This window comes from Rutidosis leptorrhynchoides, chromosome 11 (genome assembly GCF_046630445.1).
Source record: "Rutidosis leptorrhynchoides isolate AG116_Rl617_1_P2 chromosome 11, CSIRO_AGI_Rlap_v1, whole genome shotgun sequence".
NCBI classification, from domain to species: Eukaryota; Viridiplantae; Streptophyta; class Magnoliopsida; order Asterales; family Asteraceae; genus Rutidosis; species Rutidosis leptorrhynchoides.
Window position 1 is genome coordinate 377,893,706 of NC_092343.1, and position 72,089 is coordinate 377,965,794.

General features: G+C 31.9%; 3 protein-coding genes across 4 annotated transcripts; 2 read left to right on the forward strand and 1 right to left on the reverse strand.

Moving 5' to 3' along the window:
- The first annotated feature begins 15,198 nt into the window (after positions 1-15,198).
- Positions 15,199-18,163, forward strand: LOC139877037 (uncharacterized). Its single transcript, XM_071864440.1, has 5 exons — positions 15,199-15,506; positions 15,893-15,993; positions 16,831-16,944; positions 17,066-17,167; positions 17,841-18,163. Exons 1-5 carry the CDS (start codon positions 15,266-15,268, stop codon positions 18,009-18,011), a joined length of 729 nt encoding a protein of 242 aa, XP_071720541.1. The 5' UTR covers positions 15,199-15,265; the 3' UTR covers positions 18,012-18,163.
- A 3,416-nt stretch (positions 18,164-21,579) lies between these two features.
- LOC139877868 (S-adenosylmethionine synthase 3-like) lies at positions 21,580-23,449 on the forward strand. The gene is made up of 2 exons (XM_071865267.1): positions 21,580-21,641; positions 22,131-23,449. The coding sequence occupies exon 2, from the start codon at positions 22,133-22,135 to the stop codon at positions 23,303-23,305; it is 1,173 nt and encodes a 390-aa protein (XP_071721368.1). The 5' UTR covers positions 21,580-21,641; positions 22,131-22,132; the 3' UTR covers positions 23,306-23,449.
- Positions 23,450-23,729: 280 nt separating this feature from the next.
- LOC139877595 (thioredoxin-like 3-3) lies at positions 23,730-30,938 on the reverse strand. Of its 2 annotated transcripts, XM_071865028.1 has the most exons (4): positions 30,871-30,938; positions 24,705-24,891; positions 24,578-24,603; positions 23,730-24,253 (listed from the first exon to the last, which is right to left on the reverse strand). In XM_071865028.1, the coding sequence occupies exons 2-4, from the start codon at positions 24,846-24,848 to the stop codon at positions 24,034-24,036; spliced, it is 390 nt and encodes a 129-aa protein (XP_071721129.1). In that variant the 5' UTR covers positions 24,849-24,891; positions 30,871-30,938; the 3' UTR covers positions 23,730-24,033. The 2 variants fall into 2 exon arrangements, with proteins under 2 accessions (XP_071721129.1, XP_071721128.1); XM_071865027.1 differs by lacking the exon at positions 30,871-30,938 and having other exon boundaries at positions 23,731-24,253; positions 24,705-24,956.
- Between the last annotated feature and the right edge of the window lie 41,151 nt (positions 30,939-72,089).

The window sequence follows — 72,089 nt, forward strand, 5'->3', positions numbered from 1 at the left end:
TAACGAGCGAGTCGCTGCTGCACTAGCTGAAAGACAACCCCAAGTTCCACCACCACCGCCTGTCATTCCACCTGTCGTCCGAGATGGGTGTACTTACAAGGAATTCCAAAACTGCAAGCCACACTACTTCAGTGGCACTGAGGGACCCGTCGGTCTCACCAGATGGTTCGAAAAGTTGGAATCGGTATTCAGGGTTAGCAATTGTTCTGAGGCTAACAAAACGAAATTTGCATCTTGCACGCTGTCTGATGGCGCGCTCACATGGTGGAATACCATGGCCCAAGCGAAAGGAATTGATGAGGCGTATGCTACGCCTTGGGAAGAATTTAAATGTGCTATGATCGAGGAATACTGTCCGAGAACCGAGATTCAAAAGATGGAAATCGAATTTATGCAATTGAAAACTGTAGGGAACGACCTTAACAGCTACAACCGTAGGTTTTTGGAATTGGCTCTTATGTGTCCAACCATGGTCACCCCCGAATTTAAGCGTTTGGAGAAATACTTCTCGGGACTTCCTAAGTCCATCAAGGGTAATGTTACCTCATCCAAGCCACCAAGTGTTCCCGAAGCAATGCGCATGGCGCATACTCTCTTGAATCAAATCATCCTGGACGAGCCGGAGAAGGCTAAGTTTGAAACTGTTAGTGGTGAAAAGAGGAAATGGGACAACAACCACAACAACAACAGGGGTAGGAACTATGATCAAAACCCGGCAAAGCGACATGAAGGGTTCAGGCAAAACAACAACATACACAACAACAACACCAACCCCAACAACAACAACCGCACCAATCCGAACTACAAAGGAACCTTACCACAATGCAATAGGTGCTACAAGCACCACACTGGGTATTGCAATGTTATCTGTGAGAAGTGCCAACGATCTGGACATGTTGGCAAGGATTGCAAGGTTACCACTTTGAATGTGAAGCCAAACCACAACAACAATGGGCCTAAGAAGTGTTATGAATGTGGAAAGACGGGCCATTTCAGAAACGAGTGTCCTAACAAGCGTAAGGATGGCGGACCACCACGTGCTAGAGCCTTCAATGTTAATGCAAGGGACGCTCGCGACAACCCCGACTTGGTGACAGGTATATTCAAGATCAACAATCTTTTAGCTTCTGTCCTATTTGATACTGGTGCCGATAGGAGCTATGTGTGTAGACATTTTTGTGATAAGTTAGATTGGTCGTTAGTTCCTTTGAAGGAAAGTATGCTTGTCGAGGTAGCCAATGGAAAACTTGAAAAGGTTGACCATATTAGTCGTGGAGCTATTATCAACATAGCTGGTGCAGATTTCGAAATTGATTTGATACCTATCAAACTGGGAAGTTTTGACGCGATCGTCGGTATGGATTGGTTGAGCAAGATAAAGGCCGATGTTATCTGTGGAGATAAAGCACTTCGCATACCACAAGGAGATGGCGAACCACTAGTTATCTATGGAGAGAGATGTACCTCGAAGTTGAACCTCATTAGTTGCGTGAAAGCGCAAAAGATTATGAAGAAGGGACGCTTTGCTGTCCTAGCACATGTGAAAGCGGTAGAAACTGAGATGAAGAACGTGAACGACGTTCGAATTGTGAACGAATTTTCTGATGTCTTCCCAGAGGAATTGCCTGGATTACCGCCGCAGAGAGCAGTAGAGTTTCAGATTGACTTAGTGCCAGGAGCTGCACCTGTAGCTCGCGCACCTTATAGACTCGCACCTTCCGAGATGCAAGAATTACAGAGTCAACTACAAGAGCTATTAGATCGAGGGTTTATCCAACCAAGCTTCTCGCCTTGGGGCGCACCTGTGTTGTTTGTAAAGAAGAAGGATGGATCCTTCCGTATGTGTATCGACTACCGTGAACTCAACAAATTGACTATCAAGAATCGATATCCTCTTCCACGAATTGATGATCTTTTTGATCAACTACAAGGATCGAGCGTTTATTCAAAGATCGATTTGCGATCCGGATATCACCAGCTGAGGGTGAAGGAAAGTGACGTGATGAAAACTGCATTCAGGACCCGTTATGGTCATTATGAGTTCCTCGTGATGCCATTCGGTTTGACAAATGCCCCTGCCGTGTTCATGGATCTCATGAATCGTGTCTGCAAGCCTTACTTGGATAAGTTTGTTATCGTCTTCATAGATGATGTCCTCATCTACTCTAAGAGCGAAGAAGAACATGAGCAACACCTTCGACTAGTGCTTGAACTCTTAAGACAAGAGCAACTTTACGCCAAATTCTCCAAGTGCGAATTTTGGTTGAAGGAAGTACAGTTTTTGGGTCATGTTGTGAGCGACCAGGGTATCAAAGTTGATCCCGCCAAGATTGAAGCCATCAGCAAGTGGGAGACCCCCACTACTCCAACGCATATTCGCCAATTTCTAGGTCTCGCCGGTTATTATCGAAGGTTTATCGAAGGATTTTCTCTGATTGCGCGTCCTTTGACCGCACTGACTCACAAGGGCAAGAAGTTCATTTGGGAACCCACACACGAATCAGCATTCCAAACTTTGAAGAAGAAGTTAACCTCCGCACCTATCCTATCACTTCCTGAAGGCAGTGACGACTTTGTTGTTTATTGCGATGCATCGAAGAGTGGTTTTGGTTGTGTACTGATGCAACGATCAAAGGTTATTGCCTATGCCTCCCGCCAATTGAAGATTCACGAGCGGAACTACACTACACATGATCTTGAACTTGGAGCCGTTGTCTTTGCACTCAAATTGTGGAGACATTATTTGTATGGAACTAAGAGCACTATCTTCACCGATCACAAGAGTCTCCAGCACATCTTCGATCAGAAGCAATTGAATATGAGACAGCGTCAATGGATCGAGACGCTCAACGACTACGATTGTGAACTCCGTTATCACCCTGGCAAGGCCAATGTTGTAGCTGACGCTTTAAGCCGAAAGGAGAGGACGGCACCTCTCCGTGTTAGGGCTCTGAACATCACCATCCATTCGAACCTCAACAACCAGATCAGAGTAGCCCAAGTTGAAGCTCTCAAAGAGGAGAACATACCTCACGAGCATTTGAACATACTTGTCTCTCGATTCGAGGTTAGAGAGTCTGGACTCCGATGTTATGCCGGAAGAATTTGGGTACCTTACTATGGAGATCTACGAAGCCTGATACTTGATGAAGCACACAAATCGAGATATTCGATTCACCCCGGTGCGGGTAAGATGTACCACGACCTTAAAGAACAGTATTGGTGGCCGAATCTTAAGAAGGACGTTGCGACTTATGTTGGTAAGTGTTTGACTTGCTCGAAGGTTAAAGCCGAGCATCAGAGACCTTCTGGGTTACTTCAACAGCCGGAAATCCCACAATGGAAGTGGGAAAGGATCACAATGGATTTCATTACTAAGCTGCCGAAGACGGTGGGCGGATGCGATACTATTTGGGTTATTGTTGACCGCCTCACCAAATCTGCACACTTCCTAGCGATGAAGGAAACTGATACAATGGAAAGACTTGCTCAGCTGTACATCAAAGAGGTTGTATCTCGTCATGGTGTACCTTTATCAATCATCTCCGATCGCGATCCCCGTTTTGCTTCCAGATTTTGGCGTTCTTTGCAAGAAGCCATGGGAACTCGTCTTGACATGAGTACTGCTTATCATCCTCAGACTGACGGGCAAAGTGAACGAACGATTCAGACCTTGGAGGACATGCTGCGTGCATGTGTCATTGATTTTGGAAAGGCCTGGGAAAGGCATTTGCCACTCGCCGAATTCTCGTACAATAACAGTTATCACTCAAGCATTAATGCTGCACCTTTTGAAGCATTGTATGGTCGTAAGTGCCGATCTCCTATTTGTTGGGCCGAAGTAGGCGAAAAGCAAATCACCGGACCCGAGGTAGTTCACGAAACCACGGAGAAGATTGCTCAGATCCAAGCTAGACTTAAGACTGCCCGTGATCGCCAAAAGAGCTATGCCGATCTTAAACGGAAGGACTTTGAATTCAACGTTGGTGATCGTGTTATGTTGAAGGTTGCACCTTGGAAAGGTGTGATCCGTTTTGGAAAACGTGGAAAGTTGAACCCCCGATACATTGGTCCTTTCGAGATCTTGGAACGTGTTGGACCAGTTGCATACCGTTTGGATCTACCAGCACAATTGAGCTCAGTTCATCCTACCTTCCATGTGTCAAACTTGAAGAAGTGTCTTGCTGCACCCGAACTCATCATACCATTGGAAGAACTTACTATTGATGACAAACTCCACTTTGTGGAGGAACCTGTTGAGATTATGGATCGTGAGATCAAAACTTTGAAACGCAACAAGATTCCGATTGTACGAGTACGATGGAATGCCAAACGAGGACCTGAGTTTACTTGGGAACGAGAGGATCAAATGATGCGGAAATATCCTCACCTTTTCCCGACTCCTCCATCTACTTCAGCTTAAAATTTCGGGACGAAATTTTCTTTAACAGGTGGGTAATGTAACGACCCTGGTTTTACCAACGTTATTTATTAATAATTATTATTATTAATACGCTTGATTAAACGAATGTATGTTATTACATTTACATGTTGCTTTGATTGCCCGTACTTGAACTTTAAATGCCCGAAACGTCTTTGTGACACCCGGAACTTGCACGAATAATATTTTAAGGTATTATTTACATTCATGATTAATTTTATTAATCATTTTAATTAACTAAGATGGTTAGTTAATTACTTGGGCTTAAGTTGAACTTATTTGGATTATTTGCAACTTGGGCTTTAATTAGTGTAATGGACTCTTGAATAAGACTCACAAGCCCACCCTACATTTATTAATGGACCTTTAGCCCACTCTTTCAAAGTGTAAGTATTACTTAGGACTTGTAACTAGTTGGTTTGAACATTTGGAATCTAGTCATGCCATAATCCCCATGTATAACCACTCTTTAACCAACTTTTGAAGCTTTAACACCTTAGTAACCATAAAACAATCCTCTTCCCCTCATTTTGCTGCAGATTGCCGAAAGTTTGAGGCCTTTAGAGAGGCCATTTGACTTCATTTCTTCATTACTTGTTCACTTGTATCTCTCTCTCAAAACACACACACAAAATACTTGAAACTTCTCTCAAACTTTACTCTCTTTTTCTCTCATATACTTGTAAGTATGATGAACTTTTTCTCTTCTCCTCTCCTTGTAAAAACTGATTTCTACATCACATAATCATCATCAATCTTTGTTGTTAAAACTTTTGTTACTTGTTCTTGTTTAAAGTCAATTACTTGTAAGATACTAAGTTGCTTACTTACTTACTTTCATGTTACAAGATCAAACTTCTTAGTTTTGATTCTTCATAATATCTTGTATTATCAAGAACATCCAAGAACATAATCTATCTAGTTATGTTCTACATATTTTGTTTCAAAAGATTTAAAGTTTATAATCTTTATAATTGTTACTTGTGTTCTTGTTTGTTGTATGTTACTAGAATACCACCTTCATGGTTGGTTTAGGCTTATCATTTATTTTCTTTATTTCTTATTGTTAGTTGCTTACTACACATTTGAACAAGGACATGAAACCAACAAGAGCTTACACTTTGGTGCAAGTATCATGGATCCAACACTTGGTTGTGATCTTTCTTAGTGTTCATGAACTTGTTCATAAACTTACATGTAACCTTGGTTCATCAAACACTTACAACATTTGCACTTGAGTTATGATGGACAAACCTTGGTCAAAATGATGTTAACACATCAACGAGTTGTACACTTGAAGCTATACGCATCAAGGACGAGAACCGTGATGAACATCAAGCACCGAGACAACCGGAACTCTCCAAAACCCACTGTTCTGTCCAAAACCCACTGACCTGATGCTTCTGGAACAGACCAGTAGACCTGGGCTGTTCTAACCTTGATTTTTAGATAGAACTTTTCGAGTAGATAACTTTTCATATAGGACTCGTCTTAATCCGAGTTACGGTTTAGGATTTACGGCCCTCCGATCGTTACCATGTCCTTTAACGTTGTGCAGAAATTTCTGACCTACTCGCACTTAGACCGTCGCCACGGTCAAACCAAGACGAGTTTGCTTCTGTAAATTTTACCACACTTAAGGGACTCATAGACGGAGCCATGACCACTGGTCTCACCTTAATTCAGTAAGGGTAGAGGCCGTGGTGACTGACCGAAGTCAGCCTTTGTTTTAAACGACTTTCATAAACGAGTCTTACTTGTTACCTTTTGTTTAATGATGATTGATGATGACCCTTATGACCTTAATTACGTACTTATAAACCTTTTGAGACGACTTATTGACTTAGTGCTATTTGACTTAGGTTGAGGACGTTTGGACCGTTACTTGCACACCATTTTCCGACTACTACCTTACCATTACTACTAATCATTGTGAGTTATAGCATTCCCTTTTTACTTTAACTTATTTTGGGAACTGAGAATACATGCGGATTTTATGTTTTACATACTAGGCACGAGTACTTAAACTTTATATATGTGTGGGTTATATAACGGCAGAAACATTCCCTTTAGCTCGGTAACGTTTAATCATTGGTTTTTGAACCGTGAACGCGAATCTTAGATATGGATCCATAGGGTTTGACATCCCCACTCGGGCTAGTAGCGCTAGCATTTAACGAGTGTTTAATACTTCGAGGTTATACGCACTTGCCAAGTGCACATTAAGGGGGTACATTGAACGTTAAGTTAGTTACCGGGTGCCCACGGTTAAGCATATACTTTTACATACTTTTGAAACGCTCGGTGTAGCACTGAAATCTCGTGGCCTACTTACATTACTGTTATACTTAAACTATAGCTCACCAACCTTTGTGTTGACCTTTTTAAGCATGTATTTTTCTCAGGTGCTTGAAGTCGCTTCCGCTATCTTACTAGTCGTGCTGTAGAACCCGCTGCCTAGAGTTGTTATCGCATGACTACTTATGTTGCATTCAAACTTTTTACTTATGAATTTATGTTATGTAACGACCATTATGGTCACGTACACTTGTTTAATGCTTCTACTTAGCGAAGCATACTTTTGATTTGTAAAACAATTGACGTATGTTATGACGTCACTTTTATTTATGAATGTAAACTCTGTTTTGAAAACGCATATAGTACTTAACCTTGTAATGATCCTGTTGTTGATGGTCCGTACATGATGATTTAGTACGGGGCGTCACACTATAAATTACCATATACACTCGATCGGACACGATGGGCGGGGTATTTATATGTACGAATAATCGTTCATTTAACCGGACACGGGAATGGATTAATAGCCACTAGAATAATTAAAACAGGGGTGAAATTACATTCAAGGGTAATTGGTGTAATTGTTAACAAAGTAGTAAAACCTTGGTTTACACGCAGTCGATAACCTGGTGTATTCATTAAACAAAGTATTAAAACCTTGTTACAATTCGAATCCCCAATTAGTTGGAATATTTAACTTCGGGTATAAGAATAATTTGATGAGGACACTCGCACTTTATATTTATGACTGATGGACTGTTATGGACAAAAACCAGACGGACATATTAAATAATCCAGGACAAAGGACAATTAACCCATGGGCATAAAACTAAAATCAACACGTCAACCATCATGATTACGGAAGTTTAAATAAGCATAATTCTTTTATTTCATATTTAATTTCCTTTATTTTATATTTAATTGCACTTCTAATTATCGCACTTTTATTTATTGTTATTTAATCGCACTTTTAATTATCGTACTTTTTAATTATCGCAAGTTTATTTTATCGCACTTTTATTATTCGCAATTTCATTATCGTTATTTACTTTACGCCTAAATTAAGTCTTTTATTTATTTTATATTTTACATTTAGGTTTTAACTGCGACTAAAGTCTTAAAATCGACAAACCGGTCATTAAACGGTAAAAACCCCCCTTTATAATAATAATATTACTTATATATATTTGTATTTTTAATAAAAGTAAACTAATATAGCGTTGAGCTTTGTTTAAAGATTTCCCTGTGGAACGAACCGGACTTACTAAAAACTACACTACTGTACGATTAGGTACACTGCCTATAAGTGTTGTAGCAAGGTTTAAGTATATCCATTCTATAAAAAAATAAATATATTGTGTAAAATTGTATCGTATTTAATAGTGTTTTCTGCTAAAATTAATAACTATTTTATATACACCTCGTACGACATCAAATATCCCCTACTGTGTTGGTTTTTATTTATCTAAGATGGTTGAAGGAATACAGGAAGGGGGGATAATTGGAGGAGGTATTTTTGTTACTTTCATTGGAGAGTATTTAGGTGTAGATAAGAACCAAGGGGGTCCACTTATGGAATGTAGGGAACAGGTAGAGCTTTTAGGATTGAGGGTTTATGCGGGTGCTAAGGTATTGAAGAGTAGACGCAACCAGGCAATACCCTATGTAGGTAGTCATCCTTAGGTAGAGAGAGGCTCAGATGAGGAGATGGAGGAAGGGGATGACATTAGGGATGTCATTCGAGAGGCTATGACTGATGTCTACCAGCGTGTAGATGAGGTAGACATGACAAACGCGGAGAGATTTCATCGGATGGAGCAGTGGCAAGCCCGGAATGATTACGAGCATTCCAGGCAACGACAGCATGATAGATGGGAATATCATCAGCGTCAGATTATGAGCTAGCTGTCACCTCAGGAGCCCTACATCCCGACCAGACCAGCTTACTATCCTCCACACCAGCCCGAGATGAGACCGCCTTATACTATCTACGACCCTAACCAGGCATACCAGTACACCTATCACCAACCATGGAACCCGGACAATGACATGAACTGGAACCCCTATCCATGATTGATATAGTTCCTGTTGGTAATTTATATGATTTTTAATTTTTATTATTTCTGTTTATTTATGTTTAAACACATTATATTATGATACTTTTATTGTAATGTTTAATATTTTTATTATGTTATACTAATGTTTCATATTTGATTTGAAAGTGGGATTTTAAGTCCCATTTCAAATTACCATGCATGTTTATATTTGTATTGTATGTATTTTATTTCATGTACAAAACAGGGTAAAACAGCGCATTTTCAAAGACTAGCATTAAGTTCAGCAAAAGCTAGTACTTTTGACGGCAAAACGAAAAACAAATGTGATGTAACAACAAGACGGAATGAACAAATGATATGCACCATTTATCATTCAGCAAACAAACGCCAATATGTTTGGAAACTTTGGTAAAATTTAATCATTTTTCTACGCTAATAACCCTCAATAATTTAAATTGTTACTGATTTCTTGCAAATGAGGACATTGCAAGATCTTAAGTGTGGGAAGGGGTTAAATTCTTTCGGAATTTTAAAAATTTTTGACTTGTACACTTGGTTACCATTAGAAATACTAGTAACGCAGTAGTTGTATTAGAATCTAGTGCTCTCTGATAATAAAGAACAGCCCTAGTCTTATATACTGACTACCCAATTCTAGTAAAATTCTCAAAATTTTCAATTAAATGAACTCAAAATCATGTTTATACATATTTATGAAGGATAAAACTAGGTGTTAACACCGAAATTATTGTTACCTCGGAAACGACATAAATTGAGAAACAAACCAAAATGTTAGAATTCATTTAAAATGGAATAGAGGACAATAAAAAGGAAAATAAAAGCCAAGTGTGGGAAAAATTACCAAGTTATTTAAAACATATATCACATATTTTTGTGCAAATAACTGAAGATACTCTTGCTTTGGACTAATTTAAACAGTTTTACCCGATTTACTGTAATATATTTGAAAGAAAGATGGATCTACACGATGAATCAATTCCATCATTAAAAGGAAGTAAAGTCTTCCGAAAAAGACACGCGCTTCTTGATTTAGGTCATGAAGTTGTCGTCCAGACCAGCTGTAGGTTGACGAAAAATCTAGAAAAGTCATCTCTAAAATCAGCAGGAAATCCACAGACCTCAGCATCAAACAGGGCCGCCAAGTGGTCAGACTTATCCTAACCATGAGAGGATCTGTCTCGTACAATGGGGAGGCCGCCGTGCAAATTAGCTGGATAAGACTAATGAATCAGATCCCCAGAAAAGGATAATCTCCTTAAAAAGCAAAAATCAGCTTTTAAGCCTGATATTACTCAGTCCTAGAGATTGATTTTAAAGATTGAGAATTACAAACTCATGGAATTCGATGATATCTAAACTCGAGCTTGAACGAGAAAATATTTTGATCAAAATTACAAACCGATTTGTTTTCTGAAAACCCATTTTCAATGCGTTCATTACTATTGAACGTAAAATCCTAGGATTTCACCTGGAATTCATTAGGTCACCTGAACCAAATCGGATGTCAACCGTAAGAACGGTGGTTGCATAGCATGGTCGAAGACAGGACCTTGTGCCAAACCGAGAAAATTATAAGGGTGAGCTTTACTATTACTCCTACCAAGGATAGTAATTGCATCCGACACGTTATAGACCATAATTAAAAGCATGTCAGGGGACATTGCCTTAACAGTTGCTTGTTCAACGCTTTCCTTTACAACCGGACGGTAGTTTACCGAAAGGTAATATACGGAGCAAGTATACTGGACGTGTTGCTTTTCCAATACAAGGATAGCAAGTGGGTGACACAAAACCACAAGTTTTGAGCTAAAATTTTCAAATATGAAACCCACCAAACCCACAAAAATAATTTGCAAACACCGGTGAATGGTTATTCCGGAAAACTTATCTAGGGTAAAAGCTAGATTTAATTTTCAAAAGATCAAATGTTTTCATAAAGATCCAATTTCCTTAAGGATCTAAATTTTTATAGTCATGTGGGACTGTAAACCACATCGTTACTACCATTGTTCATACCGCCGTATAAAAATCACTGATGTACAAAGTGTGAAGAATAAAGAAGTGATTTTATTATTTTTATTTCAAGACTATATTGCTTGAGGACAAACAACGCTCAAGTGTGGGAATATTTGATAATGCTAAAAACGAACATATATTTCATAGCATTATCCCTCAAGGAAGACAAGCTTTTAGTTGCAATTGTTCTATTTACAAGTGATATTCGTTTAAATAATAAAAGGTGAAGACAAAAGACAGATTCGACAAATTGAAGACGCAAACGACCAAAAAGCTCAAAAGTACAAAATACAATCAAATTGGTTCCAATTATTGATAAGAAACGTCTCAAAATTACAAGAGTACAAGACGCAAAACGCAAAGTACAAGATATTAAATTATACGCAAGGACGTTCGAAAATCCGGAACCGGGACCAAAGTCAACTCTCAACGCGCGACGCAACAGAGCTAAAATTACAAGTCAACGGAGTACAAGAATATAATATAATATATATATATATATATAATTATATTTAATTATATATATTATATTATATAATAAATAAATAAGCAGCCCACGTTTTTAAAGACTTTTGAGCTCTCCCAGCTGGCCATGCGATCGCATGGCCTGGAAGAACAAAAACCATGCGATCGCATGGCCCTGAAATCCAGGCCTGGTCCTATAAATTCGCGTGTTTTGGCTCAGTTTATATATCATATATCCATCTCTCTATCTATACGTAAATATATTTATATTTATATTATAATTTTAATTTTAATTTTAATTTTAATTTTAATTCTAATAATAAGGGTATGTTAGCAAATGTTGTAAGGGTGTAAGTCGAAATTCTGTCCGTGTAACGCTACGCTATTTTTAATCACTGTAAGTTATGGTTAATGTTATTTTTAATTTAATGTCTCGTATCTAAGTTATTATTATGCTTATTTAATGCCGAAGTAATCATGATGTTAGGCTAAATATTAAAATTGGGTAATTGGGCTTTGTACCATAATTGGGGTTTGGACAAAAGAACGACACTTGTGAAAATTAGACTATGGGCTATTAATGGGCTTTATATTAACTAAATGATACCTCGTTAATTTAATATATAGACTTATAATTTGACGTATTTATATATAACCACATACGCTTGACTGGGTACGGTGGGCGGGATATCTATAAATACCAATAATTGTTCATTTTACCGGACACGTAACTGGATTAATAGTTAATAGACTTGTTGAAATAGGGGTGGATTACATTCAAGGTAATTGGTGTAATTGTTAACAAAGTAGTAAAACCTTGGTTTACACACAGTCGATAACCTGGTGTATTCATTAAACAAAGTATTAAGACCTTGTTATAATTCGAATCCCCAATTAGTTGGAATATTTGACTTCGAGAATAAGAATAATTTGGCGAAGGCTTTCGCACTTTATATTTATGACTGATAGACTATTATGGACAAATCCGTATGGACATATCGAATAATCCAGGACAAAGAACAATTAACCCATGGGAATAAACTAAAATCAACACGTCAAACATCATGATTATGGAAGTTTAAATAAGCATAATTCTTTTATTTTCATATTTAATTGCACTTTTAATTATCGTACTCTTTAATTATCGCAATTTTATTTTATCGCATTTTTATGTATCGCAATTTCATTATTGTTATTTATTTTACGCTTTAAATTAAGTCTTTTATTTATATTTTACATTAGGTTTTAACTGCGACTAAAGTTTTAAAATCGACAAACCGGTCATTAAACGGTAAAAACCCCCCTTTTTATAATAATAATATTACTTATATATATATATTTGTATTTTTATAAGTTAAACTAATATAGCGTTAAGCTTTGTTTAAAAGATTCCCTGTGGAACGAACCGGACTTACTAAAAACTACACTACTGTACGATTAGGTACACTGCCTATAAGTGTTGTAGCAAGGTTTAGGTATATCCATTCTATAAATAAATAAATATCTTGTGTAAAATTGTATCATATTTAATAGTATTTCGTTATAAAAATAATACTATTTCCTAGTACACCTCGCACACATCATTAGCAACGAAGTTTGGGCGAGATTGTACAACATCTTTGTTAAGAATTATAACCCGAACATTCTTAAACTAGAAACTTTTGAGAAATAGGAACTTTTCTCGAAAACCTTCACTGTCAATATAGTTGCTATATTAATAAACATACTTTATGTCAAGTTAGACATTAACTAATCAAACGTTATACCTCTAGGTTGATATCCAGATCACTTACTTGCTTTACTTTCCTTCTTGCGTGGAATACTTCAACCGCTATTTAAGGTGAATTTCATAGCCCCGTTTTTACATTTTTATGTTTTTACATTGGGGTGAGACACATACTTTATTTTAAATGCTTTGACATGCTAGACACAAGTACAAACTTATTATGCGACCAACATGAGTATTTTATTATGTTCATTTGAAACATACAAATCCCTGCTTTGTAATATCATTAATTGCTAGATGAATTAAAGTGGGAAACGGAATTATTATAGATAGCGCTATTGGGAGTAACGTCCCGCACTGTTGACCTCAGGTCAATTGGTGGTATAATAATGATCTCGACAATTACATATGTATTGTTACGGGGTAAAATCGTTTAGTTTTGATATTATACGCTCATGGCATACTCTTGATATACATGATATATCGACTTTATTTAAATCTTGTGGTCTAACAAACTTACTCAAAATTAAACCTATGTTATTCACTCAACCTCGTGTTGGCTTTTTAAGCATGTTTGTCTCAGGTAATTAGAAGCTGTTGATGTGCTGCTTTGATGATGATTGCTTGCTATGCTTGGAGTCTTCATGCATTACTTATCATTCCATTTAAAAACATTTAATGCTTTGTTCATTCAATAAAATGTAATGACTATTTATCTTCCGCTGCAAAAACTCAATAAAAGTTATATAAAACGTCTCATATAGAGTCGTTCTCGTTATACAATTGCTTGATTTGATATAATTAGTCACAAATACCCCCGGCCCTATTTGGGGATGTGACATGTTTGACGAACAGCAATCAAAGGGGATACCTCTGATTGCTACTTTGGTAATTCTAAAAAACTTATTCTTCCTATTAGCCAGTGGGATTACATCGGTAAATTCCAGTTCATTCAGGTTCGGTCCCATATTCATTTTTTTAAAGCTTTCTTCGTCACTACATTGCACGATGTAGCCATATGACCCCCATGCAGAAACATAATTAATGGCTATCATCCTACTCTTTAGCCATTTGAATAATTTGAGAGTTTTGATGGGTTTATTATCGACGATAAGAGCCGACCATTTTAACCGCTCACTAGTTTGTTGATTAGGGGACAAGACAATTCTGGGGTTCAGATTGTTCAGCTTTGATGGAATTTGTGTATTGCTATCCATTCGAGGGTTAATAAACATCTCTTTTTTAGCAAACCCAACGAAAATGAACCTACCGTTAATGAGTTTACCGTTCATTTCCTGGACCACATTACATGCATGTAATTGGTTTGCAAATTTGACGAAGGCAAAAGAACGATCTTGCTTCCATGAGATCCTTTCAATTGATCCGAACCTTTGCAAAGCGTTGTTGATTGTGTTTGAATTTGTAAATCTTGACAAACCGTCCAAAAAAACTGTCGATTTCTTTGGGAAAATTGGGTGTTTCGAGTTTTTGAAAGTATAGTGAGGGATTTGTTGTTTAATACGGATTGAATTAGGGAAAGAAGGTTTAAAGTTTTGTGAATTAGTTTGGTGATTTTTGGATGAAGGATGAATAAATTGGTCTGGATATTCATTAGACTCTTTATGAGCCATTTAGCTAAAATGGAAATTGGCTGATATGTGATTGATCAGGATGTATGGAAGGCCTTTAATGAAACCGCATTAAAGATTAGTGAATTTCTTTAGCAACAAATTAACCAAATTCTTTGAGACAAATGATCGAACAGTTGATATGCAACTCAAAAAAAGGAAGGTGTAAACCACACAAAGAGGAAGAGATCCATTAGGTGATTATCAGATGCAAAAGAGAATGGATTAAAGGCAGCAAAGAGTTGGATTGGGTCGGAAAAAGATGATCGGAATATTAAAAAGAGACGTTACCGGTGTAAACAAGGAAAAGGAGAAGTACAGTGTACGGAGAAACGTGATTGAGTCGGCTCGCATTGCGAAAAATTAACAGAACTGATATTTGATCACTAGTACGACTTAAATTCTTGATGCAACCAAAGTTGATTAATTTTGGGTCAATACTCGATAGATTCCATCTAATCCACGTGTCATCAATTGTGTGGTACGTGACAAACATTTGATTCTTTTTCAGTTTTTTTCCCGTTCATTCAGCATTTCATCCCCAAATTATCAAAATTTCTTATATCTTATAATTTTTGTGCCCTAATTTATAAAATTAAAATTAAAAACTAAAATGATTTCTTCATCATCTGCTCTATCATTTTCCACATTCGCATCCACTTCTCGATTAAACGACATCGTTCCTTCATCTTCATTATCATCCTCACACTCAATTCTTCATAAATTCACCGCTCGTTACCCGACCCGATCCGTTCCATTCACCGTCAAATCATCAAATTCAAATTCTTCCGGTAATTTCGCCGGAGATGATCCGTTCGGATTCTATCCTTGGCAGTCTTCCGGTGGAGATTACGGTATTATAGTAATTTACCTTCTTTTTACTGTTTTATGAATTTTGTTTTTTGGTGTATTTAATTTTATCGTGAATATAATTGATATTTTAGGGTATTTTAGTGCAATTTTGTAACTTATTATGTTAGCATAATTGTTGAATTAATGTTACACTTGATGATTACACTCTTAATTCTAAGTTTTTTTGTGTAAACATTTTAAATCCCAATTAGTATAGAAATCTGATTAATTAATTATTTAAGTGTTTGTTATTGCATCTTTAGACTGCTTATTAGCTCTTTAGTGTTTGTATACGATATAAAAAGAAAAAAAAATTATAAGCTAGTTGAAGGTACTTAAATAGTAAGTGTAAGCTGAAAGTAGTTAAGTTGACCTAATATGTTTACAGGTATTGAATGGGAACAACAGGAAACAATCACACTATTTACTTCTGATGGGCTTGTTCAAATTGGTGGATTAATGGTCCCTAAACGTGTCTCTTCGGCACAGGTGTGTTCACGATTGATTTTATTTTGTTAACACCGCTCTTATAATCATTATGACTAGAAAGCATTGCAGGAACGTAGTGTGAAAATTGTATTATATTAGTATATGCTAATTATCTTTTGAGTTTTCACATAATTATGCCAATTCTGCAACCTGTTGGCTTTAGTATGCTCTACTTATAACCGCCAAAACCAGTTTACTGGCACTATAGTGACTGTAAACATACGTACTTCAATTCTGTATCTTAGAAACTAAAGTAAAGGTTTCATCTTTTTTGGTTCCATGCACTCTATTTAGCTAACACCAACACCCTTTTATTAACTGTCCCACATTATAAAAGCGTTTTGCTTTAATTTGTTTCTTTTATAACGACGTCGTATGCACTATTGTTTTAGTTTGTTTTGGAGTGCATATATCTCAGCTTCTTTAAACGCAAATAAGCACCTTTAAGTGTTTGGATGGAGAAAACAGCATATGTTTATTTGTTTATTGTAGGCTAAAATAAGAACTTTTTTACAATCATCATGGAAGCTGCTCATTTTTAAAATCTTCAAATTAAGTATAAATAAGCTGGACATTTTTTGCAAGTTCCTTGACAAATTTCACAAGCTATGATGATAAAGCTTGTTTTGTATGCGTTAAATTTTGGCTACTTTTGATCCTTTTGCTTTGATTTTTTACCTATTTGTGCACCACCTGTTTGGCTCATTAGAATTTAGTGGAGTGTCAATTAATCATTTGAATACTTTTATTTCCAAAATACTTGTATTTCGAATTAAATACAAATAAAAGAAAAATGTAACTTGATGACGAATCTGAAAAAATCTTGTGGTTTGGAAGAAACAATCCAAGGTGAAGACTTCTCTAAAGTTACAACAATATAAGGAAAGCAATTACATGGATCCAGCTCAAGGCCTATGTTTAGGTGCACTCTTTGATATTGCTGCTACCAACGTAAATCTTCACTTTATATATATATTCTTTAATTAATAAAAGAAGTCTTCTTTTTCTTCTTTATTTTTATTAAATTTTGTTAATGTTTATGTGCTTGTAACTGTAATGTTTGTTGTTGCAGGGACTTGATATGGGTAGAAGACTTTGCATCATTGGGTTCTGTCGTTCAATTGAGATGTTGAGTGATGTTGTTGAGGATGCTGTTTTGGAACATGGTGGCGAGGTATATACGTATTCATTACCGTTTTGATACGGCCCAGTGTTGTAGAACTCGGAATTACTCGGCGAGTACTCGTTTTTTGCAACTCGAGGAGTACTCGACAAGATCTCGGTCAACAACTTGGATTAATCGGCAAATCAGTCAAAATCGGTTAAAACTCGGTCAAACTTGGTCAACATTCGAGTACTCCCCGAGTTGCCAAGTACTACCTAAAAAGTCCCGAACGAGTATTCCCCGTAGAAATTTTGCAACATTGGATACGGCTGATTTGTCATAAGACAAAGGCGTAATAATGTTTTTTTATAAATAAATAATTATATATAGGTTTCTGATAAATTTTTTTTTATAATTATGGTCTATTTATTAATTAATTTATCAACATATACTATGTAAGTCGGTGTTTTTTCAACAAATTTTTAAACGGGTTTGAGATTTTCGTTTACACCAGAACAAGACCAGACAAAAAGTCGACTTTTTACCGACGTTGATCGACTTTGACCCACTTTTGACCGTTGCCCGACTCGTTAAACGTTTTTCTTTGAATTTGGATGGGCTAGTCACCAAACCGTCGCATCGTCTGCCACAACCGCCGTTTGTAACCATGATGACTTGTCACAAGACAAAAACGAAATTATATATATATTTTTGTGTGTGTGTGTGTGTGTGTGTGTGTTAGGTGGTTGTAGCAGAAAAGGCTAGTAAAGGTGGTTTAAATGAAAAGCTAACAATGACGGTTGCGGTACCGCTACTTTGGGGGGTTCCACCTGCATCTGAATCGCTTCAGATTGCTGTTCGTTCTGGTGGAGGTATTGTCGACAAGGTCTTCTGGCAATGGAACTTTTGGTAGTGTAACTATATGTATTTAATCGTCTGTAAATAATTTAAATGGTTTTATAAAATAAAACCAATGATGTATGTATCATACCATTGATACTGAAAAGTGTATATCTAATTGTTTATGTGAATATCAAATTGAAGAACAAGTCGATTCTTGTTATTTTGTTTTACATTTAATCAAATTCATCTAATATATATATCCCTATCAGTTTATCTAATGTACAGTGGATCGAATATCAAAATCTGACTCAGCAGTATCAGCTACTTTCATATCTTGAAATTTTCATCTTTTTGTAGACCCATTTCCAAGCAGCCCATTGTCCCAAACGAGCTATTAAACCCAAAAAGCAAGAAAAATAGGTGACCCACATTTCGTTGAACCCATCCGAGCCGCCCTATTGAACTAAACGAGCTAGTAATTCGAGTTTTCGGGAGGACTAACTTATTTGGGACAGCGGAAGGAACGGATAGGTCACTTTAGTCCAATCCATTTGAGAGAAACATGTTCAGTAATAAAATGTACTTTCTCGGCATAAATGGGCGGGTGATAACATGAAATTCACTGCAGTTGAGCGCACCTTGTTCAGCGTATCAACTGGTTCCGCAGATATTTATTGGTGGAGGATACATTCTAGTCCACGACATCAGCGCTTTGAAATAAATTTAAAAGTAGTTTATAGGACTCGAATGAAATAGTTTATAGGACTCAATTGGGAGCATATATAGGACTTAAATGAAGTAGTATATATAGGATACATCAAGTCAAGTAGTTATTTAAATGTAAGACAATATTCATTTATAACCTTCTTCAAAAACAAGTAGTTTATAGGACTCAAATGGGAGTTTACCTCTGGTATTCTGTAAGAGATTCTCCGGGCAGCAGGGCAAGAATGAAAACATTTTTATAAGAAATGCATTTGTTTTCTTTTCTTTTTTATTAAAAAAATAAAAAAATAAAAAAAATTGGTGTCTCAGAACTTTACAAAGTAGTGGCATGGATCTTTAATTAATGAACATAGATGTATGTATGTAACTGAAAAACGCAAAACTGAAACGTGAAATTGAAAACCGAAACTAACACGCAAAACTAAAACGCATAACCGATAACGCGAAAGTGAAATGCGGAACACCAAACTGAGATGCGAAACCGAAACATGAAAATGAAACCAAAATTGAAACGCGTAAAACGAAATTGTAAACTGAAACACAAAACTTTGTAAAAAATATATTTTACTTTATAATTTTTTTTTTTTTTTTTTTTAAGCAAAGAATGACAATTCCATGAATGATAAGAACGTCAAAATTATAAGGAATTTAATTCTTTGAAATGATGTGAACCAGATTACTATAAAATGGAATTCAATTCCAAATCCATTTGAATCCTTTAGATTCTGTCAACCAAACATGATCTCAATCTCGCAAATGTGGAGTATTAGAGTGAACTGCGGATAGTCATTCCTGATCCAGATTTGGTTAAAAGGTTTGGAAAAGAAAAAGACTATCACTAAAGGGAAATTTATGTCTACTTTGTAGATATGATATACTTTGTATGTGAATTTATATCTACTTTGTAGGTTGACATCCTTAATCTTGATATAGACTTTGTTGCCGATGATGGATATCACTAAAAAGTTCACAACACTTTATGGCCAAAATCGTTACGGCATATATAAAGAGGGAAATTTCATGTTTTCAAAGGTTTTGGTGAAAACAATCGGTCAAGATCGTGAGGAAATTGTAGCTGAAATATCAAGAAGATTTAGTGCACAGAATTATCTAACGAAGTATTCAAGCTGAATGATTCTACTAAAGAATGGGAGAAAATAGATGATTTATTTAAGTGATCAAATGATTTTGGTCATTCTTTAGTTGTGTGCTTATTATCGATCCCATTGTGTGTTGATGCTGTGTACCTAACTTCACATACACAAAGGAACTTAAAAAATTATTCGAATAGAACAAGAAAAAATTACACGGATATCGACGTCGAATGTTCTCATTTGTCACCCACACAAGCGTTAGGAGGAAACCCAATTCACTATGATATTGACAATACCATCGAAGGTTGAAAAAAGGTTGGAAACTCCTTGTTTGGAGTGAGAATCGAACTTGGGTTAATAGTACGCAAGCCAAATTCGGTGGTATTGTCTCTATGGTTTATATCAGATTATTAGTATGGTGCGTACTTTATACAAAAATTAAAACGACCTCCACTAGAGTTTTTTCAAGTTGTCTTTTAACTAAGGGTCTGTTTATTTTCCAATTAATGATTTTTTTTATCTTAATTTAGTAAGTAAAATTGTTATTTCTTTGTTACTTAATCTAAAAATTAGTCTGTTATTAAAAGACATAGAATCAGACATTCATTTTCAAACAGATACACATAGAAACATAGGTAAATTTAGAAGGGGAAAAAAAAAACAAAACCGCCCCTAAAATGTACTATAAATGATTTGTTTAGATTAGATCTTGGGGAAAAAATGTTTGTTGTTTCAATCGTATGTACTTAAAAACGTGAAAGCAAATGAGACAAAAGAAGGATCAAAACATACTCCAATAATGAGGCTTTTTCTTTGATACTTTTCCCAGCTTTGACATTTACTTATTGAGATGGTCAAATCGTGCAACTCCTTTTTAAACATGAACCCTTTAAAATGTTTAGCTAAAGTTTTTTAATTTTTTTTTTATTAATATACCAATATCAATATTACATGTATAATAACACAAATGAATATTACTTACTAGTTTGACCACTTAAAAGCATATATTATTGCTCGCTTACTCCTCAGTCGCTCATATAAATCTGGTGCTCTTACTTCGTCTTTCTCTTAATAAGTCATTTAATTTGTGCTTTTTAATCCCGAGTTGCTATGGGGAACAAAGGAGTAAATACATTCGATTCCTCCAATAAATTTGTTTAGTCCGAACAGTATTCAATTTCAAGTCTTGTTTACCCATTCTAAACCGGAATGTTTAACTTAATCTCAAATCCGTCGTAAATAAATTCAATCTAAAATCTAAAACATAGTATCATTGTTTAAAAAATAAATCTAAATAAGATTTGATGTCGATATCACACCAAGCCAAACCAAATGTAACCAAATTTTGATCATAAATCTTGATCAAATGTGGATACGGTTTATAACTTTTGTTGGTGATAGTTTTAAATTTAGTGTAATGGTGGTTTAGGATCGAGTTCAATATAGTTATTTAAATTAGATTGTTAGATCTAATTAATTAGGCGTGCTACAAACTAACTTACTATGTATCTCAATTAAACCTTTTGATCTATATTTAAAAAAAATAAAAAAATTATAAATTTTCTTAATCTAAACCAAATAAGCCCATGACATGCACTTTGACCTAACCACGTCAAGATCATGTTAAAAGAAGTGTACACGAAGGTTGGTGAAAGGGTCCCACAAAGGAGGTTGGAAGGGGGTTGGTGAAATTGAGTAGTTGGTTTTCACAATGTACAATGTTTGCTCCACAATATACAACTTTATACTCCATACTCACCAAATGACTCGCAAACAAATCCCCTTAACATCCGCTCCTATAAATTAAAACATAACTCACTTCAAAACATGCGATCCATCCATCTTTCTCTCATTCTTCCCCAAATCTTGATCAATTAAAGGTATGATTCTGTTTTATTCTTCAATATCAAAATATAAATATGATTACAATTTTGTTGCTTTTATTGTTGTGTCTCCTATCTAAGTAAATATGTTCTTTAATGCTTCACAAACTATTGATATTGATGTTTTCAAACAATTATGTGTAGTACGATTTGAGAAATCTTAGGTAAGACAATGTTTGATAGTATCCTGATTTCCTCACAAGATGTCACATGTTCATACCTAACTAGGAGTCATAAACAGTAACGGATAACCTGATTAGACTACGTACATCCCAGCTAAAAATACTCGTCTCCGAATAACATAAACAGATAAAACCTTACAAATAATAGATAGCTTGGTCTAGTTTGTGTGGTGGTGGACTTAGTTCATGTGAAATTTGATCCAACTCTAATGTCATAAAAAGCTCTATTGTACCAAGAGGTTAAAATGTTATTCATGTGTTATCTATTTGTGCTAAAGCCTTTTTTTTCATTTATATGTTCTAGAGATGGAGACTTTCCTATTTACATCAGAATCAGTCAATGAAGGACACCCAGACAAACTATGTGACCAAGTTTCAGACGCGATCCTTGACGCTTGTTTAGAACAAGACCCCGAAAGCAAAGTCGCATGTGAGACATGTACGAAAACTAACATGGTTATGGTCTTTGGTGAGATCACTACTAAAGCTATAGTAAACTACGAGAAGATTGTTCGTGATACTTGTAGAGAAATTGGATTTGTATCGGCTGATGTCGGTCTTGATGCTGATAAATGTAACGTTTTGGTCAATATCGAGCAACAAAGCCCGGATATTGCTCAAGGTGTTCACGGACATTTGACTAAAAAGCCCGAAGAAATTGGTGCAGGTGACCAAGGTCATATGTTCGGTTATGCAACCGATGAAACACCCGAGCTTATGCCGTTAACTCATGTCTTAGCAACTAAGCTCGGTGCTAAGCTAACCGAAGTTAGAAAGAACAATACGTGCGCGTGGTTACGTCCTGATGGTAAGACACAGGTGACGGTTGAGTATCGTAATGATAACGGTGCTATGATCCCGATTAGGGTTCACACCGTTCTTATCTCGACACAACATGATGAGACCGTGACTAACGATCAAATCGCAAACGATTTAAAAGAACACGTGATCAAACCGGTCATCCCGGCAAAATATCTCGATAACAACACGATTTTCCATCTAAACCCTTCGGGTCGGTTTGTGATCGGTGGGCCCCACGGTGACGCGGGTCTCACCGGAAGGAAGATTATTATTGACACGTATGGCGGTTGGGGGGCCCACGGTGGTGGTGCGTTCTCCGGGAAGGATCCAACGAAGGTGGACCGGAGTGGTGCGTACATTGTTAGACAAGCGGCTAAGAGTATAGTGGCGTCGGGACTTGCACGTAGGTGTATCGTTCAAGTTTCGTATGCTATTGGTGTGGCTGAACCGTTATCCGTGTTTGTTGACACGTATAAAACGGGAACTATCCCGGATAAGGATATCCTTGTTCTGATTAAGGAGAATTTTGACTTTAGGCCAGGGATGATGTCGATTAATCTCGACTTGAAAAGGGGAGGTAATAAAAGGTATCAGAAGACGGCTGCTTATGGTCATTTCGGTCGTGAAGATCCCGATTTCACTTGGGAGACTGTTAAGGTTCTTAAACCGAAAGCTTGAATATCGTACGACACTTTTGGCGCTCGAATTAGAACTCAAACAAGCTAGTATGATGGGCATACAGTTTCCTAAATGTTGTGTTTTTACATTACAATTTGTTCTTTTTTCTTTTGTATGGATGGAAACGTGTAAGATTTCGATGAATCTATGTATTTGAGAAAAAGTCGATATCTAATGTAACAATTGAGAGAGTGTTTTTATTAGTATTTTTTGTGATATATATGTCATGAGCAAGGTTGCAAAACTAATTATTCAAGGAGTACTCGGTTAGGACTTTTAAGGGAGTAATCGACAACTAGATGATTAATTTAATCACAGATTAATCAGATTTAATTTTTTATACATTCAAATAATAAATTTCGAAAATACAACCATAAAAAAATAAATAAATAAAATAATAATAACATAACTGTCTAGAAACATAAACATAATCATTTATTTGTTTAAAAACTCTGAATTTTAGTTTAAATTCGACTAATTTTGACTTTGACCAATTTTGACTTTGACCGGCTAAATCTGAATTTGATCAACAAATCTAATTTTGACCCATTAAGCGACGCTGACCGATTAAATAAATAGATTTTGTAAAATTGGATTGTCTTGTTCTTAAAAATGATTTGTTCTTATAAAGGAGTAATCAGGGATTTTTACAACAGTGATCAAGAGAACATGAAAATGCCAACATTAGTGAAGTTAATAAATGAGATTGATCATACTTGACAATGTCTTTAAGAATGTAGCCACAAACGGTCGTGCAACCTTTCTTCGCCAGCACCAAACATGCAATCAACCCTTTCACCGCCTCTATAGAAGTGAAACGTAGGTGTGTACCGAATATGTTGAGTTGTTTCTGGGCATTCATCAATATCCGCATACACAAAAGAAAGCTTCGGGAACTTGTTGCTTAACTCCTTGAACGAAGGCATGATCTCGGCACAAGCACGACACCTGTAAATGACAAAACACAACGATATAATTATATAAACATTGACAATGAACATTAATAATGAACTTCTAAGTTAAAATGTTTATATGATATGTCTATTTCTTTACTCCAATATTCATCTTTGTATTTAAACAAACCCTACAGAATTTGCACTGTGCAGACTTAAAATTCATGTTAATCAAGCACCAGGATGCAAATAGCAAAGTCATAGTTCACTGAGGCATTTCATCGAACACCTTGTATTCAAAGTATAGTATCATCATCCCAAAATGAACAAATTTCAATTTCATGAATATATCTTAAAATAAGATGTAGAGTTGACATACCAAGATGCACCAAAGTTGATAACAGCCTGCAATTGTCAAATTATGGACAAAAAAAGCAAAAATTAGTGAACTTTATATATCAAATTAATGAAAAAAGAAAAACATAAGTGATAGTAAAGATGTATACAGGGGATTTTGAAGTTCTGATTTGATGATAAATGTCTGTTAGGTGTTCATCGGTGGACGCTGTTATTAGGTTACCGTGTTGCCCACTTATTTGATTTTGGTTTTGTGGTTTTGTTGCTTCCATGGCTGATTCTGTATTCTCCATCTTACAGTGACTTGACCCTTTCCACTTGATTATTTACCAGGAGCTTAATATAGTTCACTAATAGATAGATCAGATATGAATAAGATCACACCGTATTCACAATCGGGTCGGGTTTAGGTAATCCCAAAACTGAACCCGATTAGAAAAACTCGTCCCAAATCCGGATCCGAACCCGTCAAGTCACCATTTAGTTACTACTAGCGGGTAAACGGATGTTCCCACGGGTATTTGGGTCCCCATTTACCTATGAACTATTGGGTAAATGGGTTATTCCACGGGTATTCGAGTTTTTTTTCTGGTATACGAGTTGGATTATCAGGTATACGGGTCGGATTATCGGGTATACGGGCAGGGTATATGGATTCGGTATTTTTCAGGTATATGGGCCGGGTAATTGGGATTGTGTATAAAACCATCCCCGGACCCAGACTCGCGAAAAAATTAAAAACTATCCTCATATTCGACCCTAGACCCATTTTCCCGACCCAAACCCGGCTCAAATATATTGGGTCTCGAGTTTTCTCATCGGTACAGATTTTTTTGACATCCGTATTCACACATCTATATTCATTAAACATAACACTTTTATGTATAATTATTTATTTATTCATATTCATATTTATGTCTATATGTATCCATATTCACATTGTAACTTCCATCTCTTTTCTTGTTTACATCTTCATCATTTTTCCTTTGACTTTGATAATCACCAAATGGATCCCATCCTTTGTTTATGGCTTACACTTCCCTTTTTTTGAGTTGCACACCAACTATTCGATCATTTGTCTCAAAGAGTATGACAAACTCATTGGTCGAACATATTCACTACTCTTTAATGGTGATTCATTAAAGACCTCCCAAACATCCTGATCAAGTAACATTCACGTAATTCACTATTTTTGATCTCATGGCTCCTAAACTCTCTCACCCCTTCCATCCAACCTTCCCAAATTCCATCCCAATTAACACTAATTTCTCATATTCTCAAACTAACAATCGTTCAATCCCAAACCTACACAGAAATCAATCCTCATTTGCTGTTAAATCTTCCATTTTTTTGGGCAACTTATCCCGTTTCACTGATCTTAGTAACATTCAAAATTCCTTTAAAATTTTCGGATCGATTCTTGGTATTTCATGGAAAAAGGATCGCTCATATGCTTTTCTTAAATTTGAAACTATTTCCCAAGCCTCTAATGCTTTAACCTCAATGAATGGCGTTTTCATTAATGGTAGAAAACTTACAGTGGGATATGCAAAAAAGGATTTGAATGTTGAAATTCTTCCTAAAAACAATGTTAGTCCTCTTAACCCTAAATCCACTGCTACCACAGCTAATTTGCCTTCCATAAACCTTTCAAAGAATTTTGATACCTGCAAACGACTTCATCTTTCTGCATTAATCGTAGACAAAACTCCAATCACAGCCTCCAAACTTTTTATTTGGTTAAAAAGTCGTTTCATTGCTATTGAAGCAATTTCAGCGTGGGGTTTATTCGGTTACATCGTTCAATGTTCCGATGAAGATAGCTTCAAAAGAATGACAATGGGTCCAACCTTGAACGAGGTGGAATTTATTGACGTAATCCAGATGGTGCAACGTTTGAATAAGTACTCTCGTTTCGCTAAAGTGGCAATATCAGGTATTCCATTTAAATATTGTAGCCCTAATTGTACCATTGTAGTTGCTGAGCACTTTGGCAGAGTTGTGCATATCAATAGTGTATCGTATAATCTTAAAAGAGCGGATGTAGTCTTTGCTTTAATCGAAGTTTACAGCCGGGCCCAATCGAAAAGATGGTTACAGCCAACATTGGCGAATTGGAAACTTGCAATTTATGGGTTGAAGAGATTAATTACAATGAAGAAATGGAGATGGTTGACGTTGAGTCCATCGTAGAATATAATTCTTGGCTAAAAGTATTTTTGGAAGCTGAGGAGAAATTAAAAATAAAGTCTCCAAATGTTTTTTCCGGTCATGAAACGTTTGATAAGTCACCGGAAAAGATATCGGAACAGTTGCCGAAGGAAGGAGAAATCTTGGAAAATTTGAATTTCCAAACTCCTATAAAGAAAAATATTACCGTTGTTGTGCATAACTCTTTAGAAAAGGTAACCAAGGCTGTCCAATCCCAAAAAGATAAGTGTTGTGGGTCCTCTGGTATTGCAGATGAGATCAAAAAAACATTGTTCAAATCTTGTGACAGTGATTCTTCAGAGACAAAATAAACATCTTTGTTCAACCACTTTCGGCAGCAGTTCCCAAAACATTCCATGTTTCACCTGTTAATTTAAAAGAGAATGACTTTCCTACCCTCCAAAAATCTTCATCAATAAACCCTTTATCTTCTCTCCATGTTCCTACAAAAACTCCTGTTCTAATAAACTCCTCTCCTATCCATCCTAAAAAATCCTACGCTTCCAAACTCATAGATGATCAAGTTCCCAAACCTGCAACAGACGATCAATGCCTAAATTCCTCTTGCCGAAAATCTTGTGAAGAAATTAAAAACAGGAACTTTCAGTCAGGTTCTAAAGAAGTTTTTCTTCAACCACTTGTGGCTCCAAAAAACAGTGGCAAAAGCAAGAAGTCAAGTTGGATCGATGAGGTCCCCAATATCTCCGATATATTCGATACCTCTAGCGAAATTAACCATGTTGTTGGACAATCTTCTTGCAATATCAGGTATAACAGAAACCAACAGTTTGGTTCAACAAAACTATCGTATAAAGAAGAGATGTATAAATTTGGTGTTTTTATGGAAAACATGACCCCTGACAGTACGCCTTCTAAACCTTCCAAACAACGAGGCACGCCTAATAAAATATCAAAACAATAATATTTTGTTTAGCTTCTCAATCGCTAGTTGCCATATCGAACCTTCATTCTTCTAATCCGGGTGTCGGTTTGAAGAAAACAATTGTTAAAAACAAAAGTTGGGTTGTTGAAATACCTATTCGTGGAGATTACTTTGTTACAACTGCGAATCAATCACTAGGTTGTACATGATTCGTCTCAACATGTATCTTTTCCAAGCTCATTCAATTAGGATCAATGTAATTTTGTTCATAGAAGAATTAAAGATTTTCAATTTTCTTCTGAATAGCTTGGCTTTCGAAGAAATTAATCAATTTCGTGACTCCTTTGAGATTTCGAGCAGCTTTTCACGAGTGTCTGATTCGTTCCATACCACTTTTCTCTGTTTTTTCTTTTCAATTCGGCCTAATTCTCAGCTTTTAATCAAATTGATTTCACTTGCCTCGCCTTTGTCAGGCTCCAATTCGATCCTTCGATTATTGTTCCCAATTTCTCTCAAGATTTTATTACGTTTAGTCTTTTCAATTGGGGATGAACTCTCGTCAATTTCAATGCCGCTTCGTTCTTACTTCTGTTGTTACTTGGGCTTCTGTGCCCAGTTTGTTGGACTTCCAATATGGGGCTTTTTTGTCTCATGTGGGCTTTCAAGTGGACTTCTTTTTTTGGGAGTTTCGGTCAGCTATCCAGCGGGCCTGGTTTTAGAGTGGGCTCTTAATCCCACACATGGTTGGTTTTAGCCTTTCCAATTTAGGAGTTTAATTAGTTTGTTATATGTTTTCTTTCAATTTCTGTCAATTCTTTTAAGCTCAAAAGGCCTCTCGCATTGTAATTTTTGTCATCTTCATTGTTCTGATGAAGTTTATTTAATATAATTCTCTTTTCGCCGAAAAAAAATATCTATATCACATTGATTAGTTTGATTAAGAAATATACATTAAATTATTAAGTTATATATTTTTTTCAACTAAATACTATTAAAAGTTATATGACTCAGAGTCAACAGAAAATGCCTATTTATTAGCGATTTGACTATCTCTTAAAGCATAAATTGAACTTCAGAAAAGTTTAAAATCCATAGGAATTTGATTCTACCATTTTTATGGTCTCACACGTTTTTTTTTTTTTTTTTTTTTTTTTTTTAATATAACCTACTCATTAGCCGGATGTTCATTCGGAAGCAATCTCTCTATCCATAGAACATTGAGAGTGAAGAGTTTATTTACTTTTGGGGGTGTTTCGCTCTGGTTGGAGAAATGATTTCTCTTTATTCTAGGATAGAGTAAAGATTGTCTATATCTTACCTACCTTATACCCCACTTTTGTGGAATTGGATTTTGTTGTTCTTGTTGTACTATTAAAAGTTATAGTTTGTTATAATTTATTACTTAAAAATAAGTAATAACGTATATAACATCTATGCTCTTAAATTCTTAATCACCTAATTGACTAGTCCGTCACAACTTATGTGTATATATATACATATATATAACTGATTACAACATAAACACCATACATATTATAATATGATCATATTCAGATTTACGCTGATCGAAACTACAATTAAAGAGAAGTATTACATTATTAAGAAATCGAAATAATATAAATTTAATACAATAAAAAAGTAAAAGAAATATATATATATATATATATATATATATATATATATATATATATATATATATATATATATATATATATATATATATATATATATATAGAAATGTGATCATGTGAGAATGTTCTCACCTTAATTTTTGGTGAGAATAAATATCAGCCACAAGTTTTTGAAAATAAATTAAATTGAAGCCTTAAATATAGGAAGAAAATAAATTAATGTGATAAATAAGTTAACCGAATAAGAATAAGACGATGCAAATGCACGTATCTTTGCTCAACCTTAATTCTTTCTTCAATTCCATAACTAAATTACATAAATGGATACATGTTAAGAATTAGTGTAAGCATCCAATAAGAACTGATGATGCATCCTTGTTGACACCTATAAATTTTGCATACATTGAGTTGTTTATTATTGTATTCAAATTCGTTTATATGTACTATGCATCCTTTTAATAAGAAAAGATATTGGTATGTATCTCTAGTTCTTTCCACCATGACTCCATGCATCGATGTTAAGGTATATGTATGTATTCATCCCTGCATTTTAAACTGATGCAACCTTTGTTTAAAACAACAATTAATATTAGCAGAATCATTGGATGCACGAATGAAACGATTGAAGAAATATAGTAACTGACAGAAATTTGAGATGAAAAAAATGAAATCTTTTAGGGATGTTAATAAAAAAAATACATCTTTATCCTTTAATAGTTTTGATTGAAATCAAAGTGTTATCCAATACTGTTTGAGATTTTCAAAAAAGTTGAATCATGTTGAAATATATTAATTAAATGTGTTAACGGTTATTAATATGAAATGTGTTTAAGCCACTTTTTTAGGAGAGATTAATTTAAATTACTCATGTAACTTTTGTTTGTTAATAAATGAGTGGTTCACAAATGTTCTCACCAATTTTAAAAATCATGTTCTCACTATATATATATATATATATATATATATATAGTTAATGAAATATTATATATAACTTAGAATAGTTATGATTAATAAATTTATATTTGCATATTCTATCTTTATATATTTAAGAATTTCGGCTGAAATCAGGTTTATCTATATTTTACAAATTGTCATCAATATCTGATCCGATAAACATCAATATCCATATCCACTATTATCCATTTAGATCATCTATACCTGCTTTAAACGGATCAAACGGATATCCATCGGATCGAATGTCAATTGTCATCCTTAATTTACGTAGTTAATTTACTTAGTTTAAGTAAGCTTAAGATAATATTTAATATATTTATTTATTAAGATATTAAAAATAACTTTTAGAAAAAGAAATCAGTTGAAGTATCTTTTAAAACAAACTCTAGTCACATAAGAACCCTCTATATAAGTATTTATCATGTTTTTTTAATATTGTCTTTTTAGTGAGTTCACATTTATGAGATTTCAACTACTATTTCGCCAAATACTTATAAATTCGACAATATAGTGTAGTTTTGCTAAATACATTCAACATTTCCATGGGCAAATACTAAAATGGTAATTAAAAAATAAAAAATTATAAGACTTTTATGCTACGAAAAGAAGCGAGCAAAGAGAGCATAAAGAACTTACTTGTAAAATAAGGTGAATTTCACAATCTTTTCACATTGTTAAAAGACACCATTGCTTTCGGGGAGGATCAACTCCACCCAACATTGGTGTAAAACGCATGCAAAACGAGCAAAATGTAGTTGTTAGTCTTTAATGGTTCAGAATCGGAGATAGAATATTAAGTTAGCGGGTCGATTTATTTATAAATTATAGCAAAAAAAATATAAATATAAATATTGTACTGTATGTTATAATAACATATTATAGTTTTCATTTGTAATCCGTTTATTTTAAATCTAAAGTATGTTATCAAAAAACAATTCTAATTTCCATTCATTTCTTTTGTTTCTATCACTTTCTTTTTAGTGAAAAGAAAACTGAAAAAGAGCTTATAAGGTACACCCTTTTTGTTTCATTTCATATCATATCATTTCAAATTTTCTTTTATATTCGTTTTATATTCTTTTATTTTATTTTCGTTTCATTTTCTCTTTAGAAAACGGCTCACAAATGGATCACAATTTTTTATTTTTTATCGTTTCCTTTGTATCATTAATAAACCTTCATTTACTATTGTAGTAATATGTTTTAAATAATAGAAATATGTTTGAAATTTAATGAAAGTTGTAAAAGATAAATAAACCGTTAAAGAATGTTGAAAGTGAGAACGAATTTTATTTTCATAATTTGTATAGTAAGATATTATAATTCATTAGTTGAATTTTTAAAAGAAATTTATATTTGAAGATAATGTCTGGGCTAATAAAATATAGAGTTGCTTGACTGCTCATAAAAACTAATTACGTTCAGTCGTTGACTATTGAGTTGATGTGACATCGCTCCAAATCCATATGGACGAACACGTCATTCATCGATTTTATTGCGAGGTATTTGACCTCTATATGATACGTTTTGTAAACATTGCATTCTTTTAAAAAGGCACACCATAAATGAATATTTAAATCAAATGTTTTCGATATCTGATGATTTCTACATATAGACAATCACCGTAATATAATAGTTTACAATAATACTTCTGTTGACAATGCAGTCAAAATAAGCTAGATGGTGATGATTTGTGAATGCAACGTTTTCTCGAATAAAGCATGTATGACTCCATGCACATATCTTGTATAACATATAAGCAAACAGCGGAAGACTTCTACGGAACCTGAGAATAAACATGCTAACAAGTGTCAACACAAAGGTTGGTGAGTTCATAGTTTTAATGTATCGCATAATCTGTATATAAAGGTGGATCACAAGATTTCAGTTGATTCTTTTAGAAACGTTTATCAAAATATTCTACAAGATTGAGCACCCTGGTAACTAAGCTTTAACGTTATAATAAGTACCCATGTTTTAACATACATGCAACCAACATGTACAATACACGCAATCCAATGTGTACTAACCTCAAATAGCATATGTCTGTTTTATAGTTCAGGCTAGGGTTTCTATACCTGGAACAGACGGAGATGTCAAGCCCTATGGATCCATATATAACTACTCGCGACCACCAGTTCTTATAACCGGCATTTACTAGTTACCAAAGCTAAGGGATTTTCGGTTCAAACTCGGTGTAGAATTTAGTATGTACTTGTATCCATTGCGTTTAAAATAAAGTGTATGTATTCTCAGCCCAAAAATATAGATTGCAAAAGCAATTAAAAAGGGAGCAAATGAAACTCACCTTAGCAGCACATAAAGTCGTTCACCGAAATGTGATCGAAACTCGGAATACCAAATAACCGTAGATCTCAACCTAGAGAACATATGTTGGTCAATAAATGTCTATCAAGCTAGGTCAGGTCATAGTGTATCACAATCCTAATGCTCGAGACCGACATACAAAAGTTATCAAAAGTCGTTTCAAAAAGTCAATCTGACTCAATACTATAGTTGAATGATCATGGCAATCGAAACATTTTAACATTTCACATAGTTTCCCAATTCTTGTAAAATTAGACTATAGTTTTCATAAGGCTTTAAAATATGATAAAACAGTCAATTTTGACAATTGTTCAACAAAACGAGACGTGCCTTATATAAGAATTCATTTACTCGGCTGGTAATATTTAAAAAAAAAAATCCAATTTATCAATCTTACAAACAAGTTGTTTAAATCTTAATTGCAGATTCAAAGGCAATTCAATTAACATCAATCATAATTCAGTTGATCATATCTTTTAATTCGTTCATCGAAATTACGCGATTTCTAAATGAAAAGTTATTGATTTTTCGCCAGCTTTCCAAAAACATGCATATCATATACCTTTTATCAGTAATATATGTATTAAATTCGTGATTCATCATAAACTGTTTAACAATGAAATTTAGCATACAAACATGCATAAATATATATACTCGAGCGCTAGACATATATACACTATTAATATATAAAAGATAAGATATGAATGCTCACGTATCCATATTGTGATTCAATATTGCAGGAAAGTACGTAGACGCAACAGAGATGATAAACACTAAGTTTGACTTCCAAATAATACCTACGAACATTACCCATAACCTCCATAGCTATAACTCATAGTTTTCTTAGCTCTATCCCGTTTGAAAACCCATTTTGAAAGTGACACGCTCATAACTGAAATGCCCCGTCCTAATCCAACTGGACAAAGTCATCAACATTTGATTCCAGAGCGATGATCGACTCCAAGTAATGTTCTTAAAATGAGCAAATGCACAACAGAAGATTTCTTTCATACCTGAGAATAAACATGCTTTCAAGCGTCAACCAAAAGGTTGATGAGTTCATAAGTTTATCTTAAACAATAAAATTCATCATTTTGATAGACCACAAAATTTAAATGTTGCATGGTACAAATGGGCCAGAATCCTATACCCACCTGTAATGTACATGCTATATCTTTTAAATACAGTACATCTTTCTCGTGTACGAAACCATTTTCATAAATCATAGTAACTGTACACATATCTTGTGCACAAAAAATAATATACACATAACCTGTGTATAAAATCATTCTCTCGATATATAACAATCATATCAATTAGTGGCAATTATCATGTTCACATAATTCAATGGTGGCAATTATCATGTCCACATAATTCAATGGTGGCAATTATCATGTCCACATAATTCAACGGTGGCAATTATCATGTCCACATAATTCAACAATAATCCGCAGAACTTCTGTCTGCATAATAATTCATTCGAGGAATGTTTTGCTTGTGTCTATCTCGTCAAACATTTATAAAAGCATTTCATGTATTCGCAGTTCAAAATATATTTCAAAAGCATTTAATAAAGCAGTTGTAAAAACAGCGCATGTATTCTCAGTCCCAAAAATGTAAAGAGTAAAAGGGATCAAATGAAACTCACCATACTGTATTTCGTAGTAAAAATACATATAACATCATTGAACAAGTGTAAGGTTTGCCACGGATTCACGAACCTATATCATTTGTATATCTATTAAAACATATAATGGAAATCACATAATTTCATTTATTAATATATAGTATTTATATATTTGTAGTTATATAGAATTTATACTAGATTCTATTTAAAACGTATATTTATATTATATCTTTGATTATATGTTATATATAGTTATTCGTTAAAATAATCGTTTTGAAAATAAGGATTTACTAATAATAATAATAATTTTATTAATGATGATAATACTAATAATAAAATAATAAAGATAATCTTTAATAATATTAACCATAATATTGATAATAATACCTAATAACAATAACGATTAATATAATAATACTAATTATGATAATAATGGTAATAATTATAATACTAGTAATAATAACAGTAATAATAATTCTAACAATAATAATATTAGTAATGATAATACTAATAAGTTTTAAATTATGATTATAGTACTTATAATAATATAATGATAATAATCATAATAATAATAATAATAATAATCATAATAATAATAATAATAATAATAATAATAATAATAATAATAATAATAATAATAATAATAATAATAATAATAATAATAATAATAATAATAATAATAATAACAACAATAATAATAATAATAGAATGAAAGTTAAATGATTATACCCTTTGAAAGCTTCACTAAAAAAGAAATGCCCTAGACGGGATTCGAACCCGCGACCTCCCGCTCTCACACAAACACCTTAACCATTCAATCCATTTCTGTTTTTCTGATTTATTTGTAACCCAAATAAATAAAACCCGTTTCCTGTTCTCCCTTCTTCTTTAAATTTCAAAACCTTTTCTCATCATCATACCCTAACTATCATCATCATCTCTTCATCATACGCATATCATAGTCATGATTATCACTTAATTTTCATCATCAATTCTATTATCTATTTTATTGTCTATATCCTAATTTATACCATCACTTATCTCGATCACCATTACAATCATAATCAAATCATATCTTAATTTTAATCTACACCATTCGTTGTCTAATAAACAGCAACAGCATGATTTCAGAATCGATATAATCTTTATCAAATCGTCATCTTCTTGTCCTTTACTGCTTCATCTCATTCGTTAAAGTTAAACCGAGATAAAAAGAAAATCAAACATAATGGTAGCAGCTTCAGGAGAAGGGTTCAGGATACAGATCCAAATCAAAAGGCCCAACATATAAGTCCAATTAAAACTCTAAGTAGCCTACTATTAGCCCAAACGATATAAAAGCCCATCGATTTATCTAATTCCATAAGATCAAATTTCTAGCTCGCAATATGGATTGGTTGACATAATTAAATGGGTGGGGTCTATGGTTCTTCCACTAATGGATAAATACAGCACACATTCATTAGTTTGATGACCCACAAGCAGATAAATAATCGAAAGTTATATTTTGGGTAGGTTGAGATTGAGACAGGTATATACTAGAATCCGAGGCGGTTTCTTTTATTTATACATATATATTTTTGCATTAACATAGACATATACAAGCAAATGAGTGGTGTTTGTGGTTCAAGGAGAGAGAGATAGGATAGATGGTGGTTCGATCATGATCAGAACAAAAAGATAGTTGCAGCCGTAAATAAAAATCCATGGTGATGTGAAGGTGATTATTTGGGCACGAAGAAAAATTTAGAGAGAGAGAAGGATAAAGATAGTAAGGTTGTTCATGGTGGTGGTGTGTGGAGGATAGATATGATGAAAACAAAACCGTAGGGTGACGAAAGTGGTGGTGGGTTTTAGTTGTAATGGTGGTCATAGTTCTTGGATCAAGTAACCCGAAACAAGAAAAAAAAATATGGTGATCAAATAGAATAATAGTAGGGTGGAAACCGAATAGTTGTTGTTGGTGATCACGGTTGTTCAAGGTGATGGATGAGGGTGGCTTTGGTTGTGAGGTGAGAACTTGGAGTTGCACGTAATATCTAGATGGGGTGACGAGAGTGGTTGTCGAATACTTGTACAAGAGCAAGGAGAAAGAGTTGATTGAATTAGAGAACTTAGATGGAGATGGGTTGTTAAAAAAAATTGAACTTTAGTTTTGCTGTTTTGATTAGAATTGTACATGTATGATAATATCTATATATTAACAGATTTATTTACAGCTAATGTACCTAAATTTACGTTTGTTTGGTAGCTTAATTGGTTCGATTCGTTTGCAATCAGAAACAGAAGAATGGATTAAAGAAATGAATCGAGCGTACGAATTACTAACTGATTTTGTTATCTAGTGCTTGTTTGGAATCAATTTGTACTGGGTTTTGACAGCAACAAAATTTCTGATAGCATGACAACGACTGCAAACTGAATCCTTTTTCTAATCTGTGTTTAGGTACATATATGGTGTATATATATTTATATTTATATACCTGTATATGTATGGGTATTCTGTACGTATTTGTATATTGTTATATAACTGATCTGATGTATATCTGTAGATATATCTGTATATAACATATTAACTTTGGTAATATTATTTAACAACATAAATCTATTATAAATTTTAAGTATATCATTTATTTTTAATAAAGATAAGAATACTAATATTAACAATAATAATATTAATTTTATTAATATTGATAATAATATTTATGTATATCAATTTCATGTTTATTTTTAACATACTAATATTTATAATATTTACTAATAATAATGATAAGCATAATAATAAGAATTATAATCTTAAAGATAATAATAACCAACAAATTATTTAAATCATAACAAATTTGTAATTTCAATCTTTCTCATAAAATATTTATACTAAAAATCTTTATTATAATAACCTTAAAACTATTAACATTTATTAATCAAAATTATAATAATAATAATAACATAATTCATACTAGTATTGATATTAGTATTATTAATAATAATGAAGGTAATAAAAAATATTATGATACTATATCCTTAATTTGTGATTATATCTAATATATTAATATTTCTTATTATTTATAATATTGAATAATTACATAATATCTATAATTTTTATATATCTCAATATACATCTAATAATTTTGTATAAAATTTATATATATCTACACATAGATTTATTTTAATAACAAATTTCTTATCTTGTATTTTATTTTTACATGATGATTTCCAATGATTAATTTATATTTTGTCAATCCAATTTAATATATATATATATACACTTATATTTATATATATATATATATATATATATATATATATATATATATATATATATATATATATATATATATATATATATATATATATATATATATATTTAACAATTGTTCGTGAATTGTCGGGATTAGTCAAAGGGCAATTGATTACATGAATATAGATTTCAAAACTTTCAAGACTCAACATTACAGATTTTTGCTTATCGTGTCGGAAATATATAAAGATTAAAGTTTAAATTTGATCAGAAATTTCCGGATCATCACAGTACCTACCCGTTAAAAGAAATTTCGTCCCAAAATTTGAGTGAGGTCGTCATGGCTAACTATAAAAATGTTTTCATGACGAATATGAGTTGATAATAGAGTTTTATCATCATTGAGTAATATAGATAAAACAATTTGATTACGCGAAGAGTATAAGTGAGGCTATCGCAAAAGAGTGAAATGAGTAAGTGTATATTCGCTCTAACCGATGACGTAGTTATGATTGATTTCCGGAATTCATGGGATTTAAAGAAAATCTTTGTAATAAGATTTGGTTCTTCGACGATTAAGGAAATCAGGATCTCCTTTGATTAAATGCAATAATCTGTTACGATTTCTCTGTCGGATATTTCACTATAAACCCACCCCCCTTCGTTTCCTTTCAACTCACACTTTCTATTCTTTCTCCCTTGATTCATACTTTAAAATATTCGTCGATATGCTCCATCCCATTCTGATCCTTGATATACTCTTAACTTTCATATCTGTCATTCTTCTCTTTCATCTACCACCGGAGGATTTTATTTATTTTTACTATTACCTTGGGGTTATAGTGTTTTTACTTCTCCCGTGCCTTTACGTGGCAATACGTATTGATATGCACGGTTTGTAATTTATGTGTTGTTGTCAAGCTTTATATTTTCTTTTATATTCAAGAGTTCCATACTTTTGTCTCCTCTTCCCGACTTTAAGTCAAGTGAATAATGGTCCAGATTTCGTAGGTATGGATTTTGAAATGAACATAGTTAATGCTCTAAGAAGAAATTTGTAACGGCACGAACTTGATTTGGTAAATTACTAAAATATTCGGAAAGATAGAATTATCAAGAAGATATGTTCTTAATATGTTAAGAGATTGAGTAGAATGCAAGAGTCGTGTAAATGGCACATGATGACGGTATGTTCTGTGAATCATCACGTTCCATTAGAAACTTAGCATGAATTACTGTAATATAATTACGTTGATCAAGTGTCATTATATTATACTAACTCATGAATCAGTTCCCAACACTACTTCAAAAACATTCATATTTTAAACTCGAAGGTTCGCAGAATATAGAAACTAAAACAGTTTCCTTTTATGATATAATTCGGATAGCGTGGAGAGATAATTAATATCGGACGAGAATATTTATGAAGATATCTTCAGAAATATTGAGGATATTTATGATGATACTTTGGGGTTTCTAAGTTCGATGGTTGATAAAGAAAGATTTTCCGCAAGATTTTAACATGACTTCGAAGCTGGATATTCTCTAAAGATTTCATCTGATCCAGAATTACCTGGATTCTTTGAATATAGGGTTTGGTCCTTGTCTTTGTCCTTGGTCTCCTTCATAGTTCGCTCAATCTATTTTTCAGTACCAAATTTTCTATCGAGCGTTCCTAACACTCCTTTCTTTATCATCAAACTTTTGACCGTTTAGATTATCTACCATTTTTCTATTTCCTCTGCATTTAATGCTACGATATATGAATCATCGGTTATCAATCCGAGGTAGTTTCAGGAGAATTGTGTTTTTAGGTGATTAAACGCTGATGGTAATATGGTAGAATATGAAAGGTTCCCCGGTAACAATAAGAGAGCACACATATATATCAAAGTTATAATAAGGTTGTTTCGAACGAAAAGTCAAAGTTGCCTTGCTGGAGCTGTGACAAAATTGGTTAATTTGAAAAGAGATTGAAAAGTTATTTTCGGTAATAATAACGCTAAAGGAAATTAGCACAGCTCGCGTTAAACGTTTACCCAGTTTTCGAGAGTTTTTCGGTGCATAACTATACGCATCAATCTTTTCTTCCGTAGATGAAGTGCGGTTGGTTCATCCTCTCGATTGAAGTGTTTCCAAGAATCATGAAAGGTTTGAACGCAGGTAGTAATCGTCAAGATACAAATGAGGTTTAAGATGGAAATCAAGTGACAAACTTGAAGAATTGTTTAGTTTCATATGTTATAATCAATATTTTAATTCATTTTAATTGTCCACTGTTGGTAGTCCTCAGTTGATTAGTCCACAGTTAGCTAGGATTTTGTTAGCGTGGATTCTTAACAAAATTTCTCATAGTTAATTTGTTTGTTTCTACCAAATTTTATTCCGTCAAATTTTTTTTTTTTTTTTCATTATGCCACTTGTCAAATCTTGACTTGGATTCTGATCGGTCAAAATCCGAATATGAACTTGAACTTGAACTTGAATGAAAATAGTTGTTCTTTGGTGAACGGATACGTATATGTGTGAATGTAAGTAGGATAGTAAATAACTGTTGAATCAGATTCGAAGAATGCACAGTGTAACTTATTAATGTGAAATCTAAATATTCCTCGGGTATTACCTACCCGTTAAAATAATTTTACCATTAACAGTTTGTACGAAAGAATTTTTAATCACAATCTTTATGAAAATATATATACATGTATATTCTTTTCAGGCGTAATCATGGATTAAATGAGTCAATATATTATTAGACTCATTTGATTTTCGATTTGAGCTAGAATAAGTAATCTCTAAAACTATTAGGATCCACATATTCTTCGCAGAATATTGATGAAGTTATGGATCAATACTTCATCGTTAATTATTAGGATCCACATATTCTTCGCAGAATATTAATGAAGTTATGGATCAATACTTCATTGTTCATTGCTGTTGGTACTCCTTGGTATCCATGGTGCGTATGATGTTGATGTTCGTGGAACAGATTGTGAAATTGGGGTTTGAGATGTGGATGTTATTGTTGGTGGTGCTGTTGATGCCAGTAATGTTGCTGAAGCTGGTACATTTTGCACCATATTTTTCAAAGCTACAACTCGGGTACGAAGCTTGTTGACTTCTTTGATTACTCCGAGATGACTGGCGGTTGGAACAAGCAGGTGAATAGGGTTTTGAAATTGAGATAGTATATAATCATGGCTAGATATTCGGGTAATGAGGGTGAAAATGGTGTCTCAAACAGGTTCGCCAGTAAATGCTTCAGGTTCAACGCCAAGAGGTGATTGTGGTGGATGGATGGGATCACCTTCTTCTTGTCTCCAATGATTTAGTATATTACGAACCCATCAGATGAATTGGGGATGGTTGATTGATTGATTCATTCTGGTGACGCTGCTTTCGGAGCTGGAGTGGGATTCTATATCAGAATCCGAGGGACTTGAACTAGTGGTGAGTTCCATTGCGTACGATTGAATAAAGGATTTTTCGATATGAAATGATTTTCGGATATCGGATGATATTCTAATTACATAGAATACCTATACATGGCAGAGAAGATCCCGTAGATTATGAAGGGAATTAAGGAAACATATCAGATAAAGTCTACAGTAACAGATACGCTAAGATATGAATTAGCAGATTCGCTAAGATATGAATTTGTCTATACACTATTCATGCAATCAATGCAATAAGATGTGTCTAGACTAAGAATGATAAGCAGGTAATTTTCGACAATTGGTGGTAAGCAAAAACTTTTGACATGCAGACCAGGTTCAAGTCCAGACTCATTAATATAACCTAACAATTACTAGGTCGAAGTCCAGACTTCACTAATACATCCTAACAGCTAATTGTTAGACACACTAATGCAGACTCACTAATGCATCCTAACAACTACATGTTAGACACACTAATGCAGACTCACTAATGCATCTTAACAACTACCTGTTAGACACACTAATGCAGACCTGGTTCGCTAAGACCACCGCTCTGATACCAACTGAAATGCCCTGTCCTAATCCAACTGGACGAAGTCATCAACATTTGATTCCAGAGCGATGATCGACTCCAAGTAATGTCCTTAAAATGAGCAAATGCACAGCAGAAGATTTCTTTCATACCTGAGAATAAACATGCTTTCAAGTGTCAACCAAAAGGTTGGTGAGTTCATAAGTTTATCTTAAACAATAAAATTCATCATTTTGATAGACCACAAAATTTAAATGTTGCATGGTACAAATGGGCCCGAATCCTATACCCACCTGTAATGTACATGCTATATCTTTTAAATACAGTACATCTTTCTCGTGTACGAAACCATTTTCATAAATCATAGTAACCGTACACATATCTTGTGCACAAAAAATAATATACACATAACCTGTGTATAAAATCATTCTCTCGATATATAACAATCATATCAATTAGTGGCAATTATCATGTCCACATAATTCAATGGTGGCAATTATCATGTCCACATAATTCAACGGTGGCAATTATCATGTCCACATAATTCAACAATAATCCGCAGAACTTCTGTCTGTATAATAATTTATTCGAGGAATGTTTTGCTTGTGTCTATCTCGTCAAATATTTATAAAAGCATTTCATGTATTCGCAGTTCAAAATATATTTCAAAAGCATTTAATAAAGCAGTTGTAAAAACAGCGCATGTATTCTCAGTCCCAAAAATGTAAAGAGTAAAAGGGATCAAATGAAACTCACCATACTGTATTTCGTAGTAAAAATACATATAACATCATTGAACAAGTTTAAGGTTGGCCTCGGATTCACGAACCTATATCATTTGTATATCTATTAAAACATATAATGAAAATCACATAATTTCATTTATTAATATATAGTATTTATATATTCGTAGTTATATAGAATTTATACTAGATTCTATTTAAAACGTATATTTATATTATATCTTTGATTATATGTTATATATAGTTATTCGTTAAAATAATCGTTTTGAAAATAAGGATTTACTAATAATAATAATAATTTTATTAATGATGATAATACTAATAATAAAATGATAAAGATAATCTTTAATAATATTAACCATAATATTGATAATAATACCTAATAACAATAACGATTAATATAATAATACTAATTATTATAATAATGGTAATAATTATAATACTAGTAATAATAACAGTAATAATAATTCTAACAATAATAATATTAGTAATGATAATACTAATAAGTTTTAAATTATGATTATAGTACTTATAATAATATAATGATAATAATCATAATAATAATAACAACAATAATAATAATAATAATAATAATAATAATAATAATAATAATAATAATAATAATAATAATAACAATAATAATAATAGAATGAAAGTTAAATGATTATACCCTTTGAAAGCTTCACTAAAAAAGAAATGCCCTAGACGGGATTCGAACCCGTGACCTCCCGCTCTCACACAAACACCTTAACCATTCAATCCATTTCTGTTTTTCTGATTTATTTGTAACCCAAATAAATAAAACCCGTTCCCTGTTCTCCCTTCTTCTTTAAATTTCAAAACCTTTTCTCATCATCATACCCTAACTATCATCATCATCTCTTCATCATACGCATATCATAGTCATGATTATCACTTAATTTTCATCATCAATTCTATTATCTATTTTATTGTCCATATCCTAATTTATACCATCACTTATCTCGATCACCATTATAATCATAATCAAATCATATCTTAATTTTAATCTACACCATTCGTTGTCTAATAAACAGCAACATCATGATTTCAGAATCGATATAATCTTTATCAAATTGTCATCTTCTTGTCCCTTACTGCTTCATCTCATTCGTTAAAGTTAAACCGAGATAAAAAAAAATCAAACATAATGGTAGCAGCTTCAGGAGAAGGGTTCAGGATACAGATCCAAATCAAAAGGCCCAACATATAAGTCCAATTAAAACTCTAAGTAGCCTACTATTAGCCCAAACGATATAAAAGCCCATCGATTTATCTAATTCCATAAGATCAAATTTCTAGCTCGCAATATGGATTGGTTGACAGAATTAAATGGGTGGGGTCTATGGTTCTTCCACTAATGGATAAATACAGCACACATTCATTAGTTTGATGACCCACAAGCAGATAAATAATCGAAAGTTATATTTTGGGTAGGTTGAGATTGAGACAGGTATATACTAGAATTCGAGGCGGTTTCTTTTATTTATACATATATATTTTTGCGTTAACATAGACATATACAAGCAAATGAGTGGTGTTTGTGGTTCAAGGAGAGAGAGAGATAGGATAGATGGTGGTTCGATCATGATCAGAACAAAAAGATAGTTGCAGCCATAAACAGAAATCCATGGTGATGTGAAGGTGATTATTTGGGCACGAAGAAAAATTTAGGGAGAAAGAAGGATAAAGATAGTAAGGTTGTTCATGGTGGTGGTGTGTGGAGGATAGATATGATGAAAACAAAATCGTAGGGTGACGAAAGTGGTGGTGGGTTTTAGTTGTAATGGTGGTCATAGTTCTTGGATCAAGTAACCCGAAACAAGAAAAAAATAATATGGTGATCAAATAGAATAATAGTAGGGTGGAAACCGAATAGTTGTTGTTGGTGATCACGGTTGTTCAAGGTGATGGATGAGGGTGGCTTTGGTTGTGAGGTGAGAACTTGGAGTTGCCCGTAATATCTAGATGGGGTGACCGAGGGTGGTTGTCGAATACTTGTACAAGAGCAAGGAGAAAGAGTTGATTGAATTAGAGAACTTAGATGGAGATGGGTTGTTAAAAAAAATTGAACTTTAGTTTTGCTGTTTTGATTAGAATTGTACATGTATGATAATATCTATATATTAACAGATTTATTTACAGCTAATGTACCTAAATTTACGTTTGTTTGGTAGCTTAATTGGTTCGATTCGTTTGCAATCAGAAACAGAAGAATGGATTAAAGAAATGAAAAGAGCGTACGAATTACTAACTGATTTTGTTATCTAGTGCTTGTTTGGAATCAATTTGTACTGGGTTTTGACAGCAACAAAATTTCTGATAGCATGACAACGACTGCAAACTGAATCCTTTTTCTAATCTGTGTTTCGGTACATATATGGTGTATATATATTTATATTTATATATCTGTATATGTATGAGTATTCTGTATGTATTTGTATATTGTTATATAACTGATCTGATGTATATCTGTAGATATATCTGTATATAACATATTAACTTTGGTAATATTATTTAACAACATAAATCTATTATAAATTTTAAGTATATCATTTATTTTTAATAAAGATAAGAATACTAATATTAACAATGATAATATTAATTTTATTAATATTGATAATAATATTTATGTATATCAATTTCATGTTTATTTTTAACATACTAATATTTATAATATTTACTAATAATAATGATAAGCATAATAATAAGAATTATAATCTTAAAGATAATAATAACCAACAAATTATTTAAATCATAACAAATTTGTAATTTCAATCTTTCTCATAAAATATTTATACTAAAAATCTTTATTATAATAACCTTAAAACTATTAACATTTATTAATCACAATAATAATAATAACATAATTCATACTAGTATTGATATTAGTATTATTAATAATAATGAAGGTAATAAAAAATATTATGATACTATATCCTTAATTTGTGATTATATCTAATATATTAATATTTCATATTATTTATAATATTGAATAATTACATAATATCTATAATTTTTATATATCTCAATATACATCTAATAATTTTGTATAAAATTTATATATATCTACACATAGATTTATTTTAATAACAAATTTCTTATCTTGTATTTTATTTTTACATGATGATTTCCAATGATTAATTTATATTTTGTCAATCCAATTTAATATATATATATATATATATATATATATATATATATATATATATATATATATATATATATATATATATTTATTTATTTATTTATTTTTAACAATTGTTCGTGAATTGTCGGGATTAGTCAAAGGGCAATTGATTACATGAATATAGATTTCAAAACTTTCAAGACTCAAAATTACAGATTTTTGCTTATCGTGTCGGAAATATATAAAGATTAAAGTTTAAATTTGATCGGAAATTTCCGGGTCATCACAATAACCTCGTCGTAGTATTTTATGTATAATACTACTAATAATAATAAGATTAATAATAATAATATTAATCTTAATAATAATAATAATAATAATAATAATAATAATAATAATAATAATAATAATAATAATAATTATAATATAAATAATAATGCATACGGAGGAAGTATATGTGTGTGTTATAAGCCAGAAATGATCGAGCTTTTATAGGCAATTCCTGAAATCCCCTGCCATGCGATCGCATGGGTTGTAGGGCATTTAGCACCCATCGTTCTGTTTTCTTGCTTATCGATGTATTTAAATATAATATATATAATATATTATATTTATATAATTAATTATATATTATATAATATTCACGTGCACAGTTGATTTGTAATTTTTATTCCGATGACTCATACGTTATCACTCGACTCATGTACCGGTTCCTGTTTCTCGAATGCATTTTCGTACGCTTAAAAAACTAGCACTTTACGTTTCGTGACTCGTACCTTTGACAAAATATAGACTTAAATTATCCATAAACTATATCACTCGAAATATAACTTATACATTTGAGTGTTTTGGTCATTTACTTCTATAAATCATCGTCTCGTTATCTATCAAAGTATATTTAATAAAATTGTTTTAAATCAAAACATTTTATGACCAAGTTAATAAATATTCAATATTTATAAACACGTTTTAACTACACATCGCAAGTTATTCATACAATTACTATTCCAACTTATCATATCTATTCAAATAGATAATTAAACCAATAAGTTTAATGTACGGTATCATACAATTAGTACATTGTTACGTTTTCAAGTTATAGTGTATATATGTATCTATTTACATATAATTGTTCGCGAATCGTCGAGAACAGTCGATGTGTAATTGAACATATGAAAGTAGTTCAAAAATATTGAGATTCAGTTTTTACAGACTTTGCTTATCGTGTCGGAAACGTTAATCATTAAGTTTAAATTTGGTCAGAATTTTCCGGGTCATCACAGTACCTACCCGTTAAAGAAATTTTGTCCCGAAATTTGAGTCAGGTCATCATGGCTAACAATAAAAATGTTTTTATGATGAATATGAGTTGGTAAATAGAATTTTATCACCGTTGAATAATATGGATAAAACAATCCGATTACTCGAAGCGTATGAGGGAAGTTATCGTAATAGAGTGAAATGAAGAATAGAGCTTCATTTTAACTCTTGACGTAGTAACGATTGATTTCCGTAATTTAAGGAATAGAAAATCTTTATAATCTAAATAAGATTTGATTCTTCGAAATTTAAGGAAATTATGATTTCCTTTGATTAAATGCGTAATCTGCCTAGATTGCTATGTCTGATATTTCGCTATAAATTGACCTCTTCTGTTTCATTATTTTCATTACTCCTACATCTTCTTCCTTATTTCATACATCCTAATAGATTGTGAAAATGCTTAATCCAGTTATGATTCTTGATATTTTCTTGGCTGTCGTATCACTCATTCTTCTTTTTCATCTGCCACCAGAGGAGATTATTTTCTTCTATTATTACCTTGGGGTTATAGTGTTTTTCATTCTCCCGTGTCTTTATATTGCGATACGCATTGATATACACGGTTTGTAAATTTTGGGGTTGTTATTGGGCTTTATATTATCCATTATATTTAGGAGCTTCATGCTTTTGTTTTCTCTTCCCGACCTTAAGTCAAGCGGATAATGGTCTAGAATTCGTAGGTATGAAGTTTTGAATGATCATAATATACAAAGTAGAAAGGAAAGGTAATAGCACGATTTGATTTGTCAAATTACCAGAATATCTGGAAAAGACCGAATCATCAAGAAAAATATTTTCTTAATATGTTTAGAGATTATATAGAATGAAAGAATTATGTAAAATGGTTCATGATGAGGGTATGATCTGTGAATCTTTATCACGTTCCATTAGAAACTCAGCATGACTTACTGTAATATAATCACGTTCATCAAGTGTCATTATATTATACTAATTTATGCTTCAGTTCCCAACACTACTTCAAAACATTCATATTTTAAATTCGAATTTTTTCAGAATTTCAGAAACTAAACAGTTTCTTTTATGATGTAACACAGATAACGCGAAGAGATTAATAATTTCGGATAATAATTGTTATGAAGATATCTTCAGAAATATCGAAGATATTTATAATGAAAGATATGATGATATCTTAGAATTTCTAATATCGAAGGATGATGAAGAAGATTTGTTCATAAAGGTTTAGAGTCAGGAGCAAGGTATTCGTTATTGACTTCAGCAGACACTGAATCATTTGGATTCTTTGAAGGTAGGTTTAGTCTTTGTGATTTGTCCACAGCCTCCTTCATGGTATGCTCAATCCATTTTCGAGTTCCAAACCTTCTCTTTTTCTTAGCTTTACCACCATACTATTCTTTATCATCAAACTTTTGACTGTTAAGGTCGTTTACAGTTTTTACTGCTTCATCGGCATTTTTCCAATTTCGGAGAACTAGTCTCGCAGTTTGGGGTGTTTTTATGACGACCCGGAAATTTCTGACCAAATTTAAACTTAACCTTTATATGTATCCGACACGATAAGCATAATTTGTAATGTTGAATCTTAAAAAGTTTAGAACTACATTCATGTAATCAATTACCCTTTGACCGTGTTCGACGATTCACGAACAATTATGAGTATATAGATATGTATATATAATATATAATATTAACTGAAAACATTAACAAAGTATTAGATATATGATACTTTACATGAATGTATTTGTTTCGATATATTTATCGACATAATTAAGAGATAATATCAAATGATTGAATTATCAGATACATTATGATATGATTACGGGTCTATGTTATGAGGTTCACTGTGATTTAAGAAATCTATTCTTTTTGACAACATTAGGAAAATGGTAAAGTGATTTATAAATAAGAACAAATGTGTCAATTAACGGGAACTAGACAAGGGTTAGTAGAAATTCCTGTTTAATTTCCAAGGCATGTTTTATAATATTTTCCTCGTGACCTTGATAAGATAAATATAAATATGTTAACTTTTATTTTATTTAATATGAAAATAAGAACGTGGAGTGTAAATAACTTAGATGTTGGATATCGACAAGTTAAGTAACTCGACATTTTTCATTAAGATGATTTCATACGTTTGTTTAACCTTTGGACTTTATCCCATACTTCACCAACAGACTGTAATTTAAAAACTTGAAACCTATTATGAATATATATAATTCTACTTTTCTAAAATGTTTTGTGATATAACGATTTCCATTATTTTAACCTTTTAACAAAATGATTCTTAAATATATTTAGTTTTGGAAAACAAAATTATCATATTTATTTGATTTAGTTTCAAAAGTACAAAAAACGTTTTCAGTTTAAAAAGAACTTTATTATTAAAACGTATATATCTTTTATAAATATCTAGAACTACTTTTGACAACTCATTACTTAACCAGTATGATAAAGATAACGATATTTATATTTTATTTTATTAAATATATATAACGATTTAAATTAATATTATATATATTTATACGCGTATTATACGTATATAGTTTTATACTTTTACTATACTTTAACTTTACCTTTACTTTACTTTTATTTTACTTTAACTTTAATAATTCATACTTTAATAATTCAATTTAGTAATTCATACTTTAATAATTCATACTTTAATAATTCACTTTAATAATTCATACTTTAATAATTCACTTTAATAATTTACTTTAATAATTCACTTTAATAATTTACTTTAATAATTCATACTTTAATAATTCACTTTAATAATTCATACTTTAATAATTCACTTTAATAATTTACTTTAATAATTCATACTTTAATAATTCACTTTAATAATTCATACTTTAATAATTCACTTTAATAATTCATACTTTAATAATTCAAAAATCTATTATAAATAGAATTCAATAGGTTTCATTATTTCATAGAAACTTGAAAATATATTTCTCTAAACACTCTCAATCGAATTACATATATATATATTTTCTTTGTATTATTTCAAGATATTATTAGTATACATAAAATACTACGACGGAGTTATACTCAGACGATTTCAAAATAAGTTTTCAAATGGGAAAGAGCTAAGGAGATTATGGGTTATAGCTATGGAGGTTATGGGTATTGATCGAGGGTATTGCTCGTGAGGTCAACCTAACGTTTATCATTTTTGTTGCGTCTACGTACTTTCCTGAAATATTGAATCAAAATATTGATACGTTCGTGAATCTGAGACAAACCCTGCACTTGTTCAATGCCATCATATACATAATTGCTACGAAATACAGTATTGTGAGTTTCATTTGCTCCCTTTTTAAATGCTTTTGCATTATATATTTTTTTGGGCTGAGAATACATGCGTATTTTATAACTGTTTTACAAAATAGGCACAAGTACTAAAACTAATTCTACGTGGGTTTAAACCAGAAATATACCCTTAGCTTGGTAACATTAAACTACTTGTCTATGTACGGTAGGCGCGAATCCTAAAGATAGATCTATTGGGCCTGACAAACCCCATCCTGACTATGGGATGCTTTAGTACTTCGAGGTTTATATAACACACCTGATTCGGTGTACTTTCAGAGGGTAAAACATGAACGTTAAGGCTTGTTACCGGGTGCCTACAACTTATAGAATACTTTTATACACTTGCGAGTGTACATATATTTATAAACGGAAATCTTGTGGTCTATTAATATATTGAAATGATTGTTATGATAAACCTATGAACTCACCAACCTTTTGGTTGACACTTTAAAGCATGTTTATTCTCAGATATTAAAGAAATCTTCCGCTGTGCATTAGCTCATTTTAAAGATATTACTTGGAGTCATTCATGGCATATTTTGAAAGACGTTGCGTTCGAGTCATTGAGTTCATCAAGATTATTATTAAGCCAATTATAGTTGGATGTATTATGAAATGGTGTGCATACCGTCAACTTTCGTTGTAAAGAAAGTTTGTCTTTTAAAAACGAATGCAATGTTTGTAAAATGTATCATATAGAGGTCAAATACCTCGCGATGTAATCAACTATTGTGAATCGTTTATAATGAATATAAACGGGTCCTTTCAGTTGGTATCAGAGCGATGGTCTTAGCGAACCAGGTCTGCATTAGTGTGTCTAACTGATAGTCGTTAGGATGCATTAGTGAGTCTGGACTTCGACCGTGTCTGCATGTCAAAAGTTTTGCTCATCATTTTTGTCGAAAATTACCTGCTTATCATTCTTAGTCTAGACACATCTTATTGCATTGATTGCATAAATAGTGTATAGACAAAATTTATATCTTAGCATATCTGCTAATTCATATCTTAGCGTATCTGTTACTGTAAACTTTGCCTGACATATTCCGTAAATTCCTCCGTAATCTACGAAACCTTTTGCTCTATATAATTAGAATACCACCCGATAGCCGGAAAATCATTTCATATCGAAAAATTCTTTATTCAATCGTACGAAATGGAATTCGTCATTAGTTCAAGTCCCTCGGATTCCGAAATGGAATCCCACTTAAGTTCCGAAAGCAGTGTAACCGGAATGGATCAACCAATTAGTCATCATCTATTCTGGATGAATTGGGGATGGGTTCGTAGCCTCCTTAATCATTGGAGACAAGAAGAAGGTGATCCCTTCCATCCACCACATTGCCCTCTTGGCGAAGAACCTGAAGCACTTACTGGCGAACCTATCCGAAACACCATTTTCTCTCTTATTTCTAGAGTATCTCGTCACGATTACATACTACACCAAATTCTAGATTTTATTTATCTGCTCGTCCAAACCGACAATCATCCCGGTGTAATAGAAGAAGTCAACGAGCTTCGTGCTCGGGTAGTGGCTTTGGAGAATATGGTGCAAAGGTTACAAACATCAGCAGCAGCACCAGCAGCATAAACAGTACCACCATCAGCAACACCAACAGTACCATTACCACCACCAACAACAACCACATCGTAAACCTCAACTTCACAATCTGTCCCATGAGCATCGACGTCATACGCCCTGTAGATACTAAGGAATACCACAACGATGAAGTATTGATTCATAACTTCATTGGGAAAACATTCTACGACGATTATGTAATTTCTAAAGTTTAGAAATTATCTATCCTAGCCTTAACCATAAATCAAGTGAGTTTAATTTAATATTAACTCATTAAATCTATATTACATCTGAAGAAATATACACATATATTTCCATAAAGACTATAATAAAATTCTTTTGTACAAAATATTAATTGTGACATTTTTTTTAACGGGTAGGTAATACCCGAGAGATATATAAATTCACAATTAATATGTTACATTCTTCGAATCTGATTTAGCAAATCATCCATTATACTCCCTACTTTTACAAGAATATACATTCTTTTATAGAAATCAAAACAACCATACTCATTCAAAAATCTAATTACATATTCTGATTTTGAAATCGCCGAATTCAATTCAAGTTATAACTGGTATCATCACTCTTAGATTCTTACATCTTTCAAAGCTATACTTTAACTTCAAAACTGTGTTAGAACATCGTATGTATATTAACAATTATAATCTGTGTTCAAGCCCTTCGAAATACCCGAAGACACTTCAAATAATGAATAATCGAGATGATGATCCAACCACATGTTATCCACAGTTACGTACCTGAAAAACTCTTGAAACCAAAGTCATAATTTAACATGTGTCCATGTCAGACCTTTTGGCATTTACTAGCTAAAATAACTTTTCAATCCCTTCTAAAAATAGACGGTTTTGTCACAGCTCCAGCAAACCAACTTCAATTGTTCAATCGAATAAGCCTTATTATAATGATTACCCCTTCATCATTATTACCAGGGAACCTTTCATATCTCGCCACATTAGCAGTAAACTTATTAACAACTTCATTGATCTTTGACTTTCTGAAAAATCTTTATATTTATCAAAACCCCATCATTTACTCATCTGCATCTTGTAACGAGAATTGCCATACGAATCATCGGAAATTAGCAATCAGTATTTTAAAATCTCGTAGCATGTCTACGCCAGCAATTATATGTGTCTATCTTCTGGACTTATATACTTTGAATGTGAAGTTTCTGAAAAATACCCTAAACTGCGAACTAGTTCTCGAAATACTGATGAAGCAGCAAAAACTATAAACGACCTTAACAGTAAAAAGTTTGATGATAAAGAGTAGTGTGTTGGCAATGCTCAGAAAAAGAGAAGATTTGGTACTGAAAAAAAAAATACGGATTGAGCAAACCATGAAGAAGGCTGTGGATAAATCACAAGGACGAAATCTACCTTCAAAGAATCCAAATGATTCTGCGTCTGCTGAAGTCATTATCGAATACCTTGCTCCTGATTCTAAACCCTTACGGACAATATTCTTCATCATCCACTGATATTAGAAATTTTAAGATATCATCGTATCTTTCATTATAAATATCCTCCATATTTCTGAAGATATTTCCATAATTATTCTTATCTGAAATCATTTACCTCTTCGTGCTGTCTGTATTACATCATAAAAGAAACTATTTTAGTTTCTAAATTCTGAAACTTTCGAATTTAAAATAGGAATATTTTTGAAGTAGTGTTGGGAATTGAAGCATGAACTAGTATAATATAATGACACTTGATCAACGTGATTATATTACAGTAAGTCATGCTGAGTTTCTAAATGGAACGTGATGATTCACAGATCATAACGTCATCATGTGCTATGTTACACGACTCTTGTATTCTCTTTAGTCTCTAAAATATTAAGAAAATATTTTTTTGATGATTCGCCCTTTTTCGAGGTATTCTAGTAATTTGACAAGTCAAGATCATGCCATTACAATTTCCTTCTTAGAACATTAACAATGTTCATTCCGAAATTCATATATGCGAATTCTGGACCATTACAAACGGTGCTTAATTGCAAGAAGAAGAAACGAAAGGACAAAACTCCGAAATAGAAATTGGGGTATAAATCGCAGCAAATAATAGAGAGCATTAATTGGGGATGACAGTGATTATAGAAGACAGAAGTAGGGACATCGAAATATAAGGGAAGATATAAAACCCAACAACAACTCAGAACCTATAAACTGTATATATCGATGCATATAGCAATATAAAGACAAGGAAGAACTAAAAACACTATAAAACCAAGAGTATAGTAGAAGTAAATAGATTCTTCTGGAGGTAGATGAAAAAGAAGAACGACATATATGAAAGTGATGAGTATATCGAGAATCAGCACTGGATGAAGCATATTGACAAATAATTTTAAAGTAAGAATTGAGGGAGAAAGAATAGAAGGTGTGAATTAAAAGGAAACGAAGGAGGTGAATTTATAGTGAAATATCCGACAGAAAAATCGAGATGAATCATCGCATTAAATCGAAGAGGATCATAATTTTCTTAATCATCGAAGAATCAAATCCTATATAGATTACAAAGATTTTCTTTAATCCGGAGATCAACCGTGATGACGTCAAAAGATAAGACGAATCCCAATTTTCTCATTTCACTCTTTTACGATAGCTTCACTCATACGTTTCGAGTAATCAAATTATTTTATCCATATTTCTCAATCATGATAAAACCCTATGAATCAACTTATATTCGTCATAATAACATTCTTATTGTTAACCATGACGACCTCGATCAAATTTCGGGACGAAATTTCTTTAACGGGTAGGTACTGTGACGACCAGGAAATTTCCGACCAAATTTAAACTTAACCTTTATATGTATCCGACACGATAAGCATAATTTGTAATGTTGAATCTCAAAAAGTTTGGAACTACATTCATGTAATCAATTACCCTTTGATCGTGTTCGACGATTCACGAACAATTATGAGTATATAGATATGTATATATAATATATAATATTAACTGAAAACATTAACAAAGTATTAGATATATGATACTTTACATGAATGTATTTGTTTCGATATATTTATCGACATAATTAAGAGATAATATCAAATGATTGAATTATCAGATACATTATGATATGATTACAGGTCTATGTTATGAGGTTCACTGTGATTTAAGAAATCTATTCTTTTTGACAACATTCGGAAAATGGTAAAGTGATTTATAAATAAGAACAAATGTGTCAATTAACGAGAACTAGACAAGGGTTAGTGGAAATTCCTGTTTAATTTCCAAGGCATGTTTTATAATATTTTCCTCGTGACCTTGATAAGATAAATATGTTAACTTTCATTTTATTTAATATGAAAATAAGAACGTGGAGTGTAAATAACTTAGATGTTGGATATCGACAAGTTAAGTAACTCGACATTTTTCATTAAGATGATTTCATACGTTTGTTTAACCTTTGGACTTTATCCCATACTTCACCAACAGACTGTAATTTAAAAACTTGAAACCTATTATGAATATATATAATTCTACTTTTCTAAAATGTTTTGTGATATAACGATTTCCATTATTTTAACCTTTTAACAAAATGATTCTTAAATATATTTAGTTTTGGAAAACAAAATTATCATATTTATTTGATTTAGTTTCAAAAGTACAAAAAACGTTTTCAGTTTAAAAAGAACTTTATTATTAAAATGTATATATCTTTTATAAATATCTAGAACCACTTTTGACAACTCATTACTTAACCAGTATGATAAAGATAACGATATTTATATTTTATTTTATTAAATATATATAACGATTTAAATTAATATTATATATATTTATACGCGTATTATACGTATATAGTTTTATACTTTTACTATACTTTAACTTTACCTTTACTTTACTTTTATTTTACTTTAACTTTAATAATTCATACTTTAATAATTCACTTTAGTAATTCATACTTTAATAATTCATATTTAATAATTCACTTTAATAATTCATACTTTAATAATTCACTTTAATAATTTACTTTAATAATTCATACTTTAATAATTTACTTTAATAATTTATACTTTAATAATTCACTTTAATAATTCATACTTTAATAATTCACTTTAATAATTCACTTTAATAATTCATACTTTAATAATTCACTTTAATAATTCACTTTAATAATTCATACTTTAATAATTCACTTTAATAATTCATACTTTAATAATTCAAAAATCTATTATAAATAGAATTCAATAGGTTTCATTATTTCATAGAAACTTGAAAATATATTTCTCTAAACTCTCTCAATCGAATTACATATATATATTTTCTTTGTATTATTTCAAGATATTATTAGTATACATAAAATACTACGACGGAGTTATACTCAGACGATTTCAAAATAAGTTTTCAAATGGGATAGAGCTAAGGAGATTATGGGTTATAGCTATGGAGGTTATGGGTATTGATCGAGGGTATTGCTCGTGAGGTCAACCTAACGTTTATCATTTTTGTTGCGTCTACGTACTTTCCTGCAATATTGAATCATAATATTGATACGTTTGTGAATCTGAGACAAACCCTGCACTTGTTCAATGCCGTCATATACATAATTGCTACGAAATACAGTATTGTGAGTTTCATTTGCTCCCTTTTTAAATGCTTTTGCATTATATATTTTTTTGGGCTGAGAATACATGCGTATTTTATAACTGTTTTACAAAATAGGCACAAGTACTAAAACTAATTCTACGTGGGTTTAAACCAGAAATATACCCTTAGCTTGGTAACATTAAACTACTTGTCTATGTACGGTAGGCGCGAATCCTAAAGATAGATCTATTGGGCCTGACAAACCCCATCTTGACTATGGGATGCTTTAGTACTTCGAGGTTTATATAACACACCTGATTCGGTGTACTTTCAGAGGGTAAAACATGAACGTTAAGGCTTGTTACCGGGTGCCTACAACTTATAGAATACTTTTATACACTTGCGAGTGTACATATATTTATAAACGGAAATCTTGTGGTCTATTAATATATTGAAATGATTGTTATGATAAACCTATGAACTCACCAACCTTTTGGTTGACACTTTAAAGCATGTTTATTCTCAGATATTAAAGAAATCTTCCGCTGTGCATTAGCTCATTTTAAAGATATTACTTGGAGTCATTCATGGCATATTTTGAAAGACGTTGCATTCGAGTCATTGAGTTCATCAAGATTATTATTAAGCCAATTATAGTTGGATGTATTATGAAATGGTGTGCATACCGTCAACTTTCGTTGTAAAGAAAGTTTGTCTTTTAAAAGCGAATGCAATGTTTGTAAAATGTATCATATAGAGGTCAAATACCTCGCGATGTAATCAACTATTGTGAATCGTTTATAATGAATATGAACGGGTCCTTTCAGTTTTTAAAAAACTTCACATTCGAAGTAGGTAAGTTTAGAAGATAGCCATTATATGTATATATATATATATATATATATATATATATATATATATATATATATATATATATACATATATATATATATAACTGTTGGCGTAGAATTGCTGCGAAATTCTAAATACTGATTGCTAATTCCTGGTAGTTGGTATGGCAATTATTGTTACAAGATGTGGATGAGTACATGATAAGGTTTCAATGAGTATAAGAATTTTTTGGAAGGTCAAGGATCAATGAAGTTGTTGGTAAATTTACTGCTAATGTGGTGGGACATGAAAGGTTCCCCAGTAATAAAAACGTATATGTCAAGGTAATAATAAGGCTAATCTGAAAATTCGAAGTTGACTGGTTGGAAGTGTGATAAAACTGGATACTTTGAAAAGAATTGCAAGATTATTTTCGTTAATAACAACGTTAAAGGATCTTGCACAGTTTTGAAGTCAAAGTATAGCTTTGAAAAATGTAAAGATCTAAGAATGATGTCACTGGTTCAGAGTTATGACTTGGATTCTGATCCGTCAATATCATAATATGTAATTGAATTTGTATGAAATGATTGTACATTGCTGTGAAGATAGTGAGTATAGTTAATGATTTTTGAATCAAAATTAAAGAATGTACAGTGTAACATATTAATTGTGAACCTATATATTTCCCGGGTATTACCTACCCGTTAAAGATTTCACAATTAATATTTTGTACAAAAGAATTTTTTTATTACAGTCTTTACGAATATATATATATGTATATTTTCTTCAAATGTAATACAGATTTAATGAGTTAATATCATATTAAGTTCATTTGATTTTCGGCTTGACTTAGAAATGATTAATCTCTAAAACATTAGAGATTACATAATCTTCGCGGAGTATTTCACTAATGAAATCAATACTTCGTTATTCAGTTTTATTGATATTTTCTCAGTGAATCATGTTGGTACTTATGGAACTCTTGCTAACTTCGCAAGGTAGGAATGATGTTTTCTGGAAAGTTTCAAGTACATCGAAAATGAAAGTGTAAAATCAATCATGTATTTGAATAATACACTTAATTTATTATGAAATGGAATCTATTAAGTCAAAGCAGAGATTATAGTTAACGATTGTTAAGTCATTAACGAAGGATGTATAGCATATTAGTAACACGAACTTACAGAGTAGTACCTACCAGTTATGATTAACATGTAATAGCAGTACGAAAAGATTTATTTTGATTTCAAATTTCACACACACACATATATATATATATATATATATATATATATATATATATATATATATATAATATACATATAATTTCTTCAGGGGAAATGAGTTAATACTTCATAAATATAATATATGCGTTGTTGATTTGTGATGATGTTGGTGATTATGGAACTGGTGGAAATCGTGATGTTATAGGTGCTGCTAGTGCTGATGATGCTGATAGTACTGACGTGCTGGTAATGCTGACGGTACTGTTGATGCTGCTTGTATAACAAGTCTAGCTTGTAAATCGCGTACTATTCCTGTCAGGGTTTCACTTTATTATTTCAATCCGCCCACTTCTAATTTACAATATGCATTAGAATATATAATCTCTAAAACTTTTAGAAACTACATATTCTCTGCAGAATATTTCTTCGATGAAGTTATGAATCAATACTTCATCGTTTGTTGTTGTTGATATTCCTTGGTATCTATAGGGCGTATGACGTTGATGCTCGTGGGACAGATTGTGAAGTTGAGGTTTGCGATGCGGTTGTTGTTGGTGGTGGTAATGGTACTGTTGGTGTTGTTGTCGGTGGTACTGTTGATGCCGATGATGCTGCTAGTGCTTGTAACCTTTGCACCATATTCTCCAAAGCCACTACCCGAGCGCGAAGCTCGTTGACTTCTTCTATTACACTGGGATGATTGTTGGTTCGGACGAGCGGATGAATAAGATTCAGAATTTGAGATAGTATATTATCGTGACGAGATACTCTGGAAATGAGAGAGAAAATTGTGTCTCGAACAGGTTCGCCGGTAAGTGCTTCAGGTTCTTCGCCAAGAGGGAAATGTGGTGGATGGAAGGGATCACCTTCTTCTTGTCTCCAATGACTAAGCAGGCTACGAACCCATCCCCAATTCATCCAGAATAGGTGATGGCTGATTGGTTGATCCATTCCGGTTACACTGTCTTCGGAATTCAGGTGAATATCCATATCGGAATAGCTGTCGGAGTTTAAGGAATTTGAACTAGATACGAGATCCATCTTGTATAATTAGGGAGATGATTTTTGATATGAATTAAATTATAGATTTTATTTTGGTATTCTTTAATACATAATTTACATATGTATATATAATACCAAATTCCATAAATCACGGAGAAATTTTCGGAAGATGTCAGGAAAAGTTTACAGTAATAGATACGCTAAGATACGAATTTTTGTCTATACACTATTTATGCAATAAATGCAGGAAAACGTGTCTAGACTTAAGAATAATAAGCATGTAATTTCTGACAAGAAATGATAAGCAAAACTTTTAACATGCAGACACGGTCGAAGTCCAGACTTACAAATGCATCTTAACAACTATCAGTTAGACACACTCATGCAAGACCTGGTTCACTAGGACCAATGCTCTGATACCAATTGTGACGATCGCTCCAAATCCATATGGACGAACACGTCATTCATCGATTTCATTGCGAGGTATTTGACCTCTATATGATACGTTTTGTAAACATTGCATTCTTTTAAAAAGGCACACCATAAATGAATATTTAAATCAAAGGTTTTCGACATCTGATGATTTCTACATATAGACAATCACCGTAATATAATAGTTTACAATAATACTTCTGTTGACAATGCAGTCAAAATAAGCTAGATGGTGATGATTTGTGAATGCAACGTTTTCTCGAATAAAGCATGCATGACTCTATGCACATATCTTGTATAACATATAAGCAAACAGCGGAAGACTTCTAGGGAACCTGAGAATAAACATGCTAACAAGTGTCAACACAAAGGTTGGTGAGTTCATAGTTTTAATGTATCGCATAATCTGTATATAAAGGTGGATCACAAGATTTCAGTTGTTTCTTCCAGAAACGTTTATCAAAATATTCTACAAGATTGAGCACCCTGGTAACTAAGCTTTAACGTTATAATAAGTACCCATGTTTTAACATACATGCAACCAACATGTACAATACACGTAATCCAATGTGTACTAACCTCAAATAGCATACGTCTGTTTTATAGTTCAGGCTAGGGTTTCTATACCTGGAACAGACGGGGATGTCAAGCCCTATGGATCCATATATAACTACTCGCGCCCACCAGTTCTTATAACCGGCATTTACTAGTTACCAAAGCTAAGGAATTTTCGGTTCAAACTCGGTGTAGAATTTAGTATGTACTTGTATCCATTGCGTTTAAAATAAAGTGCATGTATTCTCAGCCCAAAAATATAGATTGCAAAAGCAATTAAAAAGGGAGCAAATGAAACTCACCTTAGCAGCACATAAAGTCGTTCACCGAAATGTGACCGAAACTCGGAATACCAAATAACCATAGATCTCAACCTAGAGAACATATGTTGGTCAATAAATGTCTATCAAGCTAGGTCAGGTCATAGTGTATCACAATCCTAATGCTCAAGACCGACATACAAAAGTTATCAAAAGTCGTTTCAAAAAGTCAATCTGACTCAATACTATAGTTGAATGATCATGGCAATCGAAACATTTTAACATTTCACATAGTTTCTCAAATACTGTAAAATTAGACTATAGTTTTCATAAGGCTTTAAAATATGATAAAACAGTCAATTTTGACAATTGTTCAACAAAACGAGACGTGCCTTATATAAGAATTCATTTACTCGGCTGATAATATTAAAAAAAAAAATCCAATTTATCAATCTTACAAACAAGTTGTTTAAATCTTAATTGCAGATTCAAAGGCAATTCAATTAACATCAATCATAATTCAGTTGATCATATCTTTTAATTCGTTCATCGAAATTACGCGATTTCTAAATGAAAAGTTATTGATTTTTCGCCAGCTTTCCAAAAACATGCATATCATATACCTTTTATCAATAATATATGTATTAAATTCGTGATTCATCATAAACTATTTAACAACGAAATTTTACATCCAAACATGCATAAATATATATACTCGAGCGCTAGACATAAATACACTATTAATATACAAAAGATAAGATATGAATGCTCACGTATCAATATTGTGATTCAATATTGCAGGAAAGTACGTAGACGCAATAGAGATGATAAACACTAGGTTTGACTTGCAAATAATACCCACGAACATTACCCATAACCTCCATAGCTATAACTCATCGTTTTCTTAGCTCTATCCCGTTTGAAAACCCATTTTGAAAGTGACACGCTCATAACCTCGTCGTAGTATTTTATGTATAATACTACTAATAATAATAAGATTAATAATAATAATATTAATCTTAATAATAATAATAATAATAATAATAATAATAATAATAATAATAATAATAATAATAATAATAATAATATAAATAATAATGCATACGGAGGAAGTATATGTGTATGTTATAAGCCAAAAATGATCGAGCTTTTATAGGCAATTCCTGAAATCCCCTGCCATGCGATCGCATGGGTTGTAGGGCATTTGGCCATGCGATCGCATGGCCTAGCTGTCCAGCACCCATCGTTTTGTTTTCTTGCTTGTCGACATATTTAAATATAATATATATAATATATTATATTTATATAATTAATTATATATTATATAATATTCACGTGCATAGTTGATTTGTAATTTTTGTTCCGATGACTTGTATGTTATCACTCGACTCATGTCCCGGTTCCGGTTTCTCGAACGCATTTTTGTACGCTTAGAAAACTAGCACTTTACGTTTCGTGACTCGTACCTTTGACAAAATATAGACTTAAATTATCCATAAACTATATCACTCGAAATATAACTTATACATTTGAGTGTTTTGGTCATTTACTTCTATAAATCATCATCTCGTTATCTATCAAAGTATATTTAATAAAATTGTTTTAAACCAAAACGTTTTATGACCAAGTTAATAAATATTCAATATTCATAAATACGTTTTAAATACACATCGCAAGTTATTCATACAATTACTATTCCAAATTATCATATCTATTCAAATAGATAATTAAACCAATAAGTTTAATGTATGGTATCATACAATTAGTACATTGTTATGTTTTCAAGTTATAGTGTATATATGTATCTATTTACATATAATTGTTCGCGAATCGTTGAGAACAGTCGATGGGTAATTGAACATATGAAAGTAGTTCAAAAATATTGAGATTCAGTTTTTACAGACTTTGCTTATCGTGTTAGAAACATTAATCATTAAGTTTAAATTTGGTCAGAATTTTTCGGGTCATCATAGTTGATTATATAAATGTATTAGAGGCGGTTAAGATAATTTTCTTGAATTAAGCTACTAAATGTCCATTTAAAATGAATGACTTAGAGGTGCCATTATAAAAATGATATAAGTACGTAAATATCGAAAAAGATAAATAAGTAACTAATGTATCGGCTTTAGAGGGTAATGAATGTCATTGGCCTTCACTGTATGTTTGATTGTAACTAGTAAGGAGTTTATCTTCATTGGAGAACCATGCACCACAGCCAAAACCGAACAATAGGGTGCTTTACCCATTTTGGGTGGCTGGTAGCATACTATGAAGATAGCAATTCAGTGTAAGTTGAGTGGTGTATGTAATTGTTATGATAGAAGAAACCGTACACTACATCCATGCCTTTTAAATGACTTTATTAATTTGTAAGTTTTTATTGCTTTTATTTTATTTTTGGATCTATATTTAGATAGAGAATGAATTGTTGAAATTTTATGTGGCGTAATATTAAATTAATATGTAATCATTTAGTGAATACTAGTAAAGTGACCCCGTGCATTGCAGCGGGGTAACTTTTTTTTTTCTTTTCATGTATCAAATTAATTAAGAATTTAAAATATTTTTCAAATGTAACTATTAAATACGTGAATAGTTAAAATACATTCATAACCAGAAAAGATGGTTAAAAAGCATTTTGTAAATCATATGGTTTGAAAACAGTGTGACATAATTAAAAAAAATGTTAAAATAATATTAAAAAATGTGACATGATTAATAAAATGTAAAAAGAATGTAAGAACAAATGAAAAAAGAAATGTAACAAAAATTAAAAACAAACTTGTCAAAATAATATTAAAAATATATAAAAGTTATTAAGTAACAAAAAATGTCAAAATGAATATTAAAAAAGAAAAGAAATGTCACATGGGTTGTAGTGTACATCACATAGGTTATGCAAAGATTAGAGAGCAATTTGGCCGATTTATGCATGTAACAACTACATCATTGGTTGATAAATAAAGAAAGAAAAATAAGTAAAATAAAAATAGAAAAGAGATGTAATAACATTAGGATAAATGGAATAGTACTCAACTTTGAGTTTTAGTATATATTATAATTATAATTATAATTATAATATAATATATATAATATATAATATATAATTAAGATAATTTTAAGTGAGCGAATCGAAATTATTTATTGTATGTTATAATGAACTAACATATTTCTTTTTAATCATTTATTTTGAGATGTAAAGTATATCAAACAAAAATAATATAAATTTTCGTTTATTTCCTTTATTTTCATTTCACTTCTCTATTGTTTTCATTTTAATTTTGTTTCATTTACTTTTGTTTTCATTCCATTTCCTTTTGTTAACGTTTTATTTTCTTATTGGTTTCTGTCATTTCTTTTGTTTTGATTTCAGTTTCTTTCATTTTCTTCTTTAAATAACTCACAGATGTGTTAGATTTTTTTTATACCTTTTCTTCATTTATATGTTTTATTTTGACATTTAATAAAACTTTATTTCATATTCTAGTAATATCTGTTGGAGTAATTGATTACGTCTTGTTAAATTAAATGGAATGTGAATGCGGCAATTTTCCTCGCAAGACAATTCCGTTCTCCTTCTTGCTCAATTGCCGTTCTCCTTCTTGCTTAATTGTTTTGTCACTTTTAATCTTGTCTTGTCGTTTAATTGGTGATTGGATATGGGTAAGACATCGGGTGGTACGGAAAAGAAAAACACGACTAAAACCCAACCTAGGGTTTTACGAAGCCGAACGATTGGTGGGGAGAACTCGGAATCAAGCAGCGATGATTCAATCATGAAACCGTGTGATCCTTTACCGTTCGCATGTAGTCCATCCATTGATGAGATGCTGGGCAAAGAGCTACCTAATTCATTGGGTGTGGACTTAAACCTCACGAAGCATATGGGATTGCAAGAGAAGAAAGAAGATGAAATTATGGAGGATCATGTGAGTGTGTACAAAGCATCTGTATCTTCAGAGAATGATGGTGAGAAGGAGACCCACACAAATCCTAAAGATGGTTCACATGATCCTATTGTGAATACAAAGTTCGCTGTAGTGGATGAAGGTAACCAATCCAATGTTATGAATTATGAGTTCTCTGCCTTAGGTAAAAAAGAGATGGTTGCAAACGTGAGTATTCATGATTCACAACAGAATGTAGATGTTCATGGTTCTACATCAGTACAGAAAAAGAAGGATAGTCATATTGATTTTTACCGAAGACCAACTCCTATCTTAAAGCTGTGAATGGATCCGAGTCTACCAAGAAGGTAAATTTTAGATTCATTGAACCACTTTCTAGTCTCGAAGATGATGTGGATATTGAGCTGCCTTTAGAATCCATTTTAGAAGTACAAGAACGTTATAATAACACACTATATGGTTACTTCTTGGGTAAGAGGGTTGCTTATCCGGTTGTAAAGAATTACTTGACAAATGTTTGGAGAAAGTTTGGTTTGGAGAAAATAATTATGAATTCCAAAGGATTTTTCTTTTTTAAGTTTTCATCGTTAGATGGGATGCAAGGCATGTTGGAGAGTAGCCCGTGGATCATACGATCTATTCCTATTATTCTTAATACATGGTCATCGGATACAACTCTAACTAAGGAGGAGTTATCTCGAGTCCCGGTTTAGGTGAAAATACATGATATTCCACTTGCAGGTTTTACTGATACCGGATTAAGTGTTATTGCATCAAATATTGGTACCCCCATGATGTTGGACTCGTACACGAGCACAATGTGTCTAGAATCTTGGGGTTGACCAAACTTTTCCCGTGCATTGGTGGAAGTATCTGCCGAGAAGGATGAAAGTTTACGTATGGCTATTTCAAGTACAGATAGTACGAGAAAATCTATTTGCATTCTTAAGGTCGAATATGAGTGGAAGCCTCCACGTTGTTCATCTTGTTCTATTTTCGATCATACGGATTCACAATGTACAAAGGTTGAGGCTTTAACCGTTGATAATAACACAAAGGATACTGATGGGTTCGTTACCGTGGAAGGAAAACATATTAAAAACTTGAATACAACAAAGGCCTTTTCCATGGGAAAGCAAAAACCAGAGCTTGTCTATCGTCCTGCAAATATGAAGAATAGAGAATCTGATGCTCGTGCTACTTCTAGTGCACATCAGCATGAGGCTACGAACAAGACGAATGATGCAAATAAGAATAAAGGAGAACAGTACACGGGTAATCTTGGGAAGAGTAAAGGTACACAAATAAAGACTCATAATTCGTTTGAAGCTCTTAATAATGATATACTTCACCTAGTTGATGAACCGAGTGACATAGAACCTGATGGAAATGAAACAGCCACGTTTATGGCTGGAAAAAATGATAATAAGGAAAGAACCCCGTTTGGTATGAAATCGGGCTGGTTGTAGTAGGTGTTGTTGAAAGTTCTTGGTTACCTAGTACTGTTCTAGGGCCTATATAGGTTTGTGGTTGTTTGTGAGGCTGCAAGGCACACTTGTGGTCGTTGTTCTTCATTGTACTTTTTATTATTATTTTTAATAATATTTACCGGGTAAAACCCTTTACCCAAAAAAATTAAATGGGCATGGTAGAAATTTAGTAAGTTTAGATTAATAATAAGTCTACTAATCTTAGCGTGTTAATATTTACATTAAATAAATAGTAAAAGATCATGGGTATGGGTCAATAGTCAAAATAAAATAGTCGCAAAGTTGAGTAAAGTTAGAGGCTTAGCTTTTTAAACATGAGCAATTGCTAGGCTATATATAGTCTCATTGGTTTGTGAATAAAAGATGCAGAGAGAAAGTTTACAATGTAGACTTTATCTTATTATTGTTTTTTTCTTATATTTTGTCAAGTATTAAAATTATCGATAACGGTAGCAGTTGTTTATTAAATTTTATATGAGTCATTGGCATTTGATCCAACACTTGGTATCAGAGCGGGTAGGTTCAGGACCGTAGCAAGAAAGCAGTAGCAAAGGCTGATTCCTATCAAAAAATGCACTAAGAAAGAAACAGTAACAAGCAGTCGCAAAATGGCAGTTAAGTGCAGTAGGAAGAAGCAGTGAACTGTAGCAGTAAGAAACAGTTAACTGTAGCAAAAAGAAGCGTTATATAGCAACAGAAAAAGGTTGTAAAATGCAGCAGCATGAAGAAGATATTATAACGACCCGTCCAAATCCACCTGGATGAATACAATAACATCTGGTCCCATTGCGAGGTACTGACCTCTATATGATACGTTTAACAAACATTGCATTCATTTTAAAAGGCAACCCATTTCAAAATAACCAAATGATATGTGACTAATCTGCCATTTACTTAATAATAATCTTTTTGAACTCATCGACTCGAATGCAACATCTTTTGAAATATGCCATGAACGACTCCATGTAATATCTTTAATATGAGCAAATGCACAGCGAAAGATTTCTTTCATACCTGAGAATGAACATGCTTAAAAGTGTCAACCAAAAGGTTGGTTAGTTCATTTGTTTATCATAATCAATCATTTCCATAATTTTAATAGACCACAAGATTTCATTTTCATATAAAGTACAGGTCTGCTCACTGCTATAAAATCCATTCATATGGTGAACGCCTAGTAACCGAACTGATAGGATGCATATAGAATATCCCCCGTATACAGGCATTTCACAAACTGCATGCTATATACCGACCGTCGCAATCAGTATATATCAATTGAAGTACTAAAGCATTCGTAACCCGAATGGGACTTGTCAAGGTCCATAGATCTATCTTTAGGATTCGCGTCAATTAGGGGTCATTTTCCTAATTCTTAGGCTACCAAGCTAAAAGGGGCGATATTCAGTGTTCATAATCCAACCATAGAATGTAATTTTGAGTACTTGTGTCTATTTCGTCAAACATTTATAAAAGCAATGCATGTATTCTCAGTCCCAAAAATATATATTGCAAAAGTATTTAAAAAGGGAGCAAATGAAACTCACGATACAATATTTTGTAGTAAAAATATTCATACTATGGAACTGAATAATGCAGGGTTTGCCTCGGATTCACGAACCTATAACATTTGTATATATATTAACACACATAATTGATCGAACAAATATATATATATATAAATTTATTAGTTATATCATTTTTATATTAATAATTTATATGTTTTATATATTTATTTTATATATTTTAAATAAATAAAAATATTAATTTTCTTATGTTACATGTATTAAATATATATATATATATATATATATATATATATATATATATATATATATATATATATATATATATATATATATATATATATATATGATTTTTTTGTTAAAAAAAATAGTAATTATAATAATACTAAAATAACATTAATAATGGTAAAAATGATAATAATTATAATACTTAATATTACTAATAAATATAATAATGTTAATAATTCTATTAATGATAATAATAATGATATTAATAATAATAACTGTAAAAATATTAATTTTCCCATTAATGATAGTTATGATAATGATTTTAATAATTATATAATAATAATACTCATGATAATATTAATAATAATACTGATAATGATTTGATAACATTTTTAATAATAATAATAATACATAATGATAATACTAATAATTATAGAATGTTACTAATGCTAATATTTATGAAAATAATAATAAATAATAATAATAATAATCATAATAATGATAATAATACTTAAATGATAAAATTAACAATAATAAATATATTAATAATACTTATAACAATAATAATAATAATAATAATAATAATAATAATAATAATAATAATAATAATGGTTATGATACTTATAATTATGATTAATAATTATTATTATTATTATAATACTAATGATAACAATAATAATATCAATAATAATAATAATAACAATAATATATATATATATATATATATATATATATATATATATATATATATATATATATATATATATATATATATATATATATATAGGATACCTTATAAAAGATGCTTTTAAAATTAAAATGTCCCAGTCCGGGCTCGAACCCAAGACCTCTCGCTAACACGCAAACACCCCTAAGCACTCGACTGCTTCTGTTTTGCTGATTAAACTTCAACTGAAAAAGTTATAACCCGTTTATAAAAACATGTTCTTCTTCTTCTTCTTCTAAATCTAATCGACCAAAGTTTAAATACTAAACACAATAGTTAATACAAATCTTGAATTATGTTGTAATTTTGATACATAAATGACCTGTGATTATGGTTTGTATTAACACAAAACAAATAAAAAAAATAGAACATACCTGCTGTACACGTTTAAGAACTCATATTTGATTTTCGAATTTAAGAGCGTTTCAAACAAAGATTATAACATGAAAAACATTGCATTTCATTCCTAGAAACTTCCTGAATTGTCAATTAAACTTAAAACATCACAGAATTTTTGAATTTTACCAAGAACAGATTCTTTGACTTTTGAAATCGAAACTTTGACTCTAAAATTTAAATTCGTTATGAAAAATTGAGATTTGAAACTTTCCAGATAGTTTTAACACATGATTTCTAATAACTCTGCATTTAAGGATTTTGAAATTTCATTCAAAATCAAGTATTTGACAAAATGACCAAGAACAGGGGTGTTCGACTGGTTTCAGTTTTATTTCTGTTTTAATTCAACAAATTCAATTAATTGAAATTGATATTTGATAATGAGGATGAAAGAACTGAATGTGTTAATCAATATCATCGAACAATTCGTTTAATTTATAGCCAAATATGTCGACAGATTTCCTTATCAGACGAAGGAAAAAAAAGTGGATTATGATTTCTAACAGAATTTGTTTTGTTCTTGTGATTGAATTTGATTTGTACGAATTTTGGGACAGAAAACAAATTAGATACAGTATGATAGTAACGTGAAACTGATTGAGTTATAAAAATTCATTTATTATTTTTATTTTTAATAAATAAATGTAAGTGTATTAATAAATAATAATTCTATTAATATTAATAATAATAAATAATAATAATAATAATGATAATAATAAGTATTACTAATAATATTAATATTAATATTATTATTAATATTAATATTAATAATAATAATAAATATAATAATATAAAGATATTGATAAAAATAATGATAATAACAATTTTTAAATGAAAATGATAATTTTTAGTAATAATAATAATAAATAATGATAATAATTAAAATTATAGTTTTAATCATTCTTATAATAAGACTTATATTTATCATCTTTATTTTGTTAATCATAACTTTTTAATTACAATAGTAATAATAATAATAATAATAATAATAATAATAATAATAATAATAATAATAATAATAATAATAATAATAATAATACTAATATTGATTTTAATATTAATAATAATAATGAAAGTAATAATAATATTACTGTATCACTATACTTTAACTTGTAATTACTTTTAATATATTAATGTTACAATTTATTACTTATGTAATGTTTACCAATTATATAATATATAATTTTATATATATATATATATATATATATATATATATATATATATATATTACAATATACATTTAATAATAATTATACATAGAATCATATCTATTTGTATATAGACTCATTTTAAATTACAACATAATTATTTTGTATTTCGTTTTTCATATTTAATTATATTTTATTATTTTCAATTATCATATATCCTTACATTTACATACATACATATATATATATATATATATATATATATATATATATATATATATATATATATATATATATATATATATATATATATATATATATATATATATATGTATGTATATATATATATATATGTATATATATATATATGTATGTATATATATATATATATATGTGTATATATATATATATATATATATATATATATACAAACAATTATTCGTGAATCGTCGGGAATAGTCACGGGGTAATTTATTATATAAAAACAGTTCAAAAATTTTGAGATCTAACATTACAGACTTTGTTTATCGTGTCAAAATCATATAAAGATTAAGTTAAAATTTGATCGAAAATTTCTGGGTCGTCACAGTACCTACCCGTTAAAGAAATTTCGTCCCGAAATTTGAGTGAGGTCGTCATGGTTAACAATAAGAATGCTTTCATGACGAATATGAGTTGAAAATAGAATTTTATCGTCGTCGAGTATTTTGAATAGAATAATTAAATTACTTGAAGCGTATGAGAGAAGCTATCGCAAAAGATTTGAAATGAGGAAATAAAGATTCATCTTAGCTTTTGATGTTGTCAGGTTTGACTTCTGGAATTCAAGGGATTTAAGAAAATCTTTGAAATCTATATAAGATCTGATTCTTTGGGATATAGGGAAATTAGGATCTCTTAAATTAAATGCAATAATCTGCCTTGATTGTTATGTCTGTTATTTCCTCTTATAAATTAACCTCTTCCGTTTCATTATTTTCACCATTCCTATACTTTCCTCCTCAATTAATACTTCCAAAAGATTTTGAAAATGCTAAATCCCGTTTTGATCTTTGATATCTTCCTAGTTATCGTATCTTTCATTCTTCTTTTTCATCTGCCACCGGAGGAATCTATTTACTTCTACTATTACCTTGGGGTTATAGTGTTTTTAATTCGCTCGTGTCTTTATATTGCTATACGCATTGATATACACGGTTTGTAATTTCTGTGTAGTTGTCGGGCTTTATATTTCTTTCTTATATTTCGGAGCTTCATGTCTTTGTTTTCTCTTCTTGACTTTAAGTAAAGCAAGTAATGGTCCAGGATTCGTAGGTATGGAGTTTTGAATGATCGTATTATACTAAGCAGGAAGGAAAGGTAATAGCACGATTTGATTTGTTAAATTACCAGAATCATGGAAAGATAGAAATATCAAGAAAAATATTTTCTTGATATGTTTAGAGTTTAAGTAGAATGAAAGAGTTATGTAACATGGCACATGATGAGGGTATGATATGTGAATCATCACCTTCCATTAGAAATTTAGCATGACTTACTGTAATATAACCATATTGGCCTGACGTCATTATATTATACTAACTCATGCTTCAATTTTCAACACTTCTTCAGAAAACATTCATAATTTAAACTTGAATTTTACATAATATAGAAATTAAAACGGTTTCCTTTATGATGTATGATAATGCCAAAATCATACATGTTTATTGTCGTTATTTCGATCTAATTCTGTATCTATTTGTATGTATTTGTTGTACTTAAGCATTGTAATTCATGTACATTTGTAAAAGTCCATTGTGATTGAACAAATGAAGACCAACAGCGAAAACAAAGTTAAAACGAAGATTGAACACTTAAAACAGTCCGAAACCACTGAAACAGGTCCAAATGCAGCGCATCTCTCTTAGATGCGGCGCATCTCTGCACCAAATAACTCCCGACAGTTTCAGATGAAGAGCATAAAGATTTCTGGACCAAAACAGCACCAGATGCGGCGCATCTGAGAGGGATGTGGCGCATCCCAGCCAGATGCGATGCATCTGTCCCAGATGCGGCGCATCTGTCCCAGATGCGGCGCATCTGTCCCAGATGCGGCGCATCTGATCCCCTGCCGATAGTTCTGAGTGCACAATCTAGCTGGAATCTACTGAACGTAAAGAGATGCGGCGCATCCCAAAGAGATGCGGCGCATCTGGTCACTTTCTGGCCAAAATACCTAACTTTTGAGCCTATTTAATGGAGCCTTTGGTTACATACTTGATACACCTTCACTATTACATTCTCCCTCAGTTCTAGTACGAT

What these genes read in the sequence shown, in the direction of transcription:
- LOC139877037 (XM_071864440.1), top strand. Translation starts at nt 15,266, where the DNA reads ATGATTTCTTCATCATCTGCTCTATCATTTTCCACATTCGCATCCACT. An exon ending in TTGATATTGCTGCTACCAAC is followed by an intron (nt 16,945 to 17,065) that starts GTAAATCTTCAC and finishes TTGTTGTTGCAG; the next exon opens with GGACTTGATATGGGTAGAAG. An exon ending in TTTTGGAACATGGTGGCGAG is followed by an intron (nt 17,168 to 17,840) that starts GTATATACGTAT and finishes TGTGTGTGTTAG; the next exon opens with GTGGTTGTAGCAGAAAAGGC.
- LOC139877868 (XM_071865267.1), top strand. Translation starts at nt 22,133, where the DNA reads ATGGAGACTTTCCTATTTACATCAGAATCAGTCAATGAAGGACACCCA.
- LOC139877595 (XM_071865028.1), bottom strand. Translation starts at nt 24,848, where the DNA reads ATGGAGAATACAGAATCAGCCATGGAAGCAACAAAACCACAAAACCAA. An exon ending in TCAGAACTTCAAAATCCCCT is followed by an intron (nt 24,604 to 24,704) that starts GTATACATCTTT and finishes TGACAATTGCAG; the next exon opens with GCTGTTATCAACTTTGGTGC. An exon ending in ATCAACTTTGGTGCATCTTG is followed by an intron (nt 24,254 to 24,577) that starts GTATGTCAACTC and finishes TGTCATTTACAG; the next exon opens with GTGTCGTGCTTGTGCCGAGA.